General features: G+C 35.7%; 11 protein-coding genes across 12 annotated transcripts; 5 read left to right on the top strand and 6 right to left on the bottom strand.

The window, feature by feature from the left end:
* The first annotated feature begins 21,698 nt into the window (after positions 1-21,698).
* Positions 21,699-23,194, top strand: LOC6639600 (carboxypeptidase B). The gene is made up of 3 exons (XM_002062114.4): positions 21,699-21,828; positions 21,895-22,785; positions 22,847-23,194. Exons 1-3 carry the CDS (start codon positions 21,761-21,763, stop codon positions 23,142-23,144), a joined length of 1,257 nt encoding a protein of 418 aa, XP_002062150.1. The 5' UTR covers positions 21,699-21,760; the 3' UTR covers positions 23,145-23,194.
* A 1,230-nt stretch (positions 23,195-24,424) lies between these two features.
* On the bottom strand, positions 24,425-26,030 carry LOC6639599 (carboxypeptidase B). The gene is made up of 3 exons (XM_002062113.3): positions 25,933-26,030; positions 24,975-25,865; positions 24,425-24,913 (listed from the first exon to the last, which is right to left on the bottom strand). The coding sequence occupies exons 1-3, from the start codon at positions 26,022-26,024 to the stop codon at positions 24,607-24,609; spliced, it is 1,290 nt and encodes a 429-aa protein (XP_002062149.2). The 5' UTR covers positions 26,025-26,030; the 3' UTR covers positions 24,425-24,606.
* A 568-nt stretch (positions 26,031-26,598) lies between these two features.
* LOC6639598 (carboxypeptidase B) lies at positions 26,599-28,053 on the bottom strand. Its single transcript, XM_002062112.3, has 3 exons — positions 27,959-28,053; positions 27,005-27,895; positions 26,599-26,942 (listed from the first exon to the last, which is right to left on the bottom strand). Exons 1-3 carry the CDS (start codon positions 28,051-28,053, stop codon positions 26,645-26,647), a joined length of 1,284 nt encoding a protein of 427 aa, XP_002062148.2. The 3' UTR covers positions 26,599-26,644.
* Positions 28,054-28,109: 56 nt separating this feature from the next.
* Positions 28,110-30,618, bottom strand: LOC6639074 (carboxypeptidase B). Its single transcript, XM_002062111.4, has 2 exons — positions 29,618-30,618; positions 28,110-28,537 (listed from the first exon to the last, which is right to left on the bottom strand). Exons 1-2 carry the CDS (start codon positions 30,604-30,606, stop codon positions 28,216-28,218), a joined length of 1,311 nt encoding a protein of 436 aa, XP_002062147.3. The 5' UTR covers positions 30,607-30,618; the 3' UTR covers positions 28,110-28,215.
* A 1,280-nt stretch (positions 30,619-31,898) lies between these two features.
* On the bottom strand, positions 31,899-37,153 carry LOC6639073 (carboxypeptidase B). Its single transcript, XM_002062110.2, has 5 exons — positions 37,053-37,153; positions 32,857-33,544; positions 32,686-32,796; positions 32,412-32,566; positions 31,899-32,220 (listed from the first exon to the last, which is right to left on the bottom strand). The coding sequence occupies exons 1-5, from the start codon at positions 37,151-37,153 to the stop codon at positions 31,929-31,931; spliced, it is 1,347 nt and encodes a 448-aa protein (XP_002062146.1). The 3' UTR covers positions 31,899-31,928.
* Positions 37,154-42,177: 5,024 nt separating this feature from the next.
* On the top strand, positions 42,178-44,095 carry LOC6639072 (carboxypeptidase B). The gene is made up of 2 exons (XM_002062109.4): positions 42,178-42,861; positions 42,925-44,095. Exons 1-2 carry the CDS (start codon positions 42,307-42,309, stop codon positions 43,984-43,986), a joined length of 1,617 nt encoding a protein of 538 aa, XP_002062145.2. The 5' UTR covers positions 42,178-42,306; the 3' UTR covers positions 43,987-44,095.
* A 24-nt stretch (positions 44,096-44,119) lies between these two features.
* LOC6639071 (nuclear valosin-containing protein-like) lies at positions 44,120-48,565 on the bottom strand. 2 transcript variants are annotated; one of them, XM_023178649.2, is made up of 8 exons: positions 48,392-48,565; positions 48,057-48,180; positions 47,528-47,929; positions 47,344-47,445; positions 45,613-47,276; positions 45,203-45,535; positions 44,912-45,136; positions 44,120-44,458 (listed from the first exon to the last, which is right to left on the bottom strand). In XM_023178649.2, the coding sequence occupies exons 1-8, from the start codon at positions 48,446-48,448 to the stop codon at positions 44,363-44,365; spliced, it is 3,003 nt and encodes a 1,000-aa protein (XP_023034417.1). In that variant the 5' UTR covers positions 48,449-48,565; the 3' UTR covers positions 44,120-44,362. The 2 variants fall into 2 exon arrangements, with proteins under 2 accessions (XP_023034417.1, XP_023034415.1); XM_023178647.2 differs by having other exon boundaries at positions 47,344-47,448.
* Positions 48,566-49,041: 476 nt separating this feature from the next.
* LOC6639615 (ceramide phosphoethanolamine synthase) lies at positions 49,042-55,138 on the top strand. Its single transcript, XM_002062107.4, has 4 exons — positions 49,042-50,270; positions 53,124-53,627; positions 53,686-53,852; positions 53,941-55,138. Exons 1-4 carry the CDS (start codon positions 49,577-49,579, stop codon positions 54,493-54,495), a joined length of 1,920 nt encoding a protein of 639 aa, XP_002062143.1. The 5' UTR covers positions 49,042-49,576; the 3' UTR covers positions 54,496-55,138.
* A 4,242-nt stretch (positions 55,139-59,380) lies between these two features.
* LOC6639614 (akirin) lies at positions 59,381-63,675 on the bottom strand. Its single transcript, XM_002062106.4, has 4 exons — positions 63,330-63,675; positions 61,495-61,821; positions 61,059-61,421; positions 59,381-60,098 (listed from the first exon to the last, which is right to left on the bottom strand). The coding sequence occupies exons 2-4, from the start codon at positions 61,727-61,729 to the stop codon at positions 60,088-60,090; spliced, it is 609 nt and encodes a 202-aa protein (XP_002062142.3). The 5' UTR covers positions 61,730-61,821; positions 63,330-63,675; the 3' UTR covers positions 59,381-60,087.
* Positions 63,676-63,865: 190 nt separating this feature from the next.
* LOC6639613 (cold shock domain-containing protein CG9705) lies at positions 63,866-65,479 on the top strand. Its single transcript, XM_002062105.4, has 4 exons — positions 63,866-63,966; positions 64,050-64,350; positions 64,442-64,564; positions 64,756-65,479. The coding sequence occupies exons 2-4, from the start codon at positions 64,217-64,219 to the stop codon at positions 64,928-64,930; spliced, it is 432 nt and encodes a 143-aa protein (XP_002062141.1). The 5' UTR covers positions 63,866-63,966; positions 64,050-64,216; the 3' UTR covers positions 64,931-65,479.
* A 689-nt stretch (positions 65,480-66,168) lies between these two features.
* Positions 66,169-68,464, top strand: LOC6639612 (acetyl-coenzyme A transporter 1). The gene is made up of 3 exons (XM_002062104.4): positions 66,169-66,429; positions 66,506-67,919; positions 67,986-68,464. The coding sequence occupies exons 2-3, from the start codon at positions 66,507-66,509 to the stop codon at positions 68,175-68,177; spliced, it is 1,605 nt and encodes a 534-aa protein (XP_002062140.1). The 5' UTR covers positions 66,169-66,429; position 66,506; the 3' UTR covers positions 68,178-68,464.
* Positions 68,465-69,222: the final 758 nt, after the last annotated feature.

The raw sequence follows: 69,222 nt of genomic DNA on the forward strand, positions 1-69,222 counted from the left end.
TACAAATTCTTAGGGGCTTATTTAGACAGTGACATGCATATCAATAGGGACAACACACAAATGGTGAAATTAATATGTATATAGATGATAGATATAACTTTATAGATAAATAATTGCTTAAACATATTACATTCGTTTTCTTTCCAATTGAAAAGTGTTTATAATTTTATACTTACCTATTATTACCTCCACAGGAATAGACAGAAAACTGAGAAAAGGCACAAAGGCAGTCGAACAAACAATTATTTACCAAAAAAATTTACATTTTTTGAGCATTTCAATATAAATCTGACATGAATTTCTTTATCTGTTAGCTTGAAGTTAATATTCATAGTTATATGAGTCAAGATCTTATGGGTCATCTAAAATATTTAAAGATTTTTATCGAGTCTATGAAGAAAATTTGGATACTAAATTTTTTTTACGAAAGCAAGCTGTATACACATCAGGATAATAGCATTTATGGACTTAACACACACAATTTGAAAATATAACAGTTCAAAACTAATGAGATTAGCAAAAAAAATATCTATCAGTTCACATGAAGAAAATTCAAACATTTAAGAATGTGGTTGTTGTCCCTATTCAATTGCATGGCGGTGTGTTTTGTATGTGCAAAGGAGCCTTTAAAAGCCAGACAGCCAAAGGCCTTACCGATGGCAATGGCTACGATGCCGATGCCGATGCCGGGGTGCCGACGCCTTGTTCAGCGTCTTTTGCTAGTAGCAGACATAAATGTTGGACATTAACGGGTAATTTTCTTGCAATTTTGTAGTCGTTAGCGTTTTGTGGCAAGGACGACGAAGACGACGACGCCCAAAAAGTACTTCCACCTCATCCCCTCAAATAGCGCGAAAATTTAATTTTCGCAACATTTTTTTTCTACTTGTTTTTGTTTTTTTCTTCGTTTTCGGTTTGGCTTTGGTGTTTAGTGCATAAATTTGTTAGCTAATTTTTAGCTTAAAGAGTTTTCAATATGATGCGATACTAAAGGCAAAGCCAAAGCAATTTCAAATAGAAATCCATTAGCTGCAAACAAATTTGTAATTTCCGCTCTTTAATAACAAACAACGAATGGGGAAAAAACATTCACACACGCATAGCTGGACAGTGGTCACTCATACACACACACTCACACACACACTCACACACACACTCACACACACACTCACAGACAGAGTCATTTAGTCCAATTTTTGAGGTGTGTTCACTCAGGTAATTTCATTTACCTTACTCATTTAGCACATTTCATTTTGCTTGTTTTTTTTTCTCGTCCATGTCCTTTGTGTATGAGTAAAATGAAAGTCGACAGGGTGCTGTCGGGCGAAGTGTCGGGGGGGAGTGGCAAGGGGAGGTGACAGAAGGGGGTGGGTTCGGTCATTTTCCGGCTGTTTGCATGATAAAAATCACATACACTCCTTAAATTTCAACAGCACGCGATGTTGGATTATTATCCTTGAACCAAAAATTTAGAGAGAGAGAGAGAGAGAGAGAAGACCACACCCCCTTCATCCATTCCATCCATCCGCCTCGTGACCCTTTTGTCTGCGGCTAACCACTCTAACACACAACCTTTTGACTTTCTTTGTGTATAAAAATTAATGCTCTGCATTTTGTCCAAGGATTTGTCTCATCAAAATTTATTTTGCTCTTATCATTTTTTGTGTAAAAGTTTATTTGGCCTACACATGCAACATTGTCCCTTTAAGGACCCTGGCTTCCCCATCCCCACCGCCCCCTTTGTCAATGTCTAGAACTATTTCATACAATATTTTAATGAAATTCCATAAATGACTAATTGTTAAGACAGACATAGCCACAAGGTGAGCCCTCAACCCAGCAGCAATCAAAGTTATGCCAGCCTTAACAAGATTACAAATGAATTATTCAAACTAATTCGCACTTGACCAACATTCTGAGACAACTGAGAGACACATGAACACTTGCTGCAAATGCAATCAGGCAGCATCTTTAAAACGAAACTAACTGAAACTAACTTCATAGCCACAGTCTTAAAGATTGGGTAATTCAAGTTGGGTTCAAACACTGAGCTTGTTATGACCCAAGTTGGAATAGCCTTGCCAAATGTATTACCTTAAACTTTAAATCAGCCATTTTTTGACTATTTCACAGAGTTTTATCTAAAGTTTTATCTCAATTGTCATTGATTTAAATAAATGCCAAGGAATACTAGGCAAGAAATAGATTTTCAACACAAAATCTAATAAAGGTTATGCAAATTAAGTCGAAAATTACAAATTTTAATGTCTATGTCAATATCTATATAAAAAAAAAATTATTAAAATTTGTCATTTTCGACTAATAGAGCTAATAGAGCTAAATCATATTTTTCAGTTTTCTAAAATGCATTGTATAGTCCTTTCATAATAAATGTAATAAAACTAATTTACAGAAGTCACAATGAATGAGCTACTCAGTTTGCCAACTTTTCGGCCACCACTGTTAACATAAATTTCTGCTTGTGTGTGTGTCTATGTATGGGCAGCTTTAAAGTTATCACATATTTAGGTCAAACACAAAACTTTAAGCGCCAGTTTTACTTTTATTATAACAAATTATCATAAGATATCAGGATATTATATAATAATCACTTACCTAAACATTAGTTTTCTCTTTTTTACTTTATTTAAACAGGCAAACATTGCATTCTCATAGCGATCACACTCACACTTAAGCTAGCATACCTATATATGTATGTATGTACATATACCCTAGGTATATATGCATCTCTCTTTCGCGTGTGTCCGCTGGAGCCCCATTGCGGGCGAAGCGTAAACTATTCACAAATTTAAAAAGGAAACGCGCCAATTTCAAGTCTTTTCTTAACATTGATTGTATACAATATAACGCGAACACTTTATAAACAATTTTAAGCACTTTAAGGAGTTTAAAAATAAAATATCACAATAACTTTCACGCAGAAGCAACCACACACAAAATAAAACTGACAGCGTTGCCAGAAACTAAAAACTAGTACTGCTTATGTTTAGGAATTCAGCTGGTTTTAGCTAAAATTCGCTAAAGTTAAAAAATACCGCTAAAACCAGCAGCACTGAAAGCTAAGCAAGCCAAAAAGAAAAACGTTGATTTTAAATTTTGGTAACTGTTGAAAAGTCAAAAGATTAATTAACTTATTTTGCCCTAAATAACAATAGTTCCAAAAATCAATTCCAAAGCATAATTTAAATAGGTAAAAAAATTATATTTTCCACCAATCGTTCCTATGGGAAGGTCAGTTCAAAAATAAATCCTTTTATCAAATGAAGGTTGAAAATGTGTTAAATCCAGTTAGTCTGTGGACAGGAAATAAATTAACATTTCTATATTGCAATCCCTTAAAGTATGCAATTGGTTTGATTTCTGGCCTTAATCAAAAACATTTTTGTGGATTGGAAAGAGCGGGGTGGATTGTGTTTCAACAAGTCACTTGGGTGTGCCAAAAATCAACGCCAGTTAAAAACCAACACACAGACTGCCTAACCTAAGCGACATTGCTACTGCCCACTCATCCTATCCACCCATTCCCAATCTCAATTCCATGGAGAGGCTAGAGAAAGAGAGAGAGGGAGAGAGACGAAGACCCTTTAAGCTTAGTTTAATTTACATTTATCCACACGTTTAGCCCGTCGTCCGGGTAAAGTTCATTTGAATGGGCTGTGAGTTAGTCTAGTTTGTGGAATGGGTGGTGATTCCCTCAGGTGACTTGCACACGCATACAGGACTCAGGACACAGAGCCACTGACACCGTACAAAATGTTAAACACTTGGCAACATTTGCTTAAAACTTTCACCCGTTTGCCATCTGCTCGACTCCAACTCTTTGCCCACGTACTCTCTGCCACCCCTCCCGTTTTCCTTCTATCTGTTGGACTGTTTATGGTTGGGATAAGAGAGGGGTGATAGGGGACTGGTTTCTATTTGCGGTTGCAGACAAAAAGTCACAAGGAACAATGCAGTTAAACCAACAGTAGAAGCAGCAGCAGCAGCAGCAGCAGCAGCAAGTGGAAAATCGAGCTAACAAAAGGCACGCCCGGAAATGGCAAAGCTGCTTGTCTACAACAACAACAACAAGAATAACAACAACAACAACAACCAACTGGCAGCCACAGAAGCAGCAGCCACTTGGCCACTCATTGTTGGTCGCCGCTTGGTCGTCATGGTGAATCCTCAGGTGTTTTGCGCACAGTTTACTACGTTTTTCATTTAACCAACCATCCTGACTAGGGTCTTTTGCTCCAGTACAGGTCGTTTGTTCTGATGTTGCTGGCTGCTATTTTGCTGTTTGCTATTTGCTGTTTGGTTTGTGGTTGGCTGCCAACGTACAACAGTAGCACCAGCACCAGCAACAGCAACAAGAAGTAAGGTGTCGCTGCTGCTGCTGCTTCTGCTGCTCCTGTTTGTCCAGCATAATTAAAAATTCACATAAATTTAGCTTAGCGTTGACACACGCATATATATGTATATATATATATATATGCACACATAGAGACACATTCTAATTGGGTTAATTATGTGTCGCCTGGACCTTAAAAATGTCAACCAGCGGCTGCCCAAGGTACATTATATAGTACGTATGTGTCACAGCTCATGAGAGACAGAGAGACAGAAAGACAGACAGACAGCTGCACACCAGAGAGAAAGTTAAGCACATTAACAGCAAATTATGTTGTTCCATAGCAACAAAATAGAGATCTATGTGAATGTAAATGTAAGGTCGAAAGTTTTAGTTTCTAATAATCAAACGCAATTAAATTTGGAATATATTTTACAACTATTTTTTAATTTTCTTTGAATAAATCGCTAACCTTTTTGAATAGGAAGAAGTAAACGGAAATATTTCTTTGGCAACTTTTAGGTGAGTTCAAAAGACTTTCACTATATTTTCTAAAAATACCTGATGACTTTTGCCAAGTACTTGTTACTGATTTATTATTACTAATTTTCGAAAATATTTTAAAACTCAAAATTCTTTTTTTTTTGTGAATTTACTTTTGGATAGGTATTTATTTATGATTTCAGCAGTCCTTGGTAGATGAGTTGTCTAAGTGGCCCTGTCATTATATCATTATATCATCATAACCCAATCTTCATACGTTGAATTCAAAATAAACTGATTTTATTTAGAAAAGTACGGAGTTTATATAGGGAATCTTAGGCTCTAGGTTCTAGAGTCTAGTAGAGAACAATAGTTCTTAGAAGATCTTACATCCTGCCGTTCTGATATTTTGCGTTAGTTTAAAATTATAAGTGTTTTTCCACAACGTATGTGGCTGATTGTAAGTCTAGTCAGTTATGCTAGGTTGGATGTTTGTTAGTTGTATAATACAGTTGTAGTATATTTTCTTTAGTGCATCTAATTTGGAAAAGTCGAACACGATTTTGTTTCTTAAACATATATAAAACTAAAGTTTCAAATTTAGAGAGTAACAGGAAGGAGCTTTTACTTCATAGTTTTAAGGACTGAAATCATTTTTAGATTTGTTTATATTTAAAATTTATATACTTATATACAAGTAGCTATAGCTATAGCAAAACTGTGGCAAAGCACATTTAAAGTAGATCTTTCACATACCATCAGCATTTTTTTTTCTTTTTACTTAACTTGTGTTTTGAGAATGCTTCTTTTAATGTTTGACATGTATTGAAAAACTAAAAAAACAAAAATAAAAAGACGCCCCTTTTTGGATCTGCTACGCCTTTTGTGATAAAGAGCTTCAATACCAACAGACTGGCCTGGCCGTTCATTATATGCTTAATTACATATGTGTACGTAAGGTCCTTGTTGCCGTGTGACATGGCAAGGGTCTACAGTTTTGGTAGTAGAATTTTATGGCCACCTGGTTGCATAATTTAAGTCACAATTTTAGATGGGCTAACGGCTTAAGTAGCCAGAAAAAGTTTTTTATGAGCTAAAGTCTACGTGTGTGAGAAGGTCCTGAGTGGTAAGTGCTAAGAAGTGAGTGTGTTTTGTATGTGTGTGTGTGTGTGTGAGCATGTTTGTGTGGTCCCCCAAGAGTTGGCAATAAAACAGATTTAAGTCAAGAAAATTACATGAAAAGTGTGACACATTTTGGCCACATAAAAACATAAAACATAATAATAATAATAAGGCGAGTGAGCGAAAGAGAGAGAGGGAGAGCAAGACAGGATTGCACTAAGCCAAAGGGCCACAGCTAAAGAAAAACGCTTAGAAGTATGCAACACATTATGGCAAATGTCAACAACAGCAGCAGCAGCAGAGAGCAGCAGCAGCAGAGAGCAGAACTGAGAAGCAGCAGCAGCAGGCCAAAACTGAGAGAAAATTAATTACTCAACGTGAAAATGTAATTACGAAAATATTTAGCCAAAAGCTCAGCGGCATGCCAAGGCAACCAAAATGCCATTTGTCAAATGTTGTACTGGAGAGAGATTTCTTTGGGTTGACGACATAAACTCTCTCTCACTCTCACTCTATACATAAGTTTGTGGAGGTGTGTGTGTGTGTGTGTGTGTGTGTGTGTGTGTGTTGTCTGAATATGTGGCTTGCCTCAATGAAACCAATAATATGCTGCATATAATTAATGAGTTATATTAGCCCTGGCAATTAATCAAATTAATCAAATTTTCATTAAACTTTGACGCAGTGCAGCAACGCCTTTTGAAATTACCTTTTAAATAGATATGGACTTAAGCGTCTTCCCCTCCCCCTCTGTCCTTTATTTTTCTTTTTGGATGGTGGTTTGTTGTGCGTGCCACATGACTATTAATTCTGTGAGAAAACTTTATGCACATCCATTGTAGAGTACGGCCTACTTAATACCTCTAGTCAGTCAGTCAGAGTCCGTTTGTGTATTGCGGTTTCTCTAGTAATTATGCTCGGCCTACTGCCAACTTGTGCGTTTGCCTTTGCATGAATGCGAAAATTTATCTAAACGGAAGGAGAATCGAAATGCAAATGCTAGTTTAAAGCAATTACCATATAAACTGTTACAACAATGTGCAGGTAGATGAAAGTTTTACGAATAAAAAAACCTATCGCACATGAGATTGCATTGAAAATGTTTAAAGTTTATTCATTTCACAAAAAAAAAATGTCAATACTTTTTCAATTAATAGTCTTTGCTTGACATGAAAATTCTAAAATTTTAATCCCCTAACACTTAAGACTGTTCTTTAATTAAAATTTTGAGGTCATTTGGCCAATTGAAATATATAACGTATACGCATGGTGTGTCAGCTACGATGTTCGAAGTTACAAAGTAAACTGCAGCATCATTTTCCAATTGAATAAAATCATTCGAAGATTTACATATTGTCAATGTTTAACTATTTCGTAATAGGTGATGAAAGTTAACTTAAATATGGTTGATTAGCTATGTATAGACCAGCTTAAAGTAACTAAATTATTTTCCTTTTGGTTGGCTTTGCCACAATTCAGGCCATGAATTTGACTTTGTTGCTAGTGGCTGGATTGCCCGTTGCTAGCCAAGCGGTTCAAATTGAATAATGAAAGCCCTGCGACAACGATGACGGTAATGATGATGCTGCTGATGATGCTGCTGCTGATGATGATGATGTTGATGATAATAATGACGTCTCGTTTACAGTGTTGACAGCCTGGCTGAAGTTGCAAGCCATAAACACGGCCAATGTCATCAGAATGCTGTGGCTACAGCAACGGCAACGTCGTCAGATCCCAGTTATACCCCAGTCCCAGGAGTCAGATGCCACCAAGCTTGAGCTTGGGGAGTTTTGTGTTTTGTTGGCGTTGCCGTTGGCGTTAAACCGCAAAATTTAATTCCCTTATCAAAAAGTGACAAGCGTGCGTATTTAATGCAATTTTGCAGGGCATTTAACATGACGTTGGCTGACTGGCTTGGCTTGATGTTGGCCTGGTCTGGGTTGAAAAGGATTGCCGCTATGATGGCTATATGACTAAGCCCCCTCACACACACACACACACACACACACACACACACACTTCTTCATCTCTGGTATTTGGCCATTATCTAGCGGAAGTTGTTTACAAAAGGTTTTTGCTCTTGTTGATATTTGGTAGAAGACAAAACAAAATACGCAAAAAACCTCAATTTGCTCTGCCGCAACTTCCTTTTACGCTAAATTACAATTCCGCTGATTGCATTCCCGCTTCTACCTACCACTTTCCTCACCCTTTTGGCTCTAACTCAATGCCCTGCCTCAGCTCATTCACATTGCTATGCGTTATTCACACTATACGCCTAGATTTTCTTCTTGTTTTTGTTGTTGTGTTTTTTTGTATACCTCACCATGAATCCTTTAACTGCTTTGCATATTTGTGCTCCAAGCTCCGAGACCGAGACCGACACCGAGTCCGAGTCCGAAACCAAGTTTCTTTTGCTTTTGCTGCTGTTGGTGGTTGGTTTCGTTTCGTAGTTTTGCATTCATTGCGAAAGATAAAAATAATGAACATACCAAAGGCAAAAAGTCAAAAGGCGAAAAAAAAAAAACAAAACAAAAACCAAGCAACTCAACACAGTCAGGGCATGGTCACGCCCCCATTCCACCCATTGCCATTGCCCAACGTTTTGTCTATGCGTGCAACGGAGCTGCGATTCAGTTTTTTGTTGGCGGAGATTTATGTGTGTGCAACCCGGCAACGTGTATGTGTGTGTGTGTGTGTGTGTGTGTCTGTGCCAGTGTGTAAGTGAGGAATGGGCGTTACGGCGTAAAGTAAGAGAGTTGGTTGAATCCTTCGCTTCCTTGCCCTGCCACGCGGTAATGCATAAGGCAAATTGCTTGTAAGTTCAACTCGTATTTTGCATTGTGTTTCACTTCCGACAGTTAAATTAAAGCCATTGTCTATCTTCTGCTGCTGCTGCTGCTGCTGCTGCTCTTGGTGTTGGTGTTCCTCTTCGTTATTTAGTTTTGTGCGCCTAACGTAACAATTTTTATCTGCGGTTAGCTGCAACACCAACAATAACAACAACAACAACAAAAACAAAACAAAAAGCAGTTGATATACAACAGCGAAAATAATTTGTTTGCCTAAAAGTATGCTTTAAATAATTAACTTTGCATTTTCTGTAAGCAAAAGCTGCGACTCAGATTAACATAAACAAAAGCACATTTTCAGACATTTCTTTTAAATGAATTAAATGAAATTTTTATATACAATTTTTAAAGATTTTTTGTCTAATCTGCTTAGCAACAACTGGGCATAAATATTTGAAAGCTAACCTTTTCAAATGGCGTCAATCAACAATATTTGGGATATCAAATGAAGGGAATTTGTCCCTTAAAGTATGTAATAAACTGCCAAAGATTTTGCTCTTTAAGAACAAATAGAAATTATGGTCTAAAAACGATCTATTAAAATTCAAAAAGTGTATTCTTTGCACATTTTAGATGGCCAATTTGGGAAATTTTAACGCCACTAATTCCCAAAATGATACATTTCTTACGAGCTCCAATCTTTTTGCTTTAGAAAATAACTAAGAATCTACTAAAAAACCTCAAATAAAGCAATGCAAATCAAAATTTGGACATGTTGGCTAAAAATATAGATGAAACTTCCGAGAAAAGAATTGAAGAAAAGATCTACAAAGAGTTCTCTTCATTTAGTAGCTAGTAGCTAATTTTCCCAACTACATGGGTGAACAAGGTTTAGCAACTATTACTTTGGCTTATTCAAAGAATTAGAGCACTTTTTAGCACAGACAAAATTAATCTCTAAAAATGATGTAAAGAGCTTGCCTCGAAACGAATCTCATTCAGTGTAAGGATTGGAAAAACAAAAAACCAACACTTTGGACTAACTAAATTTCTATGCTCCAACAACCTCCACCCACTCAATGAATAATATAAAATAGAACAAAAAAAAATAGGAACTTAAAAATTGCATTCATTATGTGTGGCAGTGGCACAAAGCGGCAACGGAAAACGAGGCTAGAGCTTGAAGCGTTTTGCACCACCAACCATCAACATGAGAATGAACCAAAGACCAGACACCCAGAACAGACGGGACACCACAATGACACAGAAAGTGGAAAGTGTTGAGCTGCAAATGAGGAAACAATGCAACAAAAAGAAAAGAGAAAAAAAAAAGAAACCCTGAATAGAAAATGGAAATGCCTGGCTAAGGGCAGGAGGAGGGGCAGGACACGCATGTAAACTATATACACACACACACACACAACAAACAGTGAAAATGCAAAACGGATGTGTAAATAATTTAGACGAGTTGCCAACACACACACACACACACAGGCACACACGAAAAGTTGTTGTGTATCTTTTTAGTTTATGTATCATTAAAAAATACTTACAGCGTAACAACACAACAGAAGAGGAGGGCAAAAAAAAATAGAAAGACCAAGCAGAATATAATGAAAGCCATGGCAAAGCGAAGGGAAATGTGCCATTTGCCAACTGCAAAGCAAACACACTCGAGAGTCGAGGTCCTTCCAGTTTCATTTGGTTTGGTTTGGTTTTTAGTCTCTCCGAACGTGCGAGAAATGCAATAATTATATGCATACAAAGACACATACAAACACACACACACTCACACGCTGATATGTAGTTGGGTTTTTTGACATGCTGCAAATTAAACAGCATATAGAATAGCGAAACAGAAGATAAAGAGAGAGCGAGACAGAGGGGACTTGCTCCGCTTACCGAAGTAAATTACTTCTATTCTTTTCTCTCTTTTTTTTCATTGTAGACCAGCTGCATACAATCAAAATGCAACGGGATTAAAAACCAACGTGTAACGGTTACCTGTAACTGTAACTGTAAAGGCATCCGATTTTGGGTAACATCCCCCTCTCCCCCCAACCGACCACCAAACACCTTTTAAAACCCATTCACAATCTCAACTGAACACTGAACCAAAAACTAACAAATTAATGACATAACTAAATATATCAAGAGAGATATCCAGATAAAAGTTGGTAGATTTTATATATATAACATGAAAACCCGGTTTATAATGTGACAATATGGCGTATACGTAACGTTAGAATGAAAAGTTAAACTCTATTTGTTCTTTAAGTATTGTTTGTATTTATTTGCACTCTAAACAATAACTAAATTCTTTTTTAAGAAATTGTCTAACATCATTTGCAAAATAATCCCCAATACCATTGTTAATAGCTTCTAAAGGAAATTTTACAGAAAGGTAAGCACAAAATTCTATTAACAGTTGACGAAAATGGGCTTACCATATAATTGATGCTAAAACTAGTTGAGAATAACAAGAAACTAAAGAGAGAAAATGAATAAAGAGAGCCAAATAATCTCCTAGGCCATTTATTGAGTTGCTTTCTTACTCGTTAGTTAGATTATAATTAAGTTTTCAATTTAAGCCAATTATTTGGCTATTTGGCTCCAGTGTACATTGCGGTTGCTATCTATTCTGTGGCTTGTCATTCCGTAAACCTCTGACAGCATTTGCATACATACCTGATGCTAAAAACTATGTTAATATGTGAGTTTAGACGGAATTTAAGGGAATTTAAAAGCAACTAACACATAAGCACATCGTATAGCTATGTGTGTGTGTGTGTGTATGCGTGAGAGAGAATAACACACGACAGGAAAACGCCTTCAGGACAAACCGCAGACATTGAAAGTGTCGCCCGATTCTACCTTGTGAAGCAAAAGCAACAGACTATCTCTTTCGCTCACTAAAAATCTCTACGGATGTGTTGTTAACTGCCTCAGGCTAACTTCAGTTTTTCTTCTACTCTGGCATTTTTTTTTTTTTTTCATTCTTTACCACCCGCCCCCCTTACACACTTTGTTGGTCTTTGTTTTTGCATGCCATGACAAGGAATTGGATAGATAGACAGACAGACAGTCAGACAGGCCGAGAGGAGAGCAGCGAGGGAGAGTGCAAGAGAGCGGCTCAATTTGCACGCTTCGTTATTCAATTAGACACTTTTCGCACACACACACACACACACCACACACATACATCGATACCCACAGACAGACAAACACAGACACAGACACGAGCGGAACGCATAATTTTGATTGATGGCCCAATAATGGCGGGTGATTTATCATATTTGCATGCTAACATTTATGCTCGGTCTGGATTCAAAAACGTACGAAAAAAATTGCCCTCGAAGAGTTCCCCTTCAAAGCATGTACTAAATAATTAATTTATACCAAACAACCAGCCAGTCTGGCTTGAAAACCTTGTCATACAAATCATTGAATTGAAACAATTATAAATTTGAATATTTTCCCATAATATCTTCGTTTCTTGTCTTAACTTTGCTGTCAATTACTTACAAGTATGACTTCTATCAGTTTTAAAAATTTAATTTATTTCTAATTCGATATTCCATCTTTAAATCTTGAAGGCATTTCATGAAATTAAACAATTTTAATTTGAAAAAGTTTTCAATCTTTTCTATGCACATTTAAGTTTTGAATATGTCAGTTTCATCGAAATTGAATTGAATATTTCATTCAACGATTTTAATTAGAGCTATAAAAATTTATCTTTGAAATTGACCTCAAACCGGTCAAATGTTAAATGCAAGGTTTCGTATTAAAAATTAAATAAATAGAGATATATCAAAGGATTCTTTAGACAGAAAGAGAGTGAGACAAAGACAAAGAGGGTGAATGTTCAGTCTTTAATATTTTCAAGATTTTTCCCAAGGATTGCGCAAATATCAATAAAAAGGAATGAAAGGAATAAAACTGATATAGGATTAGCTTTAGTTTGGAAAATACAACATTTCCTTTAGGAATTAGATATCGAGAAACACAAATAACTCCCTTGGTTAAAAGTTGTCTCTAAATTATTTACTTCTTCTTGCTTTCTGAGGTTTTGAAAGGATATTCTCTAGTTTCATTTTATTACGTAAACTGTTCTAGAACACAATTTTCAAATTGTTTCGAGGACAAAGACATTACATATTGAAAAGCTTAATGCCCGATCGTCCATTAATACAAAATCTATGCCAAATTGAACATCTTTGTAAATGAGTCTGAAATGTTTTGAGCATAAGTTAAGTTTAAGTTTATTATGTATGTATATTAACTTTACTAATTCTTGATTAGTATTTAATGCTTGCATTGTTGAGAAGAGAATACAAATTGACCACCATAGTTGGTTTCGTAAAAATTTATATCGCGCTAATTGGTGCTTTAGTCGACTAGTTTGTAGTTTGATGCCGGTTGCGTTGACAACAAGAGTCCTGGGCCACGTGGCTTGTGGGTTCCTTGGCGTATACGCAATATTTGCTTTGTGCGAAACATTTTTCCCATTTTTTCTTTCTCTTGCATTCACTTCTGAATGTCTGTGTGTGTGTGTGTGAGAGTCTATGAAATCCGGTTTAAGCCTCTTGCTACCTGTGATATGTATGGAATTTTTGTTGCCACTCACCGCACACACACACACGCACACTCACACTCGTAATGGGCGACAATGCAACACACAAATACAAATAAAAAGTGGGTCGCAATTTTTGCCAACAGCTTCAGCTGCTGCTGCTGCTGCTGTTGCTGCTACTTCTGCTGGTGGTGCCTGCGGCTTGGGCCGCTGGTAAACACTCAAATCCAATTAAATTTAATACGACTTACTTGGCTTTGTTCAAGACTGGGGAACGCATGTGTGTGTGTGTGCGAATGGGAGAAGTAGAGAAGAAGTGAGAGTGAGACGGAGTAAAAGACTTGTATACTGTTTGTTTGGCATTTGCTTTGCTCTCCACTTTACTCCATACAGTGTTTTGGTTTTTTTTTCTGTTGTTGTTGATATTTGTTGTTGTTTTTAATGTTATTACTGCCGCAGCTTTTGTTCGGTTTACCTGCAAGCTTTGGTCTTGGCTTGGCTTAATTAAAGCTTCATTTTGTAAATAAAATTTGCCGCTACAAAATGAGCTTAAGCAAGCTAATTGAGTTTTGCTCGACAACCTGACAGCCTTAGCTGAAACTTCCCAGCTCTTCCCAGTTCCCCTCTCTATCACTCTCTCTAACTGTCTCTCTCTCTCTCTTCCCCGATCAATAAACTCTAAAACCGGATGAAAGGCAATTACAAATTAAAATGCAAAATTGCAAATGCAATTTGTTTTCCGGTTGTCGTAGGACTTACTACAACTGAAAAGCAAAATTCATGTTCAGGCAAAACAAATGATGAAAAGTAAAAGAAAAATGAAACTGAATATTCAACAATGTGAATGAAATGAAATCTATGTCATATGCAAAATATAGCCGCCTTCCAGTTACACAGACCCGAAACAAATCGAATTCATTTGTTATTCTGTGACCTCATCAATTTTAAAGTGGAAAGGATAAAAAATGAAAACATTTTTTAGGTTGAGGCTGAATCCGATGCAATTGAAAAAGATATAGACATGAATATAGATGTTGGTTGTATCACAAATATCCAAATATCAACACGAAATTTGATGAGTTGTTTCAGAGAATCTGTTTGCAGGCTCAAAGTCAAGACAAAAGTTTTTAGATTGCCCCTGGTTTAGAAATCTGTACTTGACTTGGTAATTAAATATTTAAAGTGATGATTCGACAACTAAGAACTTTTGAGTACTAAGCAACTTCGATGACTGTATTTCTATATCTTTTGTTTAACTTGGTTGCTCTGTCTTTTGTGATCTATTTCGAAACTTGATCAAAAACTGACTTGAAACACTTGTGCTTTAAGAATTCCAAAAATTTCTATGCAAAAAGAGTTTATTTTTGCATATGGACGGATCTATGGAGGCTGCGATTAAGAAATCAACAATTTGGGCTTAGTAAATTGAGTAATTTTCAATATGATATGACAGTATGAAGATTTATTGGAATTCCACGACCCCTGTGAAGACTCATTAGTTGGGGGTAATAGGAGTTGAAAAAAGTCAAAAATTATTCGAATTACTGACAGTTTGGGGGTATCCAGTCCCCTTAGAATCATATTTGAAACAAAAATACTTTTACTGTCCCAAGGTCAAGATATTTGTGATATTTGAAAAGTTTTTTAACAGTTTGTAACTAGACTTTGTTTCTTCTTATTTGTCGTCCCCAACAGTCTCTAAATTGCCCTTAAAAAGCTAGTACTACTGATTAAAAAATGGTTATATATTAATAATTATGTACATTTTTCTACTTTTTCTTATATCTTATATCAGACCCTTAGAAAGCAAATTCGCTGCCTGCTTTGCTTTATTTTAACTTTTGGAACGTAGAATAATAGTTAAAAGAAACACATGACAATAATGCATTTGTTTAAAAACAAAAATCTCTTTTTATGTTTAATTAATAAATAATCAGGAAACAACAAATTCTTAACTATCCAATCCACTTGGTGGTGAGGGATATATGTCTGTGTATAAATCTATCCCAAACCACGTAAACTATCCAAATTACGTCCACCCACTGTGGCTGTGTGGGTTATAAGCTGTTCAGTTCTTTCATTGTCTGGATTGGGATCCCTTGTTGGTATAAGATTTGGATTCACATTACTAGAGATCGTCTGGCCATTAAGCAGAGATAACGAACAGAGCACAGCAAATACGACGAGTTGGAGTTTCATCTTTCAAATGACTGACCAAATGGCAATTGAAATGTGTTTTTATATACATATATTCTGGCAGGCCGTTCATTGTACTCACGAAATGTGTTGAATTGCACTTTCAGGTTGTTCCGGGGCCAGTCAGCCTTGAGAGAAGTAACAACAACAACAACAACAAACTAAAGATGATCTGCTGCTGCACAGTGGGCTGTTTGTTTCAAAAAATGTTGATATTGTCATTTTGCTTAGACTTGTGAATTGTAAACTTTTGTGCCACTGTGCAGTGTGATGGAATTGTTTTCTAAATTTAAGTACAGCTAAAAGTCCAAATCAGCGACATTTGCAAATGATAAACACTCGAAAAGTGGGGGAGTGGTTGAGTGTGTAATGGCTAGGGGAGTGGTTATAGCTGGGGTATGGTGTGGGAGGGGGGTATTGAAACAACATCATGAAACTCTCTGCTTGGATTTCCGTTGAGCAATTAAGAAAATTGGCCAAGCAGCAGCAGCAAAAGCAGCAGCATGATTGTTTGTTTTAATTAGCCATTTGGCTGGCCTTAACACCTAACAACAAATACGTAATAGATTGTAAATATTTGACACCATCTTAAGCCTCTGTGCCACCTCAAACCGACACCGCCCTTTAGCCAATATTTACCCCCTTGCCCATCACTCAGAATTGTTGTTCTCGTCCATTGGTTTGGCATTGTTGTGGCCTTAATCCAGACACAATTACAACACCAGCAATAACATCAGAGTAGAAGAGAAAGAGAGAGAGAGAGAGAAAAGCACTTTACACAATTTACAACTTTCGCTGAAGCCTGCTCAACAAAAAAAAAATGTGTACGGGGGTTGGAAGGGGGGGTTGTGAATGGGGTTAAGTTGTTGTTTTGGGTGTTGGGTTTCCACCTCCACCTCCACCTCCTCCTCCTCCTTCACCTTCATCGTCTTCTTCCCATTCTTGGCAGTTTTGTACTTTCGTTTCTCGTTTCTCGTTGATTTCCAAGTTCTTCCAATTACTTTTTGCACGATTTGATTTTACATTTAACGATTTTTCGCACTTAATTAGAAGCGAGTGTCGATGTCAGACGAACGCCTGGCCATGATTTGATTAAATGTGAAGATGAATTTTAATTAAAATCTGCCCTCTGGAAGTAACTCGAGTCAACCCGAACTTTTTTGACACTCAACCACCAAAAAACGACAACAACAACAACAATAACTACATAACTACAGAAAATGGGAGGGTTGAGCGCGCTTTGTTAATAGAGCAATAAAAGCCGCAAGTTCATGCCTTGGCCATGGTTTTGAATAGCTTACCAATCCCCTCACCCTTGCCTTCGCCCATCCTCTCCTCCACTTTACTCCTTTACACTTACTTACTTTTTCTGTTGGGCTTAGTCACTGCCATTGGATTTTAATTTATGCAAAATGAAAATTAAAGAGCTGCAAAAAGTTTTCACTGTTTTTTTGTCCATCTTTGGAATTTTTCCCACTTTGGCTTCTTGATTAATGCAAATGAATTTCCCTTTCATAACTACTTGCCAAGTAATCTCCATCTATCTATCTAGATATACATATATCCCAATCAATTTCAATCAAAGCTAATGACTTTAAAATTTTCAAATGCCATAATTATCATTATCGTTCTTGTGGATTCCATGCATCATGATGAAGTGCTTAGCAAATAATTTGGCATAATTTACAATCGAATATCTAGGCGAAACAATGCCGTTTTAGTCTTCATTTATTTGTTGTTCTTGCTGTCAATGCAAATAAAACAAAGTTTGAAAAGTTTTACCAAAAGTTTTTCCTTACAAAACCCTCCCCCTCTCTCACACACACACACACACACACATCAAGAAAATGGCCCAAAAAGAAAAGCAACTGCTGCACTCTCACACACACACATTGCTAGGCAGTCACGTGCAGAGACCAAACACCATACAAAAAAATGTTTTTACCCTAAAAAACAACAATTTGAAAGGGAGATCAAGAGGAAAATATGACAACAATCATTTTTTATGGACAGATCGACCATTAAGATTTCTCTCAAATATTAGCCTTGATATTAAATGCAATTAAATTTGCTAATATTTTTTATATTTCTGCAGTGCGGTAATCTTTAAGGCTTGGTTTTTATTCTTTTAATGATTCCTAATGGAATTTCTGATACTTAACAATTTTCTAATTCTCTAGATTTCCCATATTTCATTCTACATTCAGCAATTCTCCTGCAGAGTTTAGAACTGGGCTACCTATGTATGTCTTTGAAAGATTCTAGAATTTGATTGTCCATTTAGAAGAAACTCTAAAACATTCTTGAAATTAATTTGAATAGATTAAACTATTCTCTTAAAAATTCGATATCTAAACTTGTTATACATATTTAACGGTCTTAGCATAAATTACGTAACTTAACTACTTTCTTAGAACATTTTAAAACCAATTTGCACATTTTCAACATATTCTAAGATATCTTTGGACTTTTATTATTATTATTATTATTAAGAGAGTTACGCAATATTATAAATTTCACGTAATTTGAGAAATTAAGCTATAGCAACTAAAGCTATTTAAAATTAAATTAAAAGAACCTAGTATTAATATTATTATATACATATACATTTAATATTTAATATTTACATTTAAATTGACTATATGGCTAAATTAGATGGTAGATATTGGTAGCTTTTAGAAATTCAATATTTTTTTCTAAATTTAGGTTATTTCTTTTATCTTTGGACTTATTTACCTATATTTTATAATTCTCTACAATGCTCTTAAACTACTTTTCTAAAGTTTAACTATTTTTATGCCTCATTTACCTATTTTTAACAATTTAAAAAACTTTTTTAAATGTTCCTGATCCACTTTTTCTTTCATATTTAACAAACGTTCTTAGCCAAGTCTTTCTATAAATAACTATTCCTTAAGGCTTAAACAATCTAAAGCTTATACTAAGCCATTATTAAACCAATTCTTATTATGCATGAATATTTAGAATTACACAGATGATTCGAAAATCATTTTTTGTACAATCTGTTTAGAGATTTTCTAGTCAACTGATTTTTTTTTAAATATTGTTTAAAAACCTGACAAGCGGCTCTGAATATTATTAAGATATTGGGATACTAATCCTACAATTAATTTTGGTATTAATTAAGTTTAATATAGTAAAATACTTATACTAACTACTTTTAATAGAAGGGTTGTTATTAACTAGTCTTTTTTTGTTATCAGTCTCGTTTGACATTTGCTTTTACTTTCGTTTTCACAACAAATTTAATCCTTCGTTACTTCTAAATATTTTGTTTTTTTTTTTTTTTATTAGTTCCCTTTGAATGACTTAAATGTTTTTCGATAGATTGGAAATTTGATTCTTATTTTCATATTTTTGTTTTCCCAATTTTTGACACACACATAACTCGCTTAACTCTTAAACGAGAAAACAAATCAATTAAGAAACTATTATACCCTTGATTCTCTATGGGGCTATATAAAAAAGTTTTTCCAAAAAACTGTGGCTTAGGCGGTGATGGTTATATAGACAGAGAGAAAGAGAGAGAGAGGAGTGCAGGGATGTGTGTTGGAGAAGGGGATATAGACCAGGATAGTTGGAGGTTTCGGCAATATGAATTTTTGGTCCAGGCAGACAGTTTTTGGTAGCTGTCGCGTCCAATGGGCCATTCAAAATTACGAGCCAACAGTTTCCGCAGTGTTTTTTTGGCATTTCCATGCGCTCATTGTCAGTTTTAAGTAAGCAACTTCCTCTTTGTTTTTGTTGTTGCTATTGTTGTTGTTGTTATTATTGTTTTGTGCAGCAGCCGCGAAAAGTTTGTTGGGCCAGAAAACTCTGCCTACAAATGCAGACAAATATGGAAAAACGCATGAAATGCAATAAATTTTCAAATATATATGTTTTTTTTTTGTTGTTGTTTTGTTTTGTATGGCTGTGTGTGTGTGTGTGTGTGTGAGTCAGGAGAGATGCAAGTTTGGTTTGCATTTGCTTTGCTTTTGGTCTTTTTCTTCTCTTTTTGTTTCATTGTTTTAAATAGCAAAGTTTTGGTTTTTTAGTTTAGTCACAGTCAGTCAGTTGAGCTGTCTGGCAGTCTGACAGTCATATAGATAAATGTGCCGATAAAGCGCCATTTTGCCAAACAATCAAAAAACTGAAACTTACTTAAAGCCAAAAAGAGTAAGAGAAAGAGAGAGGGATAGAGAGTGAAAGAGAGAGAGACCACATGCATATAAATCAACAATGGTTATTGCGCCAACTCAAATTGGAAAATTTATGACAAACAGAATCAGGCCAAAAATAATTCTCAAGATATTGTTAATGGACACGTGATAAAGCCCTATATACATATATGCATCAAATAATTAAATGTATATCAATTTATTTAGTTATAAATAAATAACTATGCTTTGCTTTAATTCAAAAAACCTTCAAACTAAACTAAAAAAGAAGAGCCAGGAACAGCAACTTTGACTTAAAGGTCTAGACAGCATTTCCTTTTAACTTTTCAATTAATTTAAGTATAATAAATTAAATATATATAAAAACAAATATTTTTGTCGTTTGTCTTGTCGTCCATTGACCAAATGGAAATTTACCAATTTAATTAAAATTGAATGATAATATTAACCAAATTTCTAAAGGTTAATGACATTGACAAGAAAAGTAATTTTGGCATTGTTATTTGTAATAAGAATTTTAATAAAATTTTGTTTTCTTACGCAGATAAACGGTATATGTATTAGTCATTTGTTATTTCTATTTATAACATTTTTTCTAAATATTTGGTACCTAAGTTAATGAATTAATTAAACATTGTTTTAAAGTAAGTGTAAAACTGTTTACCAAAACTTTGTTTTTGAGGTTCAATAAGTTGTACATTTTCAATTTAAATGAAACAAAGTGAATGTGTTTTATTTAACAATGACTAATTAGCTAATCATTGTTTTTACTTAGAAAAGTATTTATAAATAGTTTATTTATAGTTTAATCTAGTAAGAAACTTAAAGTTCTCGTCTTTTTATTACATTTAAAACAGGAAATCTATAAGACTTATTTAAAAAACTTCACTTGACTTAAAAGTGTGACGTTTTTCGTCACAAATTAAGTTTTTCTTTGCAAGAGAATAAATAAACTTTTATCACTTATACGACATGACTTATGTGACTCAGTTAAAAATACTGAAAGTCTTTAAACAAATGAGCATAATTTGCATTTAGTAAAGTCCAATTTATTTTAGAGACAGAAACATTTATTTTTTTTTTGTATTTCCTAAACATTGACCTTCAAATAAATAAAATCTTATAGGCAAATTATTTAGAAATTATAAATATTAGTTAAATAAAAATCAAAGCAAAAACTTTACCGACATTTGGGAGACATTAAAATATGCGGTTAACAGTGTGGAAGCAACTTTTCTAAATCCCAAGCAACATCTTGGGCTAGCAACATTTTGTATCAGCAACATATTCATGCAAGCAACATTTTAGATAACTAGCAACATTTCAAGTGTCAGCAAAATCGAAAATGACTTTGAATAGTTAAAACTTCGATATTTGCACAAAAAAAAAAAAAAAGAAAATAAAAAACAAAGAAAACGTTGGTTTTCTTGTTGATAAATATAAAATTTATAAATTTTGAGAGTAATTAAATGTAAACAAATTCATATAAATAAATAAACGGTTTGTGTTTTAGTGTTAATGTTGCAATATTTTGTTCAAGTTTGTTAATTAAATTTGTCTGAGACATTGTTTCATAAGACGCATGAGTTTTGTTTTTGATTTTATCAACTTGTATATCAAAAATGGCTTTGTCACCTTTTGTCATTGATATGTACTCGTATTTAATCGTAAATTTTTAGAGATTTTACTATGAATTTTTCAAAAACAGACATTTGACAGCAGCAGCAACAACAACAACAACAATAATAATATTATAGAAATAGAAAACGCGTGCCTTGAAGACGCCCACCTTCCCGCATGTTTGCCTGCTAGCCCACATTTTTTGGTGTGATTCTACTGATAAGCTATTGTCTGATCAAAAGGTTCTATCTATAATTGTCGCCTGGCATCGACTTGGACTAACGATAAGAATAACGTATGTACGTCAAGTGGTTCACTTGCTATAAAAAGCCAACTGACGAGGGTATTACGATTTAATAGACGCCCTCCATTAGAAGCCAACGGAACGGAACTACAATAAGCGGGAGTCAACAACTACAATTCATCGACAAAAATGTTGCTAAAAGCCTTCAGTTTGCTGCTATTATGCAGTGTTGCCTTGGCAGCCGATAGCTACGATGGGTGAGTTAGCAATATTATCATAGATGATTCACATCTCTTTACATCTTGGCCCTTTTTTTTTGTTAGCTACAAAATCTATGATATTATTGCGAGTAATGCATTTGAGAAGCAAATCTTGCTACGTCTGTCCAATAATATGGACTATGATTTCTTCGATATGCCACGCGCCTTTGATGCGGCCAGTCGTGTCATGGTACAGCCCAAGGATCAAGCTGAATTCGAGCTACTTTTGCAGAAATTCAATCTTGAATATGCTGTGATCAATGACAACTTGGGTGACTCGTTGAGACAAGAGCAATTGGAGAATCAGAGTCAACGTTTGCTCTCCCAACGTTCAGCATCGCGTAGCATTAGCTTCACGGCATTCCATCGTCATGCCGAGATCAATGCCTATCTGGATGAACTGGCCAAGGCTTATCCCAGCCGTGTCACTGTCACCACACCCGGACAATCGTATGAGAATCGTGATCTTAAATTGATAACCATCACCAATGGCGATGGCAAGACCGGAAAGAAAGTCATCTTCTTGGATGCTGGTATACATGCTCGTGAATGGATCGCACCGGCTGAAGCTCTCTATGTGATCTATCAATTGGTTGAGAATTTCGCTGCCAATTCGGCTCTGCTTAAGGATTACGATTGGGTCATTCTGCCAGTGGTTAATCCCGATGGCTATGAATATACTCACACCAGTACCCGTATGTGGCGTAAGACTCGTAAACCAGTTAGCTCCTCCTGCTATGGCACCGATGCCAATCGTAACTTTGACTATCACTGGGGTGAGGTTGGCGCCTCTAGCTATTCCTGTGCCGATACTTTCAAGGGTGAAACTGCCTTCTCTGAGCCAGAGACTCAACTTGTACGCGATCTGCTTCTTGGCTATAAGGGACGTGGCAAATTCTATCTGACTCTGCACTCGTATGGCAATTATCTGCTCTATCCATATGGCTGGACCTCGTAAGTCACACAAAAGCATACAATGAAAAACGATAATTCATCTCTCTCTCTTTCAATTTAGTGCTCTGCCTACCACTTGGCGCGATATTGATGCGGTGGCTCAAGCTGGCGCTGATGCTATCAAGAGTGGAACTGGCACCAAATACACTGTGGGCAGCTCCACCAATGTTCTATATGCCGCTGCCGGTGGCAGTGATGATTATGCCTTCGCTGTGGCTGAATTCCCCATCTCTATTACCATGGAATTGCCAGCTGGTGGCACTGGATTCGATCCAACTACCGCTCAAATTTTGCCTTATGTCTCTGAGACATGGTTGGGCATCAAAGCCATGGCCCAAAAGGTTATTGAGGAGTTCTAAACGGCGGGTGCAATAAACTCAAACGATATTTTTTTGTATATTCACTGGAATGGAACCCACTTTTCTTTTTTTTCGTTGTTCTTTGTCGTTTTACCTCATGTGTAACCCCCGCCCTCGAAATGCCCCATGGGGAGCAGCTGCATATCGCTGCAATCATTGACACAATTTGGCTTAAGGTTTTCACCCTAAAGTGGCGACACTTTATTTCAAGTGTTATCGTCGTAGTGCTGCTCTCTTTCTCCTCCTATCATTCTGCCTACTTACATTGAGGGCTCTTATCAGCTCGTTTAAAGAGAATAATTAGTTTTACATGTAGTAGTCAAATGGTTTAACAAATTGATCCTTAACTAAAAGTTAGAATCGGACATAAAATTCTAAACTGATCACAAGATGGTGATAGGAACTCCTTGTCTAGATTGGCATATTTTCAATCAGCCAAATTGACGGTTGGAAATGTCTAATAAAAGTAGTTAGAATCAGCAAAAATTATTTTTAAAATGGCTTAGAAATTTTTAAATGACCTTACCTTTGTGAATCTGTAATTTTGTTAATTTTCGACCGATTTTTAAAATTTATATATCAATTTTCTTAATGATAAGTAATCTTTTACTTTGCTATGAAATCTCCAAAACTAAAATTTTCAAAATATGCGCTAAAATTTGTGATCAAAATTATAAATTTTGTTCAAAAATCGAGTCGAAAATAATTTTTTTACATTTCCAAGTTTTTGATGTCATTTTAAAGTATACTAAAATGTGATGAAATTGATGTATAACTTATTAAAATTGCCTGAAATATGGTCTAATGAAAATAGGTGAAATAACAAAAAAGTGCTATAAAAACACGCAAATATTCTCTAAACTTGTCGCTGGCGAATCAAAAACTTATTTATTTTAATTCTCCAAAGTTCTCTCAACTTAAAATATTTTAAAAATTCTCCAAAATTATTAAAAATAGATCTGTCAGAAGAGTTTGATTTCACTTCGAGTGGTGATCGAAACGAATTACTATATATTCTTGTAAGTTTTTGTGCGATTTTGAATCTATTCATTCAGGCTTAGCATATTAATGATCAGTCAAAGAATATTTACTATATTTCTAGGACAAATACAAATTGTTTGAAAACGAGCAGTTTGATTCTGAATCTAAAACGAGAATTGCTGCTAATTCTAATAAAAAACTTATTAGATTAAACGATAAGATCATCTGTAATCCGAAACGAGAGCAGGTTTGATTATTTATAAAAATCGTTGTCACAATTGAGCCAAAAACTTGTTAACTTTTTATTTTTCCCACCATTATATCGACAACTCCGTTTGCCCGCTGCCGACCCCTGATTTTAAGAGATGGACGTACTTTATCTTTATGGGTTTTGAACTAAAAGTTTATATGGCCATTAAATAGGAATACAATGCGATAAGTTAAGTTGAATCATTTTCTTTTGAAATTTCAGATAACTCGCCTATGCCAATGGATATTTTTCAACGACTTTGCGGGCCATGGCCAAAATGCCAATCCATGCCTCTTTGACCAGTCCATCGATATCAGAAGCTGGTGGATCAAATAAATGTTGACCACCCGGTGGCAATTCCATGGTGAATGATATGGGGAAACCAGCATTGAAGGCATAATCATCACTGGCCCCAGCTGCCACATACAAAACTTCGGTCGATGGTCCAATCTCATATTCTACTCCTGTGGCATTAAACATGGCCTCGTAGCCAGCCTGGGCAACCTCATGAAGATCCTCCACAGTATCGGGTACATCTCTTTCAAAACAAACAAGAAAATATGTATAAAAGTGAGTGGGATTAAATGAGATCAACTTACAAAGTCCAGCCCCATGGGTAGAGTATATACGGTCCATATGAGTGCAAAGTCAAATACATTTTACCGACTTTGGCATAGCTCTTGATGAGATCGCGAACCACAACGGCCTCGGGTTCGGAGAAGGCTTTGGGGCCAGCATAGGTTTCGGCACATGGATCCTCAGAGGCTCCCTCCTCATTCCAGTGGAAATCAAAATTCCGATTGGGATCGGTGCCAATACAACTCTCGCTACTCGGTTGACGTGTCTTACGCCACATGCGAGTATCCTCGTTTAAATGGGTATAGACATAGCCATCTGCATTGACCACTGGCAATATGACCCAATCGTAGTCGAGTAAAAGATCAGCATATGTCTCATAGTTCTCCACCAGTTCACCAATGGCATAAACGGCAGCGGCCGGTGAGATCCATTCGCGGGCATGGAAACCACCATCCACAAGGATAACATTCTTATTCGCTCGTCTATCGCCGTTCGTAATTTTAATGGTTTTTAGCCAACGTCCTTCATAGGTTCGGCCCACAGTGCGTATGAAGACACGATCTGGATATAGTTGAGCCAAATTCTCAATATACTGAGTGATCTCATCGTGGGTATAATAACGTTCGGTGCCCAAACGACCTTCGAATGGATACAAATTACGCAGCTTTTGATTCTTTTCATAATGATTGCGTAAAGTGTGACCAACATCGTTATTTATTATTTTATAATTAACTGCCTGCTCATTCATAAGGTCCACAAATTGCGGTTGGGCATCCGGATGCACCATAATGTGAGCCGGCGAGCCGCTTGTATAGACGTCATAGTATGTCCTATTATTGGCCAATTGTGACAACATGAAATCTAAATTGGCAGATCGAGCTTTGCTTGCAGCCAATTCATATACTTTGTAACTGCAAAATATTAGCAAAAAGTTACTATTCTCCTTTCTTTCTCTCTCTCTCTCCTTGTCTCCCTCACCCTTTGTAAAGGTTAGCCTGTGAACTGGCCATACAATAACACCAAATGGTGCACCATAGTACTCCTTGTATGATTCCCCTCATAGTGATCATTTCACTTTGCCAACCCAAACAGAACTAAAGTACCAAATAATCGACAATCTCGACAATTGATTGATAACAATCAGAAATGGTTAGCGGGGAAATATGGTGAGAAATTTCTTAACTAATCAATAAAATTGAGTTGTAAACATATTTCGATCAATAGAACGATAGCGATCACACTGAGAGAAATAACAATACAAGTTTGTCAAAAGATATAAAATTCAAGACAATTAAATATTAAAATTGTTTATCTGCCTTAAAAAATGAGTCGATCTAGCCAGATCTCGAAGACTTTAATAGCTCGACATAAAAAATTTTCATTTGTGATCATGTTGAACATTTTCAAATGCAAATATAATTATTTTACTCTTGAACAATACAATGAATCTTTATTAAATTTAGTACACCGATAAATTTAAGTGTTATCTATTGGTATATCAAATTTCATAAACATTGAAATATAATTAGCTGAGCTATAATAATAAAGCGTTGGAAACGGCCGACAGCTGAGCTAAAATTCTTAAGTAAAAAGAGTTACATAGCCTAAAATAGCTAACGGGAATGTTACAAACACTTGGCAAAGTGTAGAGAATATCAAAGCCGTTTTACGACTTGCTTTATTTATTTTTCTAATACTTTTCAATTATCTTCTCGGCCATGGCTCGAATACCAATCCATGTTTCGGTAACAAACTCATCGATGCGTGTTACTGGTGGATTGAAGCCAATGCTACCAGCACCAGACAGTTCCATGGTAATGGATACATTGAAACCAGCATAGAAGCCATAATCATCACTAGCTCCAGCAGCAATATACAAAACATTGGTCGAAGAGCCATAAGTGTAAACGGTTCCTGTGGCATTCTCAATGGCCTCGGCTCCTGTGCGTGCAACTTCATCCAGATCCTCCCAGGTATCAGGCAGATCACTAAAACATCAAATGAAATATGTTACAAAACAAACTAATATTGAGTTTTGTATTATCTTCACCTGGTCCAGCCCCATGGATAGAGCAAATAGTTGCCATACGAGTGAAGAGTGAGATACATAACACCACGATCCGATAGCGAATGCATCAAATCACGTACGACAATGGTTTCTGGTTCGGAGAAGGCTGTTGGTCCGGCATATGTATCGGCACAGGCACTCGATGAAGCACCCTCCTCATTCCAATGGAAATCGAAATTACGATTCGGATCGGCACCATAACAAGCGCCATAAGGCTGACGAGTCTTACGCCACATGCGAGCCAAAGTACCCGTCTGGGTATGCTCATAGCCATCGGGATTGACCACTGGCAGAATGATCCAATCGTAGTCCTTCAGTAAATCGGCATTCTGTTCGAATTGCTCAACCAACTGATCAATGATATAAAGAACGGCAGCTGGTGAGATCCATTCGCGTGCATGGAAACCACCATCGACAAAGATCAACTTCTTGCCCTTACGCTGATCGCCATTGGTGATGGTAATGGTCTTCAAAGCACGTCTCTCATATGACCAACCCACTGTCTTAACAAACACACGGCTGGGATAACGCACAGCAAGATCATCAATATAGTTTAGAATCTCTTCATGGGTATAATAACGTTCGGTACTGAGACGACCTTTACCCGTAATGGGATTCATGCGTCGCTGCAGTTTCAGCAAAGCCAATTCCTCATCGATACTGGCACCCAGATTCTCATTGAGCAAAGTATAGGCAATCTGCTCACTCTTCACTAGCTTCACAAATCTCTCAAACTGTGCAGGACTCACAATCACACGCGATGAATGTCCAAGAAGTCGTCCCTCTTTTATGAAATCATAACCATCCAGACTAAGCTGATGCAACAATTGAGATTGCTCCAAAGTTTTTGGTGTAACCTCATAGATATGGTAACTGTCCATGAATAGAAACTACAATTTGATCCATCTCTTCGCTCTCACTCTGCTTTATCCTTACCCTTTGTAACCATGATCTAGTTCGCCAACAGTCAAACCGACTGCCACGGAAATGAGAAGCAACACAACCGCACGCAACATCTTCACTAAGCACATGAGTGCTTTGGCTGTGCCACTTAAATACCCAGAAACTACTCCAAAATACAATCTAATCATTTTGCTAACCACACATCTATTATAAATCATATATTAGTTAGTAACTACTTGTGTAGCACAAATCAAAGTTTTCCAGCCAATTCCCCCATTCGAAAATATCATTTATTTATGATCATGATTACTTGGGTAACGTCTTATCACATCGTTGGCCATAGCACGCACGCCCACCCAACTTTCGGTCACAATGCCCTCAATATGGGATACCCAAGGATCAAATCCAGAAAAACCACCAGCTGGTAATTCCATGGTCATGGCCACTGTGGCATTAGCCACTGCCTTGGCATAGTCCGCCGAATCACCGGAAGTGGCATATAGCACATGATAAGTACTACCCGCCGTATAAATGCCATTTGTGGCATGAACAATGGCCATAGCTCCGGTCGTAGCCACATCCAACATGTCGTAGTAGTTATCCGGAAAATCTCTAAAAACAAAAAAAAGACAAAATTTAACTCCATCAAGTATTTAAACGATTGTTTTAACAGAAGTCACCTTGATGAATCTATTTTAAGACCTATTGTTGATTAAAAAATGTTTGTTAAAAATATGATTATAAAATGAGTAGGGCACGATTAAAAATATACCTTCAAAATGAGTCGCTTAAACGATTTATCTATAAAACTAGTCGTATATGATTCAGAATTTGATTAAAAAAGAGTCAAATTTGATTAAAAGAAGTCGTTTTAAGTAACTTATCAAGAGGATACCATATTCTTTCGACAAATGATTAATTTCTGATCAGTGAACGAGCCCATCTTTAATTGTTTATTCAGTAAGAGAATTCGTGTACGATCAGTTATTTTTAAAAATGCTTTTGTCTATTGATTTTTACTGATTTTTAATTGCCAATCCTAACAAAAAACCTCAACAAGTTATAGACTAGACTAGTCTTTAAGACTACCAACAATTTTCATGGCTCCAAGGACGCGTCCAAAGGGATTTTTGGCTCTCCAATGGTAAAAGAAGTTATGGCCTAAAAAGCAAATGGTTTTCCTTCTCTTTAAGATCGACAAATATTGAAATATTACTGACGTATATCAAATATTAAGTTTTTTACCTTTGCAATTAATCAAAAATTGTTCATAGTATTTCAAACTAAACATGTTTTATTTCAAAATTAATCCGATTAAATAGACATATCCACTTTATTAATGACAAAGTCGCAGCATTAATTGGATTTTTCCCCAAGTCGCAATCTATCTAAACATTTAAAGAAATTTATTCATATTATAAATAAAACTGAAACATTTTCGACACTTTTCAATTTGTTATAAAAAGAGAGGGGTCCTTTCCAAAAAAAAAAAAAACGTTTCTTATTAAGAAAGCAAATTTTGATCAAATTTTAATCAGCTATTAACTTTTTAATACAAACTTTTGTTGTCAAATCAAGATTACTTTTGTTATGTATTTTTTCTTGTTATCAATTACTTTTAATTGCTTTAGGAGAGCAAATAATTACTCAATAGTTAGTAGTCTATATTTATGAAGAGAAGCCAAAACTTACCTTGTATAACCCCAGGGTAGTAGAAAGTAATTGCCATAAGAATGCAATGACAGATACCAAGACAAACGTCCACTATAACTCAATAGTAAATCGCGTAATACTTGCGATTCCGGCTGATCGAATGGACGTGCACCACGATAAGTTTCATTGCAGGAATCCGATGAAGAGCCCGCCTCATGACCCCATTCATGGGCAAAATTACGATTGAGATCGGTGCCAATGCATTCGATATTATCATTGGGTTTGCGGGTCTTGCGCCAATAACGCGAATCCGTATGTGTATACTCATAGCCATCGGCATTGACCACCGGCATAATGACCCAATCGTAATCCTCTAGTAATTCCATGTTTTCTGCGTCATTATCCAACAGCTGTTGAATTATATAAAGAGCCATTGAAGGGGATATCCATTCGCGTGCATGCACCGTGCCATCGATAAGGATGACAGGTTTATTGCGACGACCATCGCCATTGCTAATGGTTAATACTTTTAGGGCACGTCGCTCATAACTCCAACCCATATGCCTGATCTGGGCACGTTTTGGATAACGTTCGGGTAAACTATCCAAATATGTATTGATCTCCTCGTGGGTATAGAAGCCTCCAAGGACATCAATGTAGGGCAACTGATAACGTGACTTACTACGCAAATTCTCAGCTCTTTGTGCTCTCACAAATGGCGATAGATCATCAATTAGCAGCTGATGTTCTATATGATGTTCGGCCAAAAGTTTTACCAATTCTCCTGACCCTTGAGATGACACCAGAGCCTTAATTCCACTTTCATTTCGCCAAGTTGGCAGTAATTCCCATTGTTTGTTGGCCAAGTTTAGTAATATTTGCATTTGCTCATCATTTTGTGGCTGCACTTGGTAAACTTTATAGTCCTTGTAATCCTCTCTGGCTAACAATATTTTAGCCGACTGCAAGACTAACAATACTAGCAACAGCAAATTGGCAGCAGCAGCTGTTGCCACTTTACAAGTCATTTTTGGTTCAATTCTTAGCGTAGACTAAGCCAACAAATATCGCGATATAACCGTGGTAATATCTCAATTTATTGATTTATTAGACACCAATGCCGACAAATGGCTACGGGCATAATTTATTTGCTTCCGTTTATGGCATCGGCATCTAAACAAAAGTAATTCCCCGTATATTTAGACATCTAGATAATTCGAAATTAATCTCTTATTGTTTAGTATTAGATCTTTAGAACCTGACCTTATCAACAATAAGATATCCATATGTCTTAACTAAGTAAAGACTAACTGTGGTTCAAATACTTCTATAAAAAAAGTTTTTCATCTAACAAATTTATTTCTGACATTATTCTTAGATGAACTATATATATAAACAAATAACGCATTGCCCATCAAATCCAAATTTTCAATAAAGACAAAATAAATGTTTTCAGTTGTCAACAAACATTTTTTAAGTGTAGTTTTGACATGTGGACAATTTTTTTTTTTCTGAGAATCTTTTTTTTTCTGACCGAACCTACACGAGCATTTACAGTGTATGTGAGACGGCAGCGCTGCGGCAGAGCTAGGCCCTAGTCCGGGGAATGGGCCGTGCCGACCACAGCATTAGAGAGAGAGAGAGAGTTCGAGAGTTTTATAGAAGAAATTATGGTCAAGTTTTAGTTATATAGCTTAGAGAACAAAAAAATTGCACTACTTTTAACGTTCATACAAGAGATATATAAGGATATGATATAATCGTCTGATGACATATCAGACATATTATTCTGACATATGTATAGATTGATTTACCGAGCTTTTGCTAGGATTACAATTTTTAGAAATAACTCGACAATCATTTTGGTATTTCCATATTTTTTTCCACAGTGCATAAAGTTTTTTTTTCTTCTGTAGAACTTATCTGTTTGAAGTTACCAAAGCAATTCACAGAAAAACATTCAACAAATATATGAAAAAATGAATTGTATTTACATAAGATATAGTTGTTATCTTACATATTTTCAAATAGTTTACAATAATTTTAGTTTGATTCACTCATTTCACTGCATTGAGACTGAACTTCGAATCAAACAGTCATAAGGCTCCGAAATTAGAGTATATAATGATTCGAACCCCATTTAACTAACAATAAGAGATAAACAATTGTACACAATTTTCATTTCCACTTTAATGGCTAACAACGACAACATACTAATTAGTTTAATTAACAAAAAAAATATTTGTATATATATATATATATATATGTATATAAATTCAATTGTCTTAAATGCTAAAGACAGCATATAAAATTTGTGTGTTTAGCTCGAGAGCTTCTATTCTCTTTGGTCTCAATAGAGACTAACATGGCGAATGAACTCAATGAAACCGGCAAATGTCTCCTTGCAGACGTGTATGATATCGGATGAGGCCACATGGAATTCCTCACCGGGCAGCTCAAGCGTATAGGATAAGGGTATACCCAAATTGCCATAGGCAAAGTCATCCAGACTGCCAGAGGCCTCATATAAAATGGAGGCAGATGTACCAATGGTATAACGAGTACCGCGATATTTGCCGATTTGGTTGGCAGCCCTCAATGCCACCGAACGCAATGTCCCAACTGTGGGTGGCACAGTGTTTCTACAGATTGAAATGGACAATGATGATGATGATGATAAAGAAGAAGGAGAAGGACAACAACAAATTGTTAAAAATGGTTACAGAAAGGCAGAAATATTCAGTTTTAATTGCTTTTAGCAAATAATTGAAAAAGTAAATTGAATTTTTGCTTTTTCCAACACACACACACACACACTCGCACACACACTCACCTCGCATATCCGTAGGGATAAAAAATGAATTTGCCGAATGAGTGAACATCCAGGCTGAGTTTCACACGATTACGATTGAATTCCAAATAGCGTACAACGGCCGATGTTTCCGGCTCTGAATTGGGTGCTGTCCCCGAATATACCTCCGAACAGAGCTATATGTGTGTGTGTGTGGGGGGTGGGGGGAAGGATATGAAATAGAGATTGAAAAGTTAAAGTTGATTTGCACAAGGTCAAAGTCAATGTTAACTAGTGGCAACTAGTTGATGCTTACATTCTGGCTGGCACCCTGATAATTCCAATGATTGCCGAAATTACGATTAATATCGACTCCAGCACAAGTATGACCAGCATAACGATGACGATTCTTACGCCAGAAACGATCCTGTCAATAGAAAATTAATCTTATTAGGCCAATCTCAACTCATTTGCAAGCAAAACTCACCGTCGAGTGTGTATATTCATAGCCATCGGGATTGACCAGGGGCACTAGGAAGACCTCCACATCATTAAGGACACGTTGAAAGGCTCGCAGATTACTCAACAGCTCATAGGCCAAATAGAGAACCGTCTGGGTGGTAATCCATTCTCTGCCATGTGCTGCCGCCTGTATATAGGCCACACGACGTGGTCGTGTACGGGTGTTCAGGGAAATGGACAAAGCGGCTATATGCCGACCCTCATTGGAGCGGCCAATCGACTCGTAGCGGCAATATTGTGGATAACGTGAAGCCAAACCGCTCATGAAACTCAAAATCTCATTGTACCGTGGATAATGCGAAAAGAAGCCGCGTGCCTGACGTCGCGAACGACGACGTGGACGCTGTGATTCACATTCTCCCTGTTGGCATTCTTCCGTCGCCTCATCCTCTTCAGTTAGATACTGATCCTCGTCGGAGTATGTGCTATTACCCTCCAGCATGGCCATCAGTTCCATCAATGGCTGCACCTCATAGCGGACACCCAAATTCGAGAGACGCTGCTCAAATTGTGTCTTACGCTTCGGACTCACTGTCAGAACGGACATGTTGCGGGTAAGTAACCAAAAGTCCAAGTCAGCATCATTCGTTTGCAAATCAACCATGGCACGAAAAGCATTTTCATTGCCATGCTGGACAGTGTATTTGGTGTATCTGGAATTGAGAACAAAAACTTTGAGTAAAACTATAAATCTAACTAATTATAATCTTGAATTGAAATTGTTTACTTAACCAATTTTAAACCAATTTAATAGTATGTATTTTAAAGCCATTAATTAATAATTATTAACACATATTTAACCAACCATTAGCACATTTTTAGTTAATTTGAAATATATGTAAAAATAAGTTAAGCCCATCAGTCTTAGAATGAATGTTAGAAAATATGATAAATTAACTTTAAAAGTGAAGTAAAAATGTTCGATAAAAATGCACCAACTACTGATTGATAGTATTTTTTTTACACAGGCTAAAAGGCTATCTCGCTCACTCTTACAAGCACTTTAGCGCCGTCAAAGTCTAACTTTAATCTTTTGGTAGTCTTAACGAGAAGCTTTTCAATGTTTAACTTGGCTATTTCTAAATCAATTCTTATGAAATTTGGTAAGCCGATAAACATGACTAAAAGATATACCAAATTTTATTAGCATACTGTGGAGTAAAATCACATTTTTGTTTAACTATAATATACATAGTACACAAGTATTTGTATTAAATTTGGTAACTCTTCTTTTTTTAGTCTTTAAGGTCTAACGAACATGGCTAGATCGACTTGGCTGTTGATACTGTTCAAGAATATATATGCATTATGGGATCGAAAAAGCTTCATTGTACTTTTTTCACACGTTTTGTGGCCTTATTATAGTTAAGTACCTAAAAACATTCAAAATTTCCCTTTTTTTAATTTTGTACGCTTTAACAATTTAAAAATATAAGTTTAAAAAATTAATCAATTCAAGTTTTGAAACGTTTGAAATGAAAATTTCAACTTTTTTGCTTATTGTCTTTTCAGAAAAAGGTTTTTCAAATTATTGAACCAAATCAATAAAACTTTTGAGTTTTTTTTTTCTTCGAAGTTTTCCAATCAAAATATTATAAAACGAAGATGGGAAAAGTCCAAATACCAAAACAACAACAACACCAAAAAAATGATTGCAAGCAAATTATCTCTTTTTACTAATTGGATAACAAATTAATTTATGGCTCGCCCTCGCCTGGCGTCAAAATGAGTTGTTGATTCATAAATTTTGATGCCCAAATGAGACACGGAGACACTGAGAGACACAGAGGGAGAGACATGCAGACAGATAGACAGATAGACAGATAGACAGACAAGACAAGACATCTTTTGGCCCAATCGTTTCAGTTGTCGTTGCCGTCGTCAGTTAGTTGGCTTTTTGCCACCTCGCATGAATTTGTGGCCAATTTATCATTTCGTAAAATTCCACAACGGAATAAGTAGACGGAATAATGAAGCAACAAGCTGCCTACAAAATATTTGAAAATCTATGCATATTCATCATGTGGTGCTGATGCTGGTGGTGTTGCTGGTGGTGCAGCCAAAAATCTAGACGGTAAAATAGCCATTCGATGATAATTTAATTGAAACGCCATTTGAATGAAATATGAAAAGGCATTAAAGAGCTCATTTTTCATTTTTACATAATGGATTGGAAAATGTTTACATTCGTTTAGGGCAAGGGGCCGAGTGGGGGTTTGTTTCATACCAGATAGATGGATATTAGATGGCCAAATGAAGAGCCCATTGTTAAATGAAGTCTCATACAATTCATTTGATGCGGTCGACCTTGTAGAATCTAATAATCTATGCATGTGTTTATGTTTAGCATCTATTTTTTAGATATACCTATATATATTAACACGTTTTGTTATTTTATTTTTTTTTTTTTTGTGTGCTGTGTTGTGTTGAAATTGAAACAACTGCCGATATGCCAAGACCGGCCCTCAAACCAAATGACTATTATCACGACTAAAAAAAAAAACAAACCTGCGGAAGGAAGAAACAATTTTGGCTTATTAAATATTTGAAATACAAAACGTTTAAGCTGCATTGTATAGGCATATCATCACGTCACTGTCTCTCTCTCTCTCTCTCCCTCTGCTTCCAGTGCTACATTCATCTAACATCACTCATACGCCGCATGGGCCAATGTTGTTTGGTGTCGTTTAGCAATTTGCTTGTTTACTTGTTTGGCAAACATTTGTTCTTCGATCGTTTGGCAATTACATGACGTTTTTTGTTATTTTTTTTTTTTCTATCGTCCCATTGGGTCACTGACATTGAGCAAATCATTAATGGCATTTGCTATTTGTACAACAAACTATTCAAACGAAAACAAGACCGACAAATAGTGCTAATCGTTAGACATACTTGTAGCTACATCTAATTGAAATTTTCGCTAACCTTGAACTTGAAATGTGTATAAATGCAAGAAAATAAAAATTTGTTTTACTAAAATTGACTCTTGAATGAGAAATTATGATTTAAATTAAATTAACTACAAATAAAAGTGTTTTTGGTGCTAAAAAGCTTAGTTTCTTGTAATTCTCAACTAGTTTTAGCCATTGGAATTTTGAATTCTTTAGCAGAATCTGCTAATGTTAGAACTTTGATGATATAGATAGATATATGTATATGTAGCTATATATTTGACAGTATTTTTATGTATTAGAGACGACTTAATCACCCTTTAGGCGTGTCTTTTGACTTTATTATTTAACTAGTAAGATTAAACTTAAGCTGGCGAATATTCAAGATGTGTTTAGAAATAAATTTAAAATAATACATTTCACGTGTTTTTGCATATTACTTTTTTGGAATAATGATTTAGCTGACTAACAAAAATAGAATTAAATTAAAAAACAAATAAGTTGTTAACTGCTTTTCTAGCTAAAGTTCTACACGGCTTTTCCTTATTTCACAAAGTAAGTTACAATTAAAAGAATAGTTTAGTTATAGTAAAGATATATATTTGTTGCTTTTTGGAGACAAAATTTGGCCAATTTAAAGAAAAAAACTTGCCAAAAAACTAATGAAAATAAAATTTCGAAAAATAGTTGTACCTAACACAATTAAAGACTAACAAGAATTACTTCAAGTATAAATGTTATCTTTTTGGCAAAAGAGACTTTGTATGATTTAGTTAATTATACTTTCTAAGTAAGCAAGTTCCATGATCTAATATATAAATTATATATGTGTTATGTTGTATATTTTATTTTCAAGTGGTATTGCTATCTTTTGGGCCCTATCCATATTGGCCCTGACAGGATAATTTCACTATACTGGAAACTTACATAATGTAAATGAAATGAAATATTTTTTGGTATCATCAATCGAGATTACAACTATAAATAAGTGTCCAAGTTTACACAGACTTCAAGGGATATATATACATAAATACATATATGTATTTATCTCAGATGTCTGGTAGATTGAAAAACCAGTTTAAACAACTTCGGTAGCCGGTGCTCATTAAAATGTAAAACCATTAAAAAAAATAAACTTAATTTCTTTGGAACGCACTTGATTGATGTATGTAGATGATTATAATGAAGATGATAAAGATGAGAAATAATAAGAAATAATATAAGTAGTACATCAAATTCTTGAATTAATAAATTTTTTAATTTTTATTACCCTTCATAGCCGGCCAGATTGTTAGCCAGGCTGACACCGATCAAGCCACACAGAATGATGCTGAGCAATGGCAACGAGCTGCACACGATTTTATGGCACATGTTGGACGATGGGGCAAGGATGATAAGGGGGGGAGGTAGGAGAGGTATGTAGCAGCAGGTGCTTTTCCAAACACTATTTAATTTTTTTAATTTTTATTTTTTTTTTTTTTTTGTTTATTGTCTTATCTGGTCAATTATGTATTAAAATATGCAATTGCATGGACATGCAAAATTATAAACTATTCACTTTTGTTTTCAAATTGTGTATATGGGTGGTTGTTTTTTTTTTTTTTGTTGTTGTGTTTTGTGTTTTTTTTTCCCCCCCGTTTTTGTGTGTTGCACGTTGCACTTGAAAAGTTATGCAATTAAATATGAAAATGCACAACGAAACCCGATTTAGTGCGAACGAAAAAAAAACAATCTTTTATAAAGATAACTTAAATCTTGAGACGCTGGTGGCAAACCATGCGTTTCATTACGTTAACGGCGGCTGACTGTCGATTGGCTTGAAATGCGGCTAAGAAAGAAGACGACGACCAAGACCAAGACGAAGACGAAGAGCTGTATGCGTGCGTGTGTGTGTGTGTGTGTGTTGGCCAAAATAAGATCGGTCTGCTTATTGTTTAGAAAAGTGAGTGTCAAGGTCAATAACAAACGACGACCAGTTTCCGATAACCGAAAAGCAAAAACCGAAAACCGAAATCAAACCAACGCGTCACGAGACAAGTTAAGGCACTTTTTTTTTTTACTTTTTAGGGACTTTTACGGCACGCGTCTGCCTAAAATTTTATATTTTTTCTTGAGATTAGAACTTTTTTTCAAGCCATTTCAATTAATTTTGCATAATTTATACACATGATTAATTTAAGAAGCTTTTGGATTTTAAGCCTAAATTGATTTTTTAACTATGAACTTTTAGGTATTGAATTTTATGGATTTTCTGATATATTTTTTTTTGTGGTGTTTTTAAACTTGTTTTTTGGTTTAATTTTGTTGAACACTTTTTCTTCTTGTTGTGTGTGTGTGTGTGTGTGTGTTTTTTGATCCCCTCTCTGGTTCTCTATCTCTTTTAGTTTTGCATCCGCATATGGCAAGTCTTAAATTGATTCTGACTGTTACTTGTTTATTTTCTGGTTTTTATAGAAGGGAACTTGTATTGCTTTTTGTTATCGGGGTGCACGGGGGCTTAGCATAGACATAGACATACATATATATGTATATATATGTCTATGTTCTATTATAAATTTGAAAGTTCAAGATGCTCCATGTGGGGCTATATTTTTAATGTTCGATGGTCTTTGAACTTTCGATTTTATGCCAAAGAGACAAGGCTAAGCCATTATAGAGCCGGAAGTGATAGAAAAATATAACTATGTACTTCAAATAAGACTTACGATCATCTCATTACAGTTAGCTTAACCCACAGAAACAGATAGATACATAGAGAGGAGTCGATCATCATCCATATCTTACCTTCATCTTGATCTTGTATCGTGCGTCGTGATATAAGTTCATTAAAACTTAAAGTGTTTGTTTTTTTTTTTTCGTTACTTCGATCTTCATTCACATTCACAGAAGCTAGAGCATCGTATTTTGAATGATATTTATATTTGGCTTTGCTTTCGGTTTTCTATTTTGCGGCTTTTTGGGCTTTTGTCTGTAATTATGACACTTTACTGTCGCTTTGGGCACTTCCGCTTCCACCAAAAATAAAAATAATAATAAAAACAAACATTTGATAAATATTATTTAAAGATAATTTGTTTAATTTCATCTTCAACTAGAACAAATGAGTCTCGTGGCAAAACTGAAAATATTTCCGGTGATCCAATCAAACTAGTTTATGCAATTTGCATATAAAATTCGACAATCTGTTTAGTCAAAGATGCTAAATCTTGATCGATGTGTTCTAAATCAAATTTAAATCAAATTTTTTGAAATACACGAGGGCATTCAACTTGAAAAAAAAAAACGAAATAACAATCAAATAGGTAAATGTAAAATAGGCAATATCATTAGTTTCCCACATGGATCAGTATGTGGATTTTTATGCATATTGTGTTTTTTTGTTTTTTTTTTTGTTGTCTCAACTCATGACCATCTCCATGTTTTGGAATTAACATATGAAAAGCCTCTGATGACCTTAACCATGAAATCTTTACGCCATGCAACTAATCGGCATACAACATCATAACTTAATAGAGTGTTTATTAGTTATGACAATTTTGTTTGTTTTTTTCTTAGCTTATCTAGGCCTAATTTTTAAATCTGTCTCATTTCCATAAATGTGGCAAGATGGTTTTAACCAGACACACAGACACACAAAATAAAATGACTGAGAAAATGAAACAAACTATTTTGTCCCTTGTTTGGGGCGTAACGAAACTAAACTGAATTGCATTTCAGTTCTGTCTGCTCCTTGCGACTCCTTTTTAACCCATATTTATGTATATTTGTTTGCTCATAATTGTTTGGAATTTTGTTAATTTGTAGCCATTTTTATGCTACATTACATTTCATCAGAACTGAAACTAAGGGAGGGTGCGCAGAGAGAGAGGGGGGCAAACTTTCACCCAAATTCCAAAAAGTTTTCGTCCTGTTTTTTTTTTTGCCCCTTTCTTTTTTGATTTGCCAACATGCTAATGACATAATGTGCATACTTCAAAAATCCCCGCCCTTCTTCTACTTCTTCTTCTTCTTCTGGCTGACTGACTGACTAACTGACGAGGCGCTTACCGTCTGGAATATGCCAACTTCTGCCCTTCTGAGCCTTTGCGTGTCTACTTTGTGTATTACAAAAAAAAAAAACATAAAAAACACAAGAGAACCAAAAAAACATAAATAAATTATGGATGAATAATTTTTTTTTTGTTTTTTTAAATTCTTGTTATGAAAGCAACGACTAATTCTCTATTCTATGTTGAAACAGAATTCAAGTTTGGTTTTGGAAACTTATAGAAAATTCATCTATAAAATTTACAACAATAAAATCTTACTAAAAAATTAAAGCTTAAGTTAAAATTAAATTGAAATGTTATATAGACTCAGACAAATTCCTAAAAAAAAAAAATATTTTTAGAAATTAATTCTTTATTTATTTTGTTTATAGTACAATATTTTGTATAGTTTTTAAAATGTTTAAGAAAAAAATTTTTTAAATTTTTAAATATTTTGTGCTGCCTATGATTAAAAATCTTATAAATTGGTAAGATTTATTAATATATATTTTACAACATTTAAGATTCTAAAAATATCTGATTAGAATTAGACATAAATGCAAGGTTTGCCTTGGATTATAAAAATATATATTTTCGATATTAAATTTCCAATTTAATAGTTGAAAAACGATTTCAACTCTATAACTCTTAATTTCAAAGTTCAAAGGGTATCACAGGAAACATAGAAAGTAGACTAAAAATTGAATGGGATAGGAAAGGAGTAACAATGATGTATATTATGTAGACATTGCTAGACATAAATATATGGAAGTCACTGTGTCAGGAAGTTGACTAAAAGACCGTTAAATGAAAATCAACACGAACATTGTTCTGTATAAATCAACTGGTTGCGTTTCTGATGCTACTATACATGCAAACATATGTATATATATATATATAAATATATATATAGACCATTCCATATAACTAGTCTAGGGGCGGTTGATAGGGCGGTAGGGGTCGGTAGGTCTATACATACATATGTCTGTTGGGACCCCGCACTTTTGACTTTTGCGTTGACATGACATTTGCCAGGCAATAAAAAGAATTATCCACACTATGCAACATGGATTTGATTGAAAGTAAATTTTTGATTCAGTTTATACAATCGAAAGGACCTTCTTTGAGTGCTTTCCCCTGTCCCAGTCGATTGCTAATCAGTTAAAAAGTCTATTCATTCGTTTTTATGATAGCCAAACCCTTCCCTCTATGTAAACTTCTCTAGTACTTAAACAGATCTTCATGGATTTGTTTAAAAATATTATTATGCCACTTTGACTTGAAAAATATGTGATTTTCTCCTCCAATATAAAATGCATCGTTATGAAATTTGGTGCACTTATATTTGTTGTTCATATCTAACGGTTTATCAAATTTCATAAAAATCAGTTAAAAAATAGTTATATTTAGAGACTTGAAATAGTAAACGAGAGTAACAGCCCTTATTGAATACCCAAAGAAGCAATTTTTAAAGATGGCTTAGAAATGACAACTTTTGGCTTATAAGTCTTGGCAATAGTTATGTTGTCCAGTGTTCCTTAGAGGCAGGAAGTAAAAATCTCGAAATGAATTCCTTTTGTAAAACGCTTGAAGGCCTGTTTCTGCTTCGTTTTCTAGCCACACGCCAGCCTCGAAGTTGGAGTTGAAGAGAGATAGAGATAGAGATAGAGAAAGAGAGAGAGAGAAGAGTTAGAAGCGAATTGTAGGCGGGCATTTCTGGCTGCTTCCTTATTTATTTGCATAGTACGTGTGCCTGCGCTTTTGGCCAAGGACCTAGAGTCTCCAGTCCCTTAGTTTTTGTTGCCTCTTCTCTATGACCGTTCTTTCTTTCCATCGTCCTGTTCTGACATTTAGCATATTTGCGTTTTGTGGCAGCAACAGAGCAGCAACAGAGCAGCAGCAGCAGCAGAAGGAGCAGGAGTAGGAGTTGCAACGGCTTTCTGGGGGAGAATGTGAATCCAAATCCAATTCCGCATTACATGCTACCGTTCCCAACTTATTAAACGTTGTCGCTGTCCCATTTACCAAATGCGAACTCTTTTGCGCCCAGGTTTCGTTTGTTTTTTTTTTTTTTTTTTTTGAATTCAACTCCCACAACTCCTGGCAGAGTAGACCACCCAACCATACATATGTATATACATACAAATATCTATGGATGGAACCATATCTATGCCATTTCGTGGATACAAAACTCTGGCTGCTAATGCCATTGGCCCGCAAAATGGAAGTCAAGCCCAAACAGAGCACACGACTCGCTCTTGTCGTTGTGGAGCAAATCCTTAAAATCGAATGCCAGGTAAGTGTATCCCATCTAACGAAGTAGGCTCTGATCTTGAATGGCATGCGAGTGTCATGTCGAGAATCTCAGTATACATTTGTTAGTCTAGTGTTAAAGTTCTATAAACTATCAAAATTGTTCAAGTGGTTAAAAAAATATTTCTTTTCTTTTTTTTACTCTAATTTATTTTTTGTTTTTTTTTTTCTTCTGATTTCGCTATGCAAACGATGGTCAAATCAAAACGCTCCACAAAGAACAACAAGGCTAAGAGTCGGGAGGCGGCTCATAGGATTTGGGCCAGTGCGGCATTAACGGCTACACCGGCACGTCGACTGATTATACCACGGCCCGATGTCCTGCACAATTATCTGGAGTATAAGCAAATAAATCAGTATCTCGAGTATTTGGCGAATCGTTATCCGAAATTTGTTAAACTCTATACGCTTGGTCTGTCCGCGGAACGTCGTGAGATTCGTGCCCTGGATATCAATTGGTTGAGCGCAGAGAATTTGGAATCGAAGCCGCCGTCGCAGCAGCAGCAAGTGGGACAGACTCGCGGTCCAGTTGTTGGCAAAGGCGGTGAACAGTCTCGGAATATTGTCTTCATTGAGGCTGGAACACATGGACGTGAATGGATAAGCATAACGACGGCATTGAATTGTATATATCAAGTGACGGAACGTTATACCCGTAACATTGAGATATTGCGTAAATTGCGGTTCATCATTGTGCCAGTTGTCAATCCGGATGGCTATGAGTATTCCCGCACTAAGGTGAGATGATCTCTTGTTAATCGATTCTCTTCTCTCTTAGTGTTAATGTTAATTCTTTACCAGAATCCAAATTGGCGTAAGAATCGTCGCACACATAAATCCACAAAATTTGTGGGCACCGATTGTAATCGTAATTATGATATATTCTGGGATAGTGGCACAAGTAAAATGAATCGTAATACCTATAAGGGTGAACGACCATTCTCTGAGCCAGAGACGCGTGCCATGCGCAATCTGTTGGATCGCTTGGAATCGAATCTATTATTCTTCCTATCGTTGCACTCGTATGGCCAGAGCATTATGTATCCATGGGGCTATACACGGGAGCCACCGCATTTCTGGCGGGAACTTCACACGCTGGCCACATGCGGTCGTACGGCCATTAAATCGTATAATGGACGTGAATATCGTACGGGTAGCATTAGCTGTCTCACCAAACGCACCATATCCGGTTCGGTGGTCGATTATGTCTATGGTGTTCTACGTACACCGATGGCCTTGGTTATGGAGCTGCCATCCCGGGAGTTGGGCTTTCAGCCGCCCATGGAGAACATCAGTCAAATTGGCCATGAAAGTTGGTTTGGCATACGTGAGATGTGCAAGCGGGCCTACGATCTGCGTCATCAAATCAATCGTACTACGGAACCGAAACTACCACGACCAGCTGGGGCTGATGCCCCCGCCCTACTCGAAGGCGGTGATGGTGAACGAGTGATTGCAGCCACCCCCCAATCGATCAGCAGTAGCAATGCAACCGATGGCGGTGGCGATAATGCCGAGAAGAAAACAAAGACCACGCCAAAGAAGGGCAAGAGACGTCTGAAGAGGCCGCGTACAGCACAGCATGGAGCGATTTTGGAAATTCATCGCAGCCTGAGGAGACCATTGGCAGCAGCATCGGGAGCTGGAACTGCAGCTGGAGCTGCTGCAGTTCCCCACAAACGTTTGCTGGCCACCAAATCGGCACCACCAATACGACGAGTGCGAGAAGGTGCCACAACAGCTATCAATCCTTCTACTCCACCACCAAATGCTTCTCGGGCTGGCCATGGAGATGGACCATTGTCTGTACGTGGAAAGAATCCCCGAGCCGCCACATTTACGCCGCTAGGCGTATTCCTCTAGTCGTCTCTAACATGTGCATTTATATGTGTGTTTGTACATTCGTTTCTTTTTTTTTGGATTTTATTTCCTTAGTTTGCCGATAAATTAAATGTGTGTATTAGAAGAGAAAGGAAGATTCTTTATCCTTTTTACATTTAGTTTTGGGCATTATTTCTGAATGCTTTTATTTGTTTAACTCAAATTTATCCATAGGTATTTTATAGATATTTACCTATATATATTCATATATATATATTTTAAATGTATGGTGTGTGTGTGTAAAGATGCCAAATGATTTAACATTATTCGTGTGTGTTTTTTTTTTTTTTGATTTGTACATTTCTTTTTTGGAAAAACATAAGGAATATGCGAGTTTATTTATTTCTTCTCTTCTCATTTACTTGGAGTCTTTGCTATTGGCCTCCGTATTTGGACTCGCCTTTGCCTTGGGCGCTGCATACTTTTGACGCAACTTTTCATAAACCTTGCGATCCTGTAAAAAATATATAAAACAAACAAAAATCGGATTAGATTACAAGCAAAAGAAACTAAAGTTGTCAACCAAAACACAAAACAAAAGACTAAAGAAAAATAAAAACGTATTTTAAAGAATGTTTTGTCAAAAGTCTTATCCATATTGAACAGGATATTGGATTTACAATATAGTCAATAGAAAGTACAAATCAATTGAGTTATCTAATTAAACGAAATGCATGGTAAAGTTGTCTTCTAAAGTGATTTCAAAGACCATAAATCAATACAAGCAATCAAAATTAAAAATGAAAAAATATACTATAAAATATAGATAGATAGGCAGATACAGATAGCTGTGTTAACTGATTTGGTGGCCAATATTGTTGAGTGATTTTCTTAAGAACCACTTGAGACTATTATTTTTTTTCTTTTTATCATAATTGCCTCCGGTTCGATTGCACTTCGCTCTTACCTGGTCACTAACTGAAGGACGTAATTGATCCAAAGCCTCCTTGAAATGATGATTCCGTACACATAAACTTTCGAGACTGGCATCGACATCGTTTAGCGATTCACGTAAAGCAAACATGGATGCACGTTTAATCAAGCCAGCCAGATCGGCTCCTGTATAGCCTTCAGTTGCTTCAGCAATATCAGCAATATTCACATCATCACCCAAAACGGGACGAGTGCCGCTCTATATAGAGAATACAAAATGCATTAGGATTAGAGTAAAGCAAATGGAAAAGGGAAGACGACTCACCTTGGTGGTGGCATTGAGGATTTCAATACGTTCGCTTTTCTCTGGCAAACCAACATATAGAATGGTATCCAAACGTCCGGGACGTAAAATGGCTGGATCAATGATGTCGGGACGATTTGTGGCAGCCAAAATGTAGACACCTTTACGATCCTCGACACCATCCATTTCGGTAAGCAATTGATTTACAATGCGTGTGCCTGAACTATTGCCATCACCGCTATCGGAACGTTTTGGACAAAGTGAGTCAAACTCATCGAAGAAGATGACACAGGGTGCCGAGTTACGAGCGCGTTGGAAACATGCGCGCACAGCACGCTCACTCTCGCCCACATACTGAAAAAGAAAGAGATAGCGAATCGGTTAAAACTTTCAGAATGAAAAGAGACAGAGCATCTGACATTCAGACTTACCATATTCATAAGCTCTGGTCCCTTAACGGAAATAAAATTAATGCCCGCCTCATTGGCAATGGCCTTGGCCAGGAGAGTTTTGCCGCATCCCGGTGGACCGCAAAGGAGTACACCAGATGGCGCTGTCAGGCCAAGACGTTCCAATTTCTCTGGATATTTAACCGGAGCCAATACAGCCAATTTTAATTCATTACGGATATCGGTTAGTGCACCAATATCATCCCATGTGGTATCGGGAACAGTTATGAATCCCTCACGCTTGGCTGATGGCTGCAGCACAGCAATGGCAGCTATAAAATCCTCGAGAGTTAGACAAAAATTCGGATCGGAGAATTCTTCGGGTGGATTATCCAGAAAATTTGTCAACTCAGCTAAAGTGGGCTCATAGTACTCATTGATGGGAACAACAGTCTTTGGCTCTTCCTTTGGCTCCTCCGACTCCTCCAGCTCTTCATCCGCCTGCTTTGGTGGGTTCTTGTGGGTCTCTTCGTCATCTTTTGTTTCTTTATTGTTATCATCCACATCCATGGCTTCGGAGTTTAAACCATTTGTAGACTCCTCCTCCTCTTCCTCCTCCTCCTTTTCCTTCTCTTGCTCTTGTTGCTCTTCTGGCTCACTTTGCTTGTCTGTATCCTTGGCATTTGGCTCATCTTTTTTCTCCTTCTCTGGTTCGGTGGCAGCCTTGCTGCTGGCGCCATCTTCAGTCGGATCGTCATCGTCGAGGGTGACTGTGGTCATGTTCATTTCGCTGGCTGCATGCAGCTCACAGAATTTTTTCATTGATCTGCGCTTCACGGCAATAGAAGCTGCACGCGAAACCAGAGCCATCAGATCGGCACCCACATAACCGGGTGTCAGTTCAGCAATCTTATCATAGTTAAGCTTTGGATCAATTGCCAAGCCCTCGCATTGGATGCGTAAAATCTCTCGACGCTCCTTACGCGATGGTATATGTATGGCAATCTCATGATCGAAACGGCCAATGCGTCGCAGTCCGGGATCTAGGACATCGGGACGTGTTGTGGCGCCAATGACAACCACAGATTGTCCAAATTCGGTGGCCTTTAGATTATCCAAGCTACTAATTAACTGCGAGACAACACGGCGTTCCATATCTTTGGCTGCCCACTGACGATTGCCACCAATGGCATCGATCTCATCAATAAATAGAACGCATGGCGAATTATCGATGGCCTGCTCGAACACATCGCGAATGCGTTCCTCAGATTCGCCAGATATCCCGCCAATTAGCTCAGTGGCCGGTATCTCTAGCAATGGCATCTTCAATTGACCACCAATGGCACGTGCCAAATAGGTTTTACCACAACCCGGTGGTCCATGCAGCAATAGGCCTCGTGATGGCAGCAAACCCAATTGAAAATAAAATTCGGGTGATTTGATGTGTATTAGCATTTCGCAAAGCTCCTTCAATGTGCTGTCCATGCCGCCAATGTCACGGAAAATTTCTGTAGGACGTTGTACTTCCAATTCCTTTTTATATTTACGTTGACGCATGTGAGCTGATGGTCTATCCATATAATCACGATGATGCATTTGTTGCTGCTGTTGCTGCTGCTGTTGTTGCTGCTGCTGCTGCTGATATGAAATTGGCTGACCATGATGAGCTTTGTCGCGACCATCGCCGCCGCCACCACTGCTCATGACTGAAAAGAGGGAGGAGGAGGTTTCAATAAATAAATAAACAAACAAAAAAACCGATTCTCAACTTACATTTCTTGACATTGGATATGCCAGAGCCTGAATTGGAGCTACTCGACTGACTACCCTGACGTCCAGTACTTTGGAAAGTGCTTTCAGTGATATTTGTTTTGACTGCTAAAATGGGCGTGGAAAAAGGTTTGTGAATATTGCACATCTTTTGGAATAATAATCATGCGGTGGGGGGATTTCTTACATTTCTTAGTAGCTACAGCTAGTGTTTCCTGCTGTAAGCATTCGGCAGAACGTTTCAGTGCACTTATTGGAGCAGCTGCGGGTGTCCCTCCATTTGAATTTTTAGTGACCGAATCATCATCGTTCTCATCGCCGCTGGAAATATCAATTGGCTCATTGATTGTGGGCTTTGGTGTTGATGCTGACGCTGCTCCTGTTGCAGTCGATGATGATGATGACGATTGTGATGGCTTCTTAGCTGACAATTGGCTGCTGCTGCTGCTATACAAACTGTTCATCATGTTGTTCATTACACTTTTGCGTGCTGGCGGCGGTACCTCGAATTCGTCACTCATATACTCCTCCTCGTCCTCGGAGCTACTGACTTTATCTAAATTGTAACTGTCCGATATAATGGAAAATGCTAAATGCAAAAAGAAAGAGAAAGCACGTTACGCGCATTAATAAAAAAAAAATAAACAAATAAATAAAAATAAAAAAAAAAAAAAGTCGGTCAATTCAATTGTAGTTAATAACTGTAAATTACTTACCTTGATGCACCAATTGTCTGAATGGACCGAATTTACGACGCGAGTACTCTGGATATTTAAGCATTAACTCCTTGGTCATCTGCTTCACATCCAGATACGTCTCGCCAATGTGCTCCTCGAGATACTGATAGAATGAAATACATAAAAAAGGAAAAAACAAAAAACCCACAATTAGTTTACAGTACAATGCATACGCGGACCTAACCTTGTTTTTGCCTGCCTGCCCCTGCAGCAGCGCCAAATTGTTTTTCTTAGACGGTGGCGCACCGGCTCAGAAGTGTTTCTAATAATAATCTAACAAAAGCAAATACAAAATACAACAAATTAAAACTTACCTTCTTTACTCGTATCGTTATAAGGCGGTCGTGTAACAGTGGCTTTGCTTTCTTCATAATCTGTATGGATTCTATTTAAAATGTAAAATCCACACGAGAATAATTCACTAATAAGCGGCAAAAATGCAAACCAAAATGAAACGACGCCGCCGTCATATCATGTTCACAAATATTTCGCAATCGCATTCAGCAAGGCGTTACCACTGCGCGCAAAGTTATCGAAATTCAAAAACCTTGGTGTGAAAATTGCTCCCGTAAATAATATGCTTATAGCAGAAAAAAAAAAATTAAGTGATTTTATAGTTATGTAAACTCAATGACTGATTTATTAAGTTTGGTAGCGAAACACAAAATTAAATCTGGAAAGTCGTAAATTTAACCAATCTTAGAAATAAATCACAATGAAAGAATTCATATTTTTATTGAGCATGCTGCAATGTGTGATTTTATTTGTTACTTTGATTACTGTATGGTAATCGATAACAATCGACAAATATAGTTTGGCCAGACCTGTCAAATTTTGTGCGACAGCTGACTGTAGCCAATTGGAATTTTTAATACTGGACATACTAAATACTAAAATATTGAGGCTAGCACCTGCTCGAAAAGGGCTATCGACTTATCGATGTGTCTTCCATCACTAGGTTATTGTTGTTTTTGTTTTCAAGCGAGCGGGACGAGTGTGGAGTGTGCTTTAGTGTGAGAACGCTTAATTTTTTTTGTTTTTTTATTTATTTTTTGTAAATAGAAAAGAATATATAACAGCAAACTAAAAACGACAAATTATTTCGGAAAAAGTAAGCAAGCAAAGCAACGAATAATCGAGCAAATTTTATACTTAATATTTCACATTCTCGTTGTTCCCTGCGTCGCGCGCGCCTCGAGTGCCGGAGACTCGGTGGAAAAGAAAAAAAGTTTACTAAATTAACAGCAGCAGCAACTGGAACAACACAAATGATTAATATCGTGAAATAATAATAATGTGATGCAGTTGGTGTTGTTGTACATGAATGAAACACAGCTAAAGTTTTGGCAATGATGCACAAAATTTAAACAAGAGAAATAAATACATACAAATAAATAAAGTATATAAAAATTTGTAATCAAGAGTGGGAAAAATTTGGCAGCAAACAACAAGAACAAAAACAAACAACAAACGGACGGAAAAAAAAGAAAGCTTTAACAATGTGCGACGGTGAAATTTGCGAACCAATGACTCAACAGCAAAAGCAACAACAACAAGAACAGCCGGAAGAAACGAGAGAAGATCAAAAAGTCCAAACAAAAACCTTACGCTTAAACCGATCACCATCATTCACTCAAAACGATGCAGGAGCCGACATCTTCAATTGGCAATTGGAAGATGTATCCAATTGGGCCAGCAATACGGAACATTTCTCACGTTCCCTGCTCGATTGCCTGCGCCTGGAGGCCATCGATGGCACCGTGTTGCTCTCCCTCAATGAGAACGACGTACGCGATATGCGCTTCAAATTGGGCTACAAGTTGACCTTTGGTGAACTTAAGAAATTCTGGCTGGCCGTAATGAAATTGCAGCAACAACAAATGCAAAAATCTCCCCCAAATGCGACGGCTGGCTCGCCGATGATAATGGGCATAACGGGACACTTGACACATACAACATATGGTGGTGCGATCGGTGGTGGTGCAACCGGAGCAACAACAACAACAGCTGGCAATATATTCATGCCATTCACAACAATATCGAATGCCACTGGCATTCCGGCTACATCTGCATGTCCTTGCCCACAGGAATGTCCTAGCTATGTTTCCGATTGTGAGACCTATCAACGTATGGGCCAACGTATGGGCAAACGTTTGGTGGCACCGGAATATTTCAAGACCGCCATTAGCTTAGGTGAGAGACAAATATCAAAAAGTGATTCCCCCCCTCCCATCTGTAGTTTCCATACTTCTCCTTCTATATCTACATTAAGAGAACAATATTTTGGGGGACTTCCCCTTTGGCACCGTCCATGTATCATTATATGTATGTTAATTGTGAAGGTCAATTGTTCCATTGATTAAGCATTTTCAACTATCGGCCATTCCCCATTCCCACTTTTTTTACTTGTCTTATCAGTTTTTGGTTCATTTTAGTCATAAGTAAACCTAAAGTTCAACACACACACACACACGCACGTGCTTGTTCTGTACGTCATTTAAATTATAAATTTAGTTATTGTTTTATTACCCAAGTGACGTGTTTTCAAACTATTTTTGTATATGTCCAATTTGGAGGTTACTTATAGACTGTTATAACCAACCGCCACCTCTCCCCTCCTGCTCTTTTAATTGCATTTTATTTTTATTCCATACGTTTGATTTTTGTGTAACTTTGCGTGCATTAATTTGTTAAATACCTCGATTTGTTTTTGCTTTGTTTTTATTTATACTTCACATGAAATGTGGACCCAAAACTGTCCGAGTATTAGATTTTAAATTTTAACAAGAAAAACAAGTGGCTATTCAATCGTGTTCGAATGAATTGGAAAGAATAATATCGGGTTAGAAGCCAAGTATCTAAAGCCCATTTAGTTTCAATTGAATTCTGATTTATCTACCTCTCCATATGGTCAATGGAATTATCAGTATCGCATAAAACTAACCTTGGTCTAGACAAGATATGATTACTAATGCTTAATGAGGTTTTTAGGGATTCAGCAAGTATTTTTGGGGTTTTCAATTTTCATTAGTTTTTTTTTATTAAACTAAATTTTGGCGGCTTTTATATACCATTTCACCCTATAGGTGCATGGGAAAAAAAAACATTTTAGTCCACATTTTATTTATATTTTTATATGAACACATCTTTTTGAACCTCACAAGTCACTTAGTCCTGGCACCTTCAATCCCGTAAATACGGTCCTGTTTGGTAAATTAGTTTCATCATTGTTATCCTTTAAGTGAAAGCTTAAAGTTCTCAATCTTCTGCCCAAACTAATAGTCCATGGAGATTAGCTGAAACTCAAACAAAACCATAAAGAATTATACAATTAACTTGTATTAATTTATTGTTCAAACTATAAATGGACATAAAAGCAAAGCCTCTTAGCCAATTGATAATACCCATAAAGACAAAGGGTGCAAAGAGTGTGTGTGTACAATGATGAATTTATGTGGCTACACGATTTGGTTTGACTTTCAGTTTCTGTGTTTATATGGAGAGGATTATATCAAAGGGAATTGTTAGACAAACAAATGTGCATGCAAATAAGATTTAATGTAGAAAAGCCTCAGACAAGACATTGTGCTTTTGCCTTTCCTTCAATTCAATCGATTTGAAGAACAACAATCTTTTCAATTATTATTTCGAAATGCCGCTGCCTTCGTCAGACGTTGTGAAAATAATTGTGCAGCTGTTTTTTTTTCTTCTTTCTTTCTTTCTAGGCGATAATCAAAAAAATTGTTGCAATGTGTGGGGGTGGGGGAATGGGGTTTCTGATATAACTTATTTAAATTTTATCAAGTTTTAGAGAATTTTAGTTGCAACAACTTTTTCAGTTAACCTTATGTATTCTTCTGAGTTATGAATATATTTAGCAGATGAAAAAAATATATAAAATACGCTTACTCCTTTTTGGGGAAATCTTTCAAACCATTATTGACAAGAGTTAACAATTAGCCAAATCTAACAAGAATATAATCAAATATGAAGATGAGTTTTCTATGAATAATGCGTCTATGAGTTATTCATTCACTCATTGTTTTCAATCTTATCTTATCTTTCTATACATATGTATGTGGGTTTAAAATGGCCTTTTTATCGTCTTTTATCTTCACTTAGATTGGCCCATAAAGTGCATAAAAGGCAGCCAATTTGGCAAATAGTGACTTAAATTATATTATCTATGAAACTTTTAATTTTTTAACATCTTTGCGCCATAGAAGGACCTACAGTCTGTTATTTAAGCCAAAATTAGAATCACAACCAAAGAAAGACCCATTATTAACTTGGAAGTATCTATTTTAGCTTAAGTAAAGATCGGCAATGATCATTTGAAATGGCCTATAAGAATGTGACATAATAGACATAAAAGTGGGCCAAAGAACATTTTCCATTATATTTATATAGAATATGTACATATGTCTTAAAAAGTATTCCAGAACAAAAATTGATAAAAGAAATTGTTGATAACCCATAGTCGCGCAAAATCCGCGTATTGGGACCAGCAGTGGTCAATCCACTCTCAGAGAGGGGAACGATAATTGATCTCTTAAGTTCTAAATTCAATTCCAAATCTACTTAATGATTAATGGTTAATTCCACCACGAAAATGTCTCAAAAGGATATAATTAAATTCAGAGGTAATAGTCATACATTAGTTTCTTTCTATCTTGGTTAATTGTAGGAAGGCAAATTAGAAGGCCTTATCTCATCTCATTTCTCTCCCTCTATCTCTCTCTTTCCACCTCTTTTTATTCCCATCACTTGATAAGGAAATGGGATTAAAATACAATTGTCATTTGGATAAATCAATGAAATATTTATAAAAATTAAAAATTGATATCAAGACTTCTAATTGACCTCAATAAGTTTAGAAAACTAGGAAGTCGTCTGCGTCGTATGCCCAGATGTCAATTGAGTTGAATACTATTCATTTGAGCAGCCAGATAAAGATAAAGAATTAAGTTTAAGTTTTTGCCTAGTAACACAATTTGTTTGCACTAATCTTCTGCCCCTATATCGGTCTTTTTCTCCCTTTTACAGGTTACTCGTTCGTTGTCACATGGATCACATCATTTGTTATGGTAATTGTGCATGAGCGAGTACCCGATATGAAACGTTATCCACCACTTCCGGATATATTTCTCGATAATGTACCCCATATACCGTGGGCCTTCAATATGTGTGAGATAACTGGATCGCTGCTCTTTACCGTTTGGCTAATTGTATTGACTTTTCATAAATATCGCATGGTATTGTTACGTCGTTTCTTTGCCTTGGCCGGCACTGTATTCCTGTTGCGATGTGTCACCATGCTGATAACCTCATTAAGTGTGCCGGGCACCCATTTGCAGTGTAATCAAAAGGATTTTGCTATCGATGATCCCAATGTGGATATGATTGGGGCCCTACTCTTGCGTATGACGCGTGCCTATCGCATCTGGAGTGGATTGGGTATGTCCATACAGGGTGTACGAACATGTGGTGATTATATGTTCAGTGGTCATACAGTGGCCTTAACACTCTTGAATTTTTTCATCACCGAATGTAAGTTGAATGGAGGAGGAATGGAGAATTTTGGCTAATTTCCGATTAATCTTTTCAGACACACCGCGTAATCTTTACTTCCTGCACACGCTCACCTGGTTATTGAATATGTTTGGCATCTTTTTTATACTAGCCGCTCATGAGCATTATTCGATAGATGTTTTTGTGGCCTTCTATATAACGTCACGTCTATTTCTTTATTATCATACGTTGGCCAATAATCGGGTAAGTAGGCTGACAGAGTGACACTTATCTACGTTCTTGCTTCTTTATCTTTATTTTTATTTATTTATTTTTTGTAAATTTTGTTCAGGCCCTCATGCAAAGCGATTCGAAACGGACACGCATTTGGTTTCCCATGTTTAGTTACTTTGAGAGCTCAATGGATGGGATAATACCAAATGAATTTGATACACCTGGTACCTTAATCGATGGTCTACTCTATCAGATAATTAAACTTAAAGATCATCTATTTAATGCCGCACATCGTTATTGGTTGGACCGATCGAATGGTCTTCAAGTGAAATCATCATCAATACAATTTTTTGGCAATGATTCAACGACGGATCATTGTGTTCATGCTGCTGCAACTTCCAATTACTTTAGTCCCCATCAATCGGCAATTAGCGGTCTAAATAATCATAATGCAACAGCAGTTGATGCCACCGCCACCACAACAACAACAACAACAACAGCAGCAGCAACAGCTATGCCAACATCTACAGCAGGAGCAACTGCAGCAATGCAAACTCGTAGTGCTTCCACGTCGCCATCTAAGCCGCATAGGCGAGCTGTTAAGGATGCTGCCATTGATCCATATATTAGCCAGAAAGATGTCATCTCAGTGAAGGATAAGAAAGTACTTTGATTATTTCCATATGTTATACAATGCCGAAGGCAACAACAGCAGCAGAAATAACAACAAGAACAGCAGCAAATGAAATTAATTAAAATACAATTTATATTACCGACTGATATTTTTATTTTTCCAAATATTATTTTCATCTCGATATAATGCAGCAGCAGCTTTCGATCTGTCCGCCCGCCTTCCCGATTCCATGCATTAACCAGAATTCGTAGTGCCTTCCGGGTATAGCCAGCTTCTCCATAAATATTCCTCTATATACATACATATATATATATATATTTAATTTACATATGCTGGTCGGCAATTAAATGATGATAAATTAAAGATTCTTACTATTTTATAGTAAATCAATCTATTATAAATCTTTATAACCCATAATCCCTCCTCTCATTCCGTTCAATAAAGTTTTTGAACAATGATGTGTATTTATTATCAAAGACTTTTTACTACATTATTATTATTATTATTATTATTATTATATATGTGTAAGTCAGCATGCGAAACAAGTTGCAATTAAGTTATTTAGTAATAATATATTTTGTTTTTGTTGTTCTTCAACGCACAAAAAAAGAAATATAGATTCAAAATAAATGGAACTATTTAGCAAAAATTGAAAATAAAAACCCACGAACACAAAACTTAAGTGAAATTATATAATTAACTTAAAATAATTAAGATCGGCTATCAAATAACCGAATATGGAATAGAATAGAGAAATGAATTGAAATCTAAAGAAAATCTGCTAACATTATATAGTTTTTTTTTTAAGAAATTCTTTTACTATGGGAAAAAGTCTTTTAATTATGCCATTATTTTAGTACAGAATCTTCTTTCTCTCTAATCGTTTTAATTTCTCGATTTATGTATATATATTTATATATGTATATGTGTGTGCAATATCATTTAACGGAAATTCTGCCTAAAAACATTCTGTTATAAACAAAGAAAATAAAAAAACTAAAAAGAATTTGTTATTCCCATTTTTTTTTGCCTTAATTTATTATTATGCCACAATTTGAACAAAAATTTAGCTGGATTTGACACATTGTGGAAAATTTAAATTTAAATATATGTAACTAAGACAAGTTATTGATCTAGATGCAATAAATACTTTTTTGAGTAGTTTCACATGTACAATTTGGCTTAATATTAATAATTAATTTAATTTTAAAGATTTTATTGAAATTTCAAAAAGAAAATAAAAACAAATTACTGAGAAATTGTAAGTTTTGTTTTCTAATATTTTGGTTTTCATAGTAAAGTGAAATTGATGTCGATTAAGAAAGTTCTTTGGGTGTATGAATATTAAATAAAACATTCATTAATTCATTTATATGTGAGAGCTAAGATTTTTGCTAGTTTATACTTATAAAGTAGAAAACAATAATCACGATAATTTGTCATTTAATCAATGTGATTATTGAGTAAATAGGTAAGTAACCAGCAACAATTGAATTTAATTAATGTTATTTTTATTTACAGATGGAATCGCTTATACAAATTTTATATACTTTTTAAGATGATGACTTACATGTATTTAAAATGAATATCAATTAATATTACTTACCGATTGAAAAACTCCGATTTACAAGTTAGTCAGACAAAATTAAATTCAAAATTGAAATTTAATTCTTACAAATTATCAAATTAGATAAAACATTTCTTTAAGATTGTCATTTGCCATTGAGTTTGTGATATAAAACCGAGTAGCCTATAAGTTTTGGTCATTTTCAAATCGTAGAGAAGCTAAATATTATTTAAACCTGTCCAAATCCACAATAAACGGTTGTCAATTGATTAACTGAATTTAAACACAAATTTTATCAGCCCTCTGTCAATAGTTAAAGTTCTTGAGAGGCTAAAATGCAAAAGAATCCCAGTTGTATGTGAAATCCACTAACATTTAGTTAATCATCATAAGCTGTTACTATAAAAAACGATCTTTAAGGCAATTTAGACATATGAACTACACACGAACACGCTCTAAATGATTTCAAAACATAATGTTACATATTTATACAGTTTTAAAGAAAAGAAGTTAGATTAAAGAAGTTTTTTTGAAATTGTTCATGGAAAACTCTGTTTTAAAAAGAGACCTTGATACTTACATACAAACGTCGATATTTAAGAACTCAAATAGCTTTAGACTTTGAAAAACTATGAAATTCATCTGCATCTTAATATTTCGATTAGCATTCAACACTTTTAGACACGACTTAAGCAAAGCCACTTCTGCCTTCTGTTTGGGAACTTAAAAAACCATTTGAAACTTTTTCAAAATGAATGAGTTTGACTTAAAAAAGCATTTGGAAAAGTTTGTTTTATCAAAAGAAACCCAAAGATACGTAACAATTTAAAATAACACATTCGAAATTCTTTCAAAATGAGAGAATTCTAAAAAAATTCGATCTGAGTCAACAAACTTTTTGTCATCTTAAAGGTGATTCATTAAATCTTTTCTTAGGGTAAAAACAGACAAGCAGTTTTCACAAAACATTTGCCCTAGACAAGAATAAGGTTTGAATAATAGATTGTGATCACTTGATGCCAAATCCAAATTATAGAGGATTCCCGGAGTTCATCTAACTAAAAGTCTTTTTCTTTTTGTATTATTATTATTTTTATTAGAAGTATAGGATATAGTTGCAAACTATCAACCTAACTATGTTTTACAAGCACTGGCAACTAAGGCATTCGGTTTAGACAAAAACTACATCCATACACTAGCCTGGGATTCGAACCCGGATCCTCGTTGTTCCGTTGCCATTTGGACAACTTATCTACCTAGGACTGTTCGTGTTTTGTATTACCTTTTGATTACTTACTACTTCAAATTAACTTATTAGTGGCGGATTAAGGCTGAAATCTCAATTTTACTCTTGAGATTGGTTAAATTTCAATATCCAAGAACGATTTTCTTCCCCCAAAAAATAATAAGCTAGATCCACCATTAGGATTCCTATTAAGAGTTGGGTGAAAAAGTGGAAAATGCCCGAGAAATCAGTCAATGCAAGTGAAATTCTCGCTGACATCCTTGAAATTGTCTAGTCGTAAACCAAAATTCCTTCACTTTAATGAAAAATATGTGAAAATGGACATGGACCGCATTTGAAAACAAGGACAAAAAAGCTAAGCAAATGCAGCTCAAGAGAAAGATCATGAAAATGTATGGGTTACTGTAAACAACCTCCCAATCAAGCCTTTATAACAAAGACAAGGCATAACCAGTCCAGAAAAATCACCAATCACTACCAATTTCCATGCCAAATAAACTCATGATCTAGTCATCCGTGATTAAGCCAACGTGATAGTCGTTTCCCAGCAATTTTACACGTTTTGATTTAGTTGTTTCCTTCTTGAACCCGATTGTCCTCCACCCTTCGTATTCCATTCAATTCAAGCAATCAAAAATCATTCAACAATTGCAAAAAAAAAAAACAAAACCAAAAATGAACAAAAGAAACACACTGCTTCTATAATTCATTGTTTTATTTTTGTGTTTTTCGTCTTCTTCTTCTGTTTTTCTTTTTCCTCTTTTGTTGTTGGTTTCTTTTTGTTTGTTTTTTTTTTCTTTTTTTTTGTTTTCTCTCTTTTAATATAAAAATGGCATTTCTTTACTAATATTATGTTTAAATTACTAAGGTAAAGTATGTATGATTGAAAAAAAAAATACATATATATATAAATCGTTTATATATATATATATAAATACATATATACTTTGTTGTTGGTGTTCCTGTGTATGTGTGTGTGTATGTATGTATGCGTATATATATATATATATTTTCAAGATGTGTGAAACAAAATTATTTGAAATGAACATATATTTGTATATATATCCTATATATACATATATATGTATATGTAATAATAGTAGGATCTTTAGTCACTTCTATATGATAATGATGATCTTTTTGTCTCCCAGCTGTTTCATCTTACGTGCGCGCTCCAATCAATCCAAATTTTGGCATATTCATATATATAGTTATCTTCTGTATAACATCCGATGAGCATGTAAGGCTGGTTAACATGAAGTGAAGCATCCCAATGCATATAGACTATTATTACATGAAAGCGTTCAAAAAAGTTAATCTAAATTATAACATTTTTTACTTCATCTTCTCGTTTCTTCTCTCATCTCTCTGCCTCAATGTTTAAATTTTGTTTTTTTTTTGTTTTTTTCATCTTTCCTTACTCTTTTTAGAGTTTTTTTTTTGTTTGTTTTTTTTGTTTGTTTTTCTTTTCTTGTTTTGTTTTACGTTTTCTTTTACATTTTTGTTATCTTAAAGGAAATCAAACATTTCAGTTTTCATTTCTATATATATGTATGTATATCGTCGCAGTTTATCGTTCTTCTCAGTTGACATCATCATCATCTTGAAGGAAGAAAACAATTTTTATATAACAAAACTAATGAAACGAAAATTTTCCCCGTAAATGTAAGTTGTTTTTTGTTTTTTTTTCTTTTTACAATTCTTGTGTAACTTGTTGTTTTAAATGAGTTAAACTATAATATGCAAAAATAAACTATGAAAAAATATATAATTCATGAGTGAGTTGAGTTCTTTCTTTTGTTTGCTTTTTGTTTTTGTTGTTGCATTCATTAGCTGCTTTCCTTGTCTTCACATTTTCTTCTATTTTAGTTAAACAACAACTTAACTAATGAAAAACAAATCATTTTCCTTGTGTGTGTGTATTGTGTGTGTGTGTATTGTGTGTGTGTGTATTGTGTGTGTGTGTATGTGTTTGTGTGTGAGTGTATCTATATATATATATAGTTTGATACGTTGTTTTATAATTACAACTTGCCTTATATGCCTAAGATGGTACCTAACACACATATACATATATACGTATATATGTATATAGCAATTTGTCTGTATGCTTTTTTTTTTTGTTTTTGTTTGTTTTTTTAATGTGATCGTATTGCTAAGCTATTGTTTTGAGGTTTCATTTGAATTGCATTAATATTATTCATGTTTAACGGTTTTGCATGTGTGCCAAAGGCGATTTATGTCCTTTTTCTCTTGGGTTTGGGCACCCTGTTCTGCAGTGTGTCTCTATATACTTAGTTTGTTTTTGCATCTCTCTCTCTCTATCTTTTTGTTTCCTTAATATATATATATTTAGATATATATATATATATGTTTTCGATATTTGTCATTTTTATTTAGAATTTTTGTTGGTATGAAAACGTAAATGTTTAACAAGATTGTAAGCGGTTCTTTTGTGTTTTGTTTTGTTTCTCCTTCGTATATGCATATATATATTTGTATACCTATATATATGCATATAAGAATATGTTATTCTAACTGTAAACTATAACTTGTCTGATTTTATTTCAAAATATATCATAAACACAATGCATGTAGTTCTTTTGTTTGTTATTTGTTTTTCTTTTTGTTTGTTTGTTGTTTGTTGTTTTTTTTTTGTTTTTTGCTTTTTTTTGTTTTTTTTTTTCTTCTTCTTTGTTTTGTTTAGTTTAAATGAGGGCTGTTGTTGCTGCTGCTGCTGCGGTATTCTTCTCTACCGTCACATAAGATCGTAGTTGTTTTTTGTTACAGTTGTTTTGTTTTTTGTTTTATATAAGTCTTACGACAAATCTGTAAAATAAATAGAACAATTAAAACCATAAATATATATATAACATTTAAAAACATCAAGTCAAACCCCCTAATGGTTTCTCTATTGGCAAATCAAATCAAATTTCTATAACCGATAAAAAAACTCAGAGACACTTGAAAAAAGATATTGTAAACGTTTGAAACGCCTCTTATTCTGCTTTAAAAACATCTGTTAGTACCCTGTGCAAAGGGAAATATATAAAAACAAAAGAAAAGTTTTGTTTTTCCTTACAAAAAACTAAATAAGTAAGTATTTAATTAAGATATATAACCCTTAGGAAAGTCAACAAAAGCAAGTCCTATAAGCTGACCTACTATTTAGCTGACCCAGCACTGGTTCTAAGTTAATATACTGCTATGCTTTACTATACTCTATATACAGGAGATGTCTCTTAAAGAAAAGATTCCAAAATACTATTTATGCTAGTATATTAATTAGGATTAAGATGGTTAAAACTCTTTTGGACCCCATTATATCTAGAAGGCAAACGTATTTGACTGATCAAGGAGAATAGGATGCTTTCTACCCTAAGTTACTTTTCCTTCGGTCAAATGAATTTTTCTAAGAAATATATTTGCTATATTTTGGTTACTTGGGTTTTCTCTAGTTTAATTACTCTATTTTGTAGTTTTATCTCAAAGTCACTAAGGTAAGGTAAAGTAATAGGAAAGTAAATCAGCCTTTTTTTTAGTATTTTCAACTAAACATTTGAAATAATAATAATAAAGTTGTTAAAGTTGTTAACCTTTAGTAAAGATTATAAGACCTAAAATCGTTCAAGTTCAAGTATATACACATATGTATTCTGAATACAGACTTATTTAACTCATTTCTCACTATTTTTTAGGATGAGGCGTCTCAGTTTTTATGGTTTAAGATGTTTCTCTCTAGGACTCAACAGACACCCGTAAATTTTTGTTTGGTAATGGACAACTTACAGCTAGGCGCTGCCTCATAGCGACGTTGGATTTGATCATATGTGAATTTAACAAAGGCATCGTATTGCTCAGCCAGTTTGGTGGTCAGCACAGACTCATAACGTTCGCGTAGTTTATTCTCACGCTCCTTGATCATATTCTCGCATATGAGCTGCACCTGTTTAAATGTGAACAGAGCCTTCTCGCCATGGGGACGCAGCATTAGGTTCGGTGGGCTGTCCGGGCGGCGTGGGCTCTCCGGGCCCATTTCAGAGCCGCTCGATTCCGAGTCTTGCATGCGTTCCAATGCGGCTCCTGTGATGGGCAATTGTTTGCGTTTGTGCAGTCTTTTGATTTCATTGCACAAATTCTCGGCCATTTTGTCTGCGTAATAAATATTTTTTTTATTTTAATTTCAATTCACTAATGATGATGTTATGATAATGTTTTCGTTTACCTGGTGACATTTTGGCCAAAGCAACCTCTGAGAAGGGGCTTGGTTCAGTGCTGTCTTTGGCAAAACGATTGCTCGGTGTGTGGGGCACACCCAATGAAGTGCTTGGTCCATCGCGATCGCGTGAGGGTGAACCGCTGCCTGCCGGTTGACCGAAAGGATTGCAACGACGACGTTTGGTGGGCCGCTGGTTCATTGATTCCCAGTCCAGGGAACGTTTAAGTGTTGCACAGGCCATGGCTATGATTATCTTTTTCTTTTTTCTTTAACTAGTTCTTGAAACTTTGACAACAATGACGACGAGGATGGGGCAGACAACGACGACGACGACTGTAAGTGACAAAGGCAAAAGAAAGAATGAATGAGTAAAAATGCACTGACTGGAGAAGGAACGCACACAGGGCTAGTAGTTAGCTATTCGAGGAGTAGAAAACTGGTTTCCAGGAAAAAAAAAAAGAGACAGAACAGGATTCACTTGACACACACACACACACATACGTAGGTACATATATAAAAGTACGACGCACAACAAATAAAAGAAAACGGTGCAGCGATTTATAGCCTGCTTCTGAGTGATGGCAAGTCGGCTAGTTTTTAGCCAAATCTGACTGTTTTTCCTGTGACTCATTTTTGGGGTTAAAGAAGTTAATTGTTTTGTATGCCCAATTAGCTTATTATTATTAATTATTCCCACAAAAAAATGATAATTAATGAATAATCATTTAAGCATTACTCATTCAAAAACAGTTAACAAACAAAACCGTATAATCTTACATTCGGCCAAAGAAACAATTCTTTTAAAATGATCTTTCTCTAAAAGTCAAGTAAAATAAAAAATGAACAAGAGCTCAAATTGACTTTTACTTCACTTCAAGTGTTAATGACATTCCAGTAATGAAAATTTAGCTAGTTTTTAGTTTTGGTGCAACAACACTGTTGCCTTTTAGCAGCTGCACAAAAGGGCGAGGGCAAGAAAAAAAAAAGAGAACGAAGTTGCTGCGATGCGCAATTAAAGGGAGTGGAGTTGGGGAAGTTGTGCTGCATAGCAATGCAAGGAACTAATGGAAAAGAAAAGAAAACTGTAACTCAATGCCAGGGAACGGCAACAACCACCACCAACACCATTTCATCACTACCACCACTACCAGGCAGGCAGCATACACACAATGGTCATAAATGCGTATCGTAAAATCCTTCCTTTAATACTTGACAGCAGCAGCAGCGGCATACATATAAGAAGGAAAGGCAGGCAGCTGTACCAGCTGTTTTTTAAACACTCACGCACTCACACACACACGCACGCACAGAGAGAGTGAAAGAAGAAGAGAAGAAGAAAGAGAAAGACACCTACACTTGCATATATGCACGCACTTTTGATTTGCATTGAGGTTGGGTATCAATTAATAACCATATTCAATTTGCAACACGTGTGTGCATATGCATATGTGTCTAGCTATATTGTTGGTTTTGTATGATACGTAAAATTTATTGTCCATTTGAGTTTTTGCTTTTTTTCATTTCATTTAATTCTAAGCGATTATAGCGTTTTACGTGACAAAAACACCCATGTTAAAAAAAAGATTGTTTCAAAGAAAACAGAATGACAGCAGCAGCTTAGTGTGTGCTGTGTTCACAGTGGTTGTCTCGCTCTAACTCACGGCACATATACAATAATGGCAAGCAACTGTGATGTTGATTTCATGAAATTTTAAAAATGGTCGAAAACGCATATCATTAGGCACACACAGGGCACTCACTGAGAGCCATAGTGGTAGCAATCTTAGCCACAACGCGAGTTTTTTTTTCATTTTTGATTATTTTCACGCTATTGCACTTACATATTAATTGGGTATATACGTATTTCAGTTCAGTTTTTGCACCACTTCACATTCACTTTATTTACTTTTATTTTATTCTACGAGATATGAGCCTTTTCAGTTTCAGTTTTAATATGAATCGAATCGTATTAAATTATAATAGTATTGCTTAGTATTGGTTTGAGCAGTATTTTTAAAGGCCACTGAAATGCACTGTCATGAGTTCTTAGCTTTTAATTTTTGATTTTTGCGTCCCGATTGCTGAGGCTTTGATGTTTTTTTTTAATTTAATTTACAAACTTATTTTTCCTTTGGAGTCGTATGAAAAATGGACGACCGATGCGGAAAAATAGTGGGGGAATAGTGAGACCAAAGTTCTTTAAATATAGAAGCCCGTATTTTTTGACAGCAAATCATTAAGTTTGTGGTATATTTTAATACATTAAGAAGTGGTATGAAAATACCAAAAGCGTTAAGCGCTTTTGTCAGATGTTATCGTCAATCGAATTTAGTGTTGTAAAGTTTTGTAGTGCCCACAAATAAGCGGCAAAAAAACTTGCATCAGTCTGCAAGAGAGAAAGAGAGCAAAAGCGAAAGAGAAGCCGCCAAGAAGAAGGCGGACAAAATTGTATTTGTTTTACAGCTAATTGAAGTATAAGTAAGTGAACTTTCGAGAAACGGAATGAAAAAATGAAATAACTAAACGAATTGTCCTTGAACTTAAATATATTTACGAAAAAGGCACAGAAACGTCAACACAACCTTGGCTACTGTCCATTTACACACCACACACACCGATAAATCACAAACACACACACATACAGGCAAGCAAAAAGCCGCTACCATCTAACAACAAAAAAAGCAGGGAATAGCCGCCACAGCCACCGCCAAGCATCAAAAAATAAAAAATGGCCGAGCCAAAAACACCAGAGAAACTTTCAGCCAAGCCGCCAGTATTCCATCATCAAAATAGCCATAGTCCAAATGCTTCACTGCAGCTGCCCAGTCCAATTATTACGCGGCGCACACGCACGGCCTCGACGTAAGTCGCCTACATACATCCATCCATTCTTATTGCCACCTTATTTCTCCTCTCATTGTTTAACATTGATTTTGTGTGTGCTATGTTGTAGGTCGGCTCGTGCCTTGGAAAACCCCATGGTCACTGGTGTGGTGAAATCCTTTAGCCGCACCAAAGGACATGGCTTTATAACCCCCCAGGCCGGGGGCGAGGATGTTTTCTGTCATGTTTCCGAGTAAGTTTATAAATTATGCATATCCATCTCTAAACAGTTGCCTTCTCCATCTAACCAACAAACCACCCACTCATTTGCCATCCTTTACAAATCTCCTACACTCTACCCTCTTCTCCGCCACCTACACTCGAAATTTTCACAATTTCTTTCATAATTTCATCGTATTTTGTGTTTTTTTTTCGTTTTGTTAGCATTGAAGGTGAATATGTCCCCATGCCTGGAGATGAGGTCAAATATCGTTTATGCGCCATTCCACCAAAATATGAGAAACATCAGGCCGTTCATGTGCAGATAAGCAACTTGACGCCAGAAGTTCATCATAAGTGGGAGGAGCCTATTTTTGGTTCATCATCGCCAGCCAAATAAAGGGGCAAAACAACAAGCAAATTGAAAAACACATTAAAAGAGCAACAAAAAAACAAAACAAAAAACAAGCAAATGGCCTTCCAACTCGATTTTTTTTCCAAACATTCATTCAATCAATTTCAATTGAAAACAGAACACAAATTCAATATATTATTGTGTTTTTAGTAGTGTTTAAAACGAAGGCATGAGAAAGAGCGAAACTTAAAGTTGACTCTTGAAAAAACCAGTTTCCCATTTTTTAAATATTTGTAATAAGAATTTATCTAAAGTCGAGTGAAACTGTAATTGAATTTGAAATTGTTATGCACAGGGTAGGTGGGGGGAAAGAAGCCTCTGCGTTTTGTATATCTAATTGTGCTTGGAGCCTGTGTCTGTATTAGTCAGTTGTTGGTCAGCCAGTCAATCAGTAATTACTTTTAATTATCAAACAATATTCTAAATGTGTTCGCAAAAACAAAACAAAAAACAAAATTAAGCAGATTAACAGTAAATACCCTCAGCCAATTCACTTTATTATTATTATAAATAAAAAATTAATACGAAACGCAATTTACGAATCAAAAAGAATTTTTAATGGTGTTTGTGGGCGGTAAAGTATGTGTGTTTGTATGTATTTGTTTGCTCTGTGTGTGTGTGTGTTATCTTTACAAAGAGCATAAGAAGTTGTGGCAATTCAAGACTTAATCATACAATTTCTGCGAAGCTACTGAAATTTGAATTTCTTATCAACTCATTTCCTTTTATTGTCAATATTTTTGAATTTGTCCGTTAGGTTTAAATTTCAAGTGGCTTTTTAGTGTGACCAACAAGGTTTTATGCAAAAAACTTTTGTAACCTATTTAGTATTATTTAAATAGTTTATGACCTAGAAAACTTATATCTCCTATAAGGATATATGAATATATATTCTTGATCAGAACCGAAAGTTATGCCTTGAATATAATTTTATATGTATGTGTGCACATATATGCATATAAATAGACATTATATATCCGTATGCGTATGTGTAGAGCATAACTAATGGCCATTATCGTTATTTTCAACAAAACTGCCAATTGATATAATTATAAAGAATCCTTGTACATAAACAAAGCTTAGCAAACTTATTTATTTTGCAATTCATTTATGTATCTAATCTTTAATCAGTTCATTAGCTGTTTGATATAATTTTTTTGCAAAGTGTATTTTTCTATGGGATTCGTTTTCCATATTTTAATTTGGTCACATTAAAATTTCAAGTAGGTAAATTTTTGGAACGTCAACAAAAAAGTAAAACATTTATTTTGCTCAATTTTACATTCAATTAAAGCACAATACTATTCAACAAAATATACACTGGAGAGCACCAGAGAGTAATAATGAAATAGATTGTAAAAATATAAAAGATCAAATCAAAATTAAAGAGTGGAGGCGTTAGGTAGCATCTGCATTTGCGGTCGGCTACAAAAACAAAATCAATTCAACTGACGTGGATGTATTTGTTGTTGTTATTGTGACAGGTGAGCAGCAGCAGCAGCAGCAGCAGTAGCTGAGGAGAGGAAATTTCACAAATTTGTTAAATTGTTTACTTGGCAGCATGTCAACCACACGTAGACGTCAGCAGGTGAGCGATGGCCCCGAAGAAGGCGATGGCCAACTACTCATCGATAAGGACAGCAATGGATATGGGGAAGAGGAGAAACCCGATATACGTGGTGATAGGAGAAATATAGCCATTCTTTTATTTCTCTATATACTGCAAGGCATACCCATTGGCCTGATAGCGGCCATTCCGATGCTTTTACAGAATCGTGGAGCCAGTTATAAGCAGCAAGCTGAATTTTCCTTTGCCTATTGGCCATTTAGTATAAAATTACTATGGGCACCCATAGTGGATTCGCTGTATATACGTCGATTTGGGCGCCGCAAATCCTGGCTAGTGCCAGTTCAATATTTATTGGGTGCCTTCATGTTGTTGCTCTCGCAACATGTGGATCTTTGGCTCGGAGGCAAGGGAGTGGAACCGAATGTGCCTTTGCTGACATTGTTATTCTTTATGCTTAACTTTTTGGCCGCCACCCAGGACATTGCCGTGGATGGTTGGGCTCTTACCATGCTGAAACGCTGCAATGTTGGCTATGCCTCGACATGTAATAGTGTTGGACAAACGGCTGGATATTTTCTTGGCTATGTGGTATTTATAGCTCTTGAATCGAAGGACTTCTGCAATTCTTATCTAAGGGATATACCCAGCGATGAGGGCATGATAACACTGCCAAGATTCCTATGGTTCTGGGGCATCACATTTATGGTAGCCACCACATTGGTGGCCATCTTTAAGAAGGAGAATGATATCGAAGATGCCCATATGGAATCACGTTACAATGAGGAACACGAATTAAATATACGAGAGAGCTATCAAATCCTATGGCAAATGGTTCGCATGCGTCCAGTACAGATATTGGCTGGTATACTGCTAACCGTTAAAGTGACCTTTGCTGCCTCAGATGCTGTGACTAGTTTAAAATTAATTGATGCTGGTGTACCCAAGGATAAGTTGGCCCTATTGGCCATACCAGTTATTCCCCTGCAGCTTATACTTCCTTTAGTAGTAGGACGATATACAAATGGTCCACGTCCCATGGATGTCTATTTGAAGGCCATTCCCTACCGCATTTGTCTGGCCAGTGTGGCCACAATAATAGCCTATCTAACACCCTATATGATATCCAAAGATGGTGAAGTTCCCATCTATTATTATGTTCTACTTATCACCAGTTATGGCTGCTATCAAGTATTTCTTTACTCCATGTTTGTGGCCGCTATGGCATTCTTTGCCAAGATCTCGGATCCAGCAGTTGGCGGCACTTATATGACATTCCTTAACACGTTATGCAATCTGGGCGGGAATTGGCCCAACACTGTTGTCCTGTGGCTAGTCGATGTCCTTACCTGGAAGCAGTGTTCCACCCTCACCGATAATCAGTGTCTTGATAAAACAGAAGAACAGGTATGAATGATATGTCTTATATATATTTGAAGTTACATTTGTCAATTCCCTGTTTTACTTTTCCAGGCATGTTCCTCATCAAAAGGTGTATGCGAGATCTCCTTCGATGGCTATTATCTGGAGGCCTGTATTTGTGTCATCTATGGCATTATTTGGTTGCTAATAGTACGCAAATGGATATTATATTTGCAAGATCTACCAACCAGGTCCTGGCTGGTGGTAAAGACTGCTGGACAATCAAGTTATAAGTCTAGGTAGCAGTTAATTGTCTGATTCCAAAACAAAACTAAAAACTGATCATTGAGCATCATCATGGTACAACAGAAGCTACAACCACAACTAGGACACATTATATACATATATAATTTTTTTTTTTCCAATTGCATTCTAGGCTAGCGAAATTTAAAATTTTGTAGCTAACAAAAATGTTCCCGCCTTTATATTGTTTATTTTCTGTTTTAATTTTATAGACATATATAAAACGAAATGCTATTGTATAGCTTAAATTCCATCGGAAATAAAAATGAAACAAATGTTGAAAAGAATGTTTGTTGTCTTTACATTTAATTAATTTATCTAATTAATCAATATACTAAAAGATAGTTTCAATGTCCACAACATAAAGATTAAACCTTTTTCAATGAATTCTAATTACTTGTTATATCTCATTGGTTTTCAGTGAAGAAAAAGTAAATACTTATAAATATGCATGTCAATATAGCAGATATAGCAGTTATTTTTAGATTTATATTTCCGAGAATTGGAATTGTACGACTATTTACTTAGGAAACTCTGTTAATACATATATTTAGTTTGATATGTATATTAAGTTTCAGAGCCTACATATTTACACATCTAATTTTATATGAAATATGCATACATACATACATTACATACGTATGTACATACATATGTGTCTGTCTCAATATTTAACTATCATTTCTCGATCATTGTAGAAGGGGCCAAATATGTACATATATTTTCGATATTTATCTAGAATGTCTTTAGAATTTTCTTTTCTGTAAAACTTATTCTTGCCGCAAAAAGAATTATATAGTATTTTAATTAATTTGATTATTGAAAACCATATTAACAAAGATTTTTCTATTCCAAATTTTTCTTCTCACAAATTTGTCATAAATATAAAAAAATAAAAATGTATGTACATATGTATGTATGTAAATGTATGTATTACATACTAAATAAAATGAATACACTCGAATTGAAGTGAGTGAGTAAGTGACACTCATACTGAGTGAGTATATATGAGTATTGTATTGTTTACGTGCTCATACAAAGCAAA

Source organism: Drosophila willistoni, assembly GCF_018902025.1.
Source record: "Drosophila willistoni isolate 14030-0811.24 chromosome XR unlocalized genomic scaffold, UCI_dwil_1.1 Seg144, whole genome shotgun sequence".
Classification (NCBI taxonomy): Eukaryota; Metazoa; Arthropoda; class Insecta; order Diptera; family Drosophilidae; genus Drosophila; species Drosophila willistoni.

Excerpts from the sequence above, each read along its gene's own strand:
- LOC6639600 (XM_002062114.4), top strand. The coding sequence starts at position 21,761 with ATGTTGCTAAAAGCCTTCAGTTTGCTGCTATTATGCAGTGTTGCCTTG. Across the intron at positions 21,829-21,894 it reads GCAGCCGATAGCTACGATGG|CTACAAAATCTATGATATTA; the intron begins GTGAGTTAGCAA and ends TTTTTTTGTTAG. Across the intron at positions 22,786-22,846 it reads TATCCATATGGCTGGACCTC|TGCTCTGCCTACCACTTGGC; the intron begins GTAAGTCACACA and ends CTTTCAATTTAG.
- LOC6639615 (XM_002062107.4), top strand. The coding sequence starts at position 49,577 with ATGTGCGACGGTGAAATTTGCGAACCAATGACTCAACAGCAAAAGCAA. Across the intron at positions 50,271-53,123 it reads CAAGACCGCCATTAGCTTAG|GTTACTCGTTCGTTGTCACA; the intron begins GTGAGAGACAAA and ends TCCCTTTTACAG. Across the intron at positions 53,628-53,685 it reads GAATTTTTTCATCACCGAAT|ACACACCGCGTAATCTTTAC; the intron begins GTAAGTTGAATG and ends TAATCTTTTCAG.
- LOC6639073 (XM_002062110.2), bottom strand. The coding sequence starts at position 37,153 with ATGTGCCATAAAATCGTGTGCAGCTCGTTGCCATTGCTCAGCATCATT. Across the intron at positions 33,545-37,052 it reads AATCTGGCCGGCTATGAAGG|ATACACCAAATACACTGTCC; the intron begins GTAATAAAAATT and ends TCTCAATTCCAG. Across the intron at positions 32,567-32,685 it reads ATCAGGGTGCCAGCCAGAAT|CTCTGTTCGGAGGTATATTC; the intron begins GTAAGCATCAAC and ends ACACACATATAG.
- LOC6639071 (XM_023178647.2), bottom strand. The coding sequence starts at position 48,448 with ATGAAGAAAGCAAAGCCACTGTTACACGACCGCCTTATAACGATACGA. Across the intron at positions 47,930-48,056 it reads CAGACAATTGGTGCATCAAG|CATTTTCCATTATATCGGAC; the intron begins GTAAGTAATTTA and ends TTTTGCATTTAG. Across the intron at positions 44,459-44,911 it reads GTCCTTCAGTTAGTGACCAG|GATCGCAAGGTTTATGAAAA; the intron begins GTAAGAGCGAAG and ends TATTTTTTACAG.
- LOC6639612 (XM_002062104.4), top strand. The coding sequence starts at position 66,507 with ATGTCAACCACACGTAGACGTCAGCAGGTGAGCGATGGCCCCGAAGAA. Across the intron at positions 67,920-67,985 it reads TTGATAAAACAGAAGAACAG|GCATGTTCCTCATCAAAAGG; the intron begins GTATGAATGATA and ends TTACTTTTCCAG.
- LOC6639599 (XM_002062113.3), bottom strand. The coding sequence starts at position 26,024 with ATGATCACTATGAGGGGAATCATACAAGGAGTACTATGGTGCACCATT. Across the intron at positions 25,866-25,932 it reads CAGGCTAACCTTTACAAAGG|TTACAAAGTATATGAATTGG; the intron begins GTGAGGGAGACA and ends AATATTTTGCAG. Across the intron at positions 24,914-24,974 it reads TACCCATGGGGCTGGACTTT|AGATGTACCCGATACTGTGG; the intron begins GTAAGTTGATCT and ends TTGTTTTGAAAG.
- LOC6639074 (XM_002062111.4), bottom strand. The coding sequence starts at position 30,606 with ATGACTTGTAAAGTGGCAACAGCTGCTGCTGCCAATTTGCTGTTGCTA. Across the intron at positions 28,538-29,617 it reads CTACCCTGGGGTTATACAAG|AGATTTTCCGGATAACTACT; the intron begins GTAAGTTTTGGC and ends TTTTGTTTTTAG.
- LOC6639598 (XM_002062112.3), bottom strand. The coding sequence starts at position 28,053 with ATGTGCTTAGTGAAGATGTTGCGTGCGGTTGTGTTGCTTCTCATTTCC. Across the intron at positions 27,896-27,958 it reads CTAGATCATGGTTACAAAGG|TTACCATATCTATGAGGTTA; the intron begins GTAAGGATAAAG and ends ATTCATGGACAG. Across the intron at positions 26,943-27,004 it reads TATCCATGGGGCTGGACCAG|TGATCTGCCTGATACCTGGG; the intron begins GTGAAGATAATA and ends TTGATGTTTTAG.
- LOC6639614 (XM_002062106.4), bottom strand. The coding sequence starts at position 61,729 with ATGGCCTGTGCAACACTTAAACGTTCCCTGGACTGGGAATCAATGAAC. Across the intron at positions 61,422-61,494 it reads TTTGGCCAAAATGTCACCAG|ACAAAATGGCCGAGAATTTG; the intron begins GTAAACGAAAAC and ends TTTATTACGCAG.
- LOC6639072 (XM_002062109.4), top strand. The coding sequence starts at position 42,307 with ATGCAAACGATGGTCAAATCAAAACGCTCCACAAAGAACAACAAGGCT. Across the intron at positions 42,862-42,924 it reads ATGAGTATTCCCGCACTAAG|AATCCAAATTGGCGTAAGAA; the intron begins GTGAGATGATCT and ends ATTCTTTACCAG.
- LOC6639613 (XM_002062105.4), top strand. The coding sequence starts at position 64,217 with ATGGCCGAGCCAAAAACACCAGAGAAACTTTCAGCCAAGCCGCCAGTA. Across the intron at positions 64,351-64,441 it reads CGCACACGCACGGCCTCGAC|GTCGGCTCGTGCCTTGGAAA; the intron begins GTAAGTCGCCTA and ends GCTATGTTGTAG. Across the intron at positions 64,565-64,755 it reads GTTTTCTGTCATGTTTCCGA|CATTGAAGGTGAATATGTCC; the intron begins GTAAGTTTATAA and ends TCGTTTTGTTAG.